The following is a 72,089-nucleotide window of genomic DNA, read 5'->3' on the forward strand; positions in this document are numbered from 1 at the left end:
TATATATATATATATACCAGGATGGAACTGGATAAGGACATATATACCAGAATGGAGGGTATATATACCAGGATGGGGTCGAGGATGGGGGACAAACTGTATATGCCAGAAAGGATGGTATATATACCAGGATAGGGCCCAGGATGGGGGACATTAGTACAGTATTACTACATAATGAAGTGGGAGAGTGGGCAACACGCATGTCTTTATATGATTTAAGATGCTTTAAGGGCTCATACATCTGACCAACATGAGGAGGGAGCTCAGGTTCAAATTTTGCACTGGGGTCCGTCAGACTCTAGTTAAGCCACTGCTCCCAAAACTATGGCCAGCAAGGTTTTAGAAGACAATTTCTTGTAGAGTGGAGCAGGAAAATGCATCTTTCAAGAAATTCATAATTTTTATGCAGGACAGTGCTCCATTGCAGTATTGAAGTCTCCACTGCTTGAATGCTAGTAAAAGCCTTAAAGATGAAAGAATAATGATATGACTTCTTCTTTTTTCCATTGAAATCAATGGGATGTTAACTTAATACATTGACTTGCATTGACCTCCATAGCATGAGATGCTCTTTCTATTCACTCTTTGTAGGATTCTTACCTGATAAGGCGAGCACCCTAATACAGTTAGGTCCAGAAATATTTGGACAGTGACACAATTTTCGCGAGTTGGGCTCTGCATGCCACCACATTGGATTTGAAATGAAACCTCTACAACAGAATTCAAGTGCAGATTGTAACGTTTAATTTGAAGGTTTGAACAAAAATATCTGATAGAAATTGTAGGAATTGTACACATTTCTTTACAAACACTCCACATTTTAGGAGGTCAAAAGTAATTGGACAAATAAACCAAACCCAAACAAAATATTTTTATTTTCAATATTTTGTTGCGAATCCTTTGAAGGCAATCACTCCCTTAAGTCTGGAACCCATGGACATCACCAAACGCTGGGTTTCCTCCTTCTTAATGCTTTGCCAGGCCTTTACAGCCGCAGCCTTCAGGTCTTGCTTGTTTGTGGGTCTTTCCGTCTTAAGTCTGGATTTGAGCAAGTGAAATGCATGCTCAATTGGGTTAAGATCTGGTGATTGACTTGGCCATTGCAGAATGTTCCACTTTTTTGCACTCATGAACTCCTGGGTAGCTTTGGCTGTATGCTTGGGGTCATTGTCCATCTGTACTATGAAGCGCCGTCCGATCAACTTTGCGGCATTTGGCTGAATCTGGGCTGAAAGTATATCCCGGTACACTTCAGAATTCATCCGGCTACTCTTGTCTGCTGTTATGTCATCAATAAACACAAGTGACCCAGTGCCATTGAAAGCCATGCATGCCCATGCCATCACGTTGCCTCCACCATGTTTTACAGAGGATGTGGTGTGCCTTGGATCATGTGCCGTTCCCTTTCTTCTCCAAACTTTTTTCTTCCCATCATTCTGGTACAGGTTGATCTTTGTCTCATCTGTCCATAGAATACTTTTCCAGAACTGAGCTGGCTTCATGAGGTGTTTTTCAGCAAATTTAACTCTGGCCTGTCTATTTTTGGAATTGATGAATGGTTTGCATCTAGATGTGAACCCTTTCTATTTACTTTCATGGAGTCTTCTCTTTACTGTTGACTTAGAGACAGATACACCTACTTCACTGAGAGTGTTCTGGACTTCAGTTGATGTTGTGAACGGGTTCTTCTTCACCAAAGAAAGTATGCGGCGATCATCCACCACTGTTGTCATCCGTGGACGCCCAGGCCTTTTTGAGTTCCCAAGCTCACCAGTCAATTCCTTTTTTCTCAGAATGTACCCGACTGTTGATTTTGCTACTCCAAGCATGTCTGCTATCTCTCTGATGGATTTTTTCTTTTTTTTCAGCCTCAGGATGTTCTGCTTCACCTCAATTGAGAGTTCCTTAGACCGCATGTTGTCTGGTCACAGCAACAGCTTCCAAATGCAAAACCACACACCTGTAATCAACCCCAGACCTTTTAACTACTTCATTGATTACAGGTTAACGAGGGAGACGCCTTCAGAGTTAATTGCAGCCCTTAGAGTCCTTTGTCCAATTACTTTTGGTCCCTTGAAAAAGAGGAGGCTATGCATTACAGAGCTATGATTCCTAAACCCTTTTTCCAATTTGGATGTGAAAACTCTCATATTGCAGCTGGGAGTGTGCACTTTCAGCCCATATTATATATATAATTGTATTTCTGAACATGTTTTTGTAAACAGCTAAAATAACAAAACTTGTGTCACTGTCCAAATATTTCTGGACCTAACTGTATAATTATTTGAAGTGGTTGTTCACAATGTAGATATTGCTTGCTTTTGGATAAGTCATTAATGTAAGATTGGTGGTGGTTTAGAACCTTGTCTCACGGCAGCGGGACGTAAAAAAATGCAATCATCTCTGAACACCATGTGGTGGCTGTTTTTGGAGACTACAGCTTAACTCCTGTTGAAGTGAATGTATACTTATCTCCATTATTTGAGTACAGCCACCACCCTATGAACAAAGCTGTGCTATATCGGCTCCTTACATGGTTTACATCTAGCCACTGGGAGAGATGATGATGGCGCCGGATGTCTAATAGGATAGCACATTATTATCTAAATAATAAACAATCTCTTTAATAGTTATTGTGTTAATGAATTAATGTACATATCAGACATTGAACCAACAAACATCCTCTTTTTATCTAAGACATAGGTGTCACGGGTGCCTGGGAAACACAGGGTAAGCTATGCACTCACCCTCACACCTAGAGGTACCCTTGAAGGTAGGGAGATTCGGGACCCCAACCTGGCCCTATCTCCTATCCTTGTCCCTGATGGTAAGACACCTCCTCCACAACCCACCACCCAGGGGGGAAGAGGTAAGAAGAGAAGTCAACAACCCCATCGACAAATAAAGACTAACAGGGGTAACAACGACAACTCATACACATGGCAACCACACACAAAGTAGCCACTAAGAGAGCACAATGGCAAACAACATATAAAGGGGAAGTAAATAGACTACAGGGTAACTTCCAAACCATACAACCAGCACACCCCGAACTGCTTTAGCCTGCACCAATGCTGCAGCCAACAAAACAAAACAGAGAGAGGATTTCTCCAGCTCCTTACTCCTCCTGGTCAAGCTTCAAAATGAATGAACATAACCAGCACCCTCAGCTCGAAGCAGAGGGTATATACACCACAGTTCAAACGTTTGGGGTCACCCAGACAATTTTGTATTTTCCATGAAAAATCATACTTTTATTTATCAAATGAGCTGCATAATGAATAGAAAATATAGTTCAGACATTGACGAGGTTAAAAATAATGATTTTTACTTGAAATGATAATTTTCTCCTTCAAACTTTGCTTTTGTCAAAGAATGCTCCCTTTGCAGAAATTCCAGCTTTGCAGGCCTTTGGAATTCTAGCTGTTAATTTGCTGAGGTAATCTGGAGATATTTAACCCCGTGCTTCCAGAAGACCCTCCCACAAGTTGGATTGGCTTGATGGGCACTTTTTTCGTATCATATGGTTAAGCTGCTCCAACAACAGCTCAATAGGGTTTAGATCTGGTAACTGGGCTAGCCACTCCATTACAGATAGAATACCAGCTGCCGGCTTCTTCCCTAAATAGTTCATGCATAATTTGGAGGTGTACTTTGTGGTCATTGTCCTGTTGTAGGATGAAATTGGCTCCAATCAAGCGCTGTCCACAGGGTATAGCATGGCATTGCAAAATGGAGTGATACCATCACATTACCTCCACCATGCCTGACAGATGGCATCAGGCACTCTTCCAGCATCTTTTCAGTTGTTCTGCATCTCACAAATGTTCTTCTGTGTGATCCAAACACCTCAACCTTCGATTCGTCTGTCCATAACACTTTTTTCCAATCTTCCTCTGTCCAATGTCTGTGTTCTTTTGCCCATATTAATCTTTTCCTATTTATTAGCCAGTCTCAGATATGGCTTTTTCTTTGCCACTCTGCCTTAAAGGCCAGCATCCCGGAGTTGCCTTTTCACTGTAGATGTTGACACTGGTGTTTTGCGAGTAATATTTAATAAAGCTGCCAGTTGAGTAACTGTGAGGCATCGATTTCTCAAACTAGAGACTCTAATGTACTTGTCTTGTTGCTCACTTGTGCAGCGCGGCCTCCCACTTCTTTTTCTACTCTGGTTAGAGCCTGTTTGTGCTCTCCTCTGAAGGGAGTAGTACACACAGTTGTAGGAAATCTTCAGTTTCTTGGTAATCTCTTGCATGGAATATCCTTCATTTCTAAGAACAAGAATAGACTGTTGAGTTTCACATGAAAGTTAGTTCTCTTTTTCTGGTCATTTTGGGAGTTTAATGGACCAACAAATATAATGCTCCAGATTCTCAACTAGCTCAAAGCAAGGTCAGCTTTATAACTTCTCTAATCAGCAAAACTGTTTTCAGCTGTGCTAACATACTTGCACAAGGGTTTTCAAGGGATTTCTAAACATTCATTAGCCTTCTAACACAGTTAGCAAACACAATGTACCATTAGGCTATGTGCACACGTTGCTTTTTTTTCAGCGCGGAAAAAAACGCACCCTCTGGCAGAGGGGAGAATTGTAAACAATGCTTTTTGAGAAAAACGCATCGATGTGTTTTTCGTGCGTTTTTCATGCGTTTTTCATGCGGTTTTCATGCGTTTTTCATGCGTTTTTTTAGGTGCGTTTTTTTAAGACTTGTCAGTGTTAATAAGGTTGGTTGAAGACAGACCTTTGGAAAAAAAAACCTGTGATGTCATTTCCTTCTCCACATTCTGTTTGGATAAATGGGAGGGCTTGGAATGGAAGGAGCACCATTTGAATTTTGGAAAAGTTGAAATAAACTTCGCGCACCATGTCACATTAGCAGGGCCCCTTGGGTACCTATACGTCAGAAAACCTCCACAAGTGACCCCATTTTGGAATCTGCACCCCTCAAGGATTTTATTCAGGAGTATATTAAGCATTTTGAATCCACAGCTACTTCCCCCAAAATGTTGCTGTAGCAACAATATTCTCACTTTTAGGCCCGTTTCACACGTCAGTGAAAAACACTGACGTTTTTCATTGGCGTGTAAAACACGCACATGTCCCTCCGTGTGCCGTGAATCATGGCACACGTGGGTTGTCTAAGTGCAATCCGGGCTCCGTTCTCCGTGGCCCGTGATTGCACTCAGTAATCATCTCACCTGCGCCCGCTCCCGCTCTCCATGGTGCTGATCGCTCCCACGGTGCAGCATCCGGCTGGTGCTGACCCCCGCAGCAGCTGCTTCCGGGTCGGCTGTGTCGTGCATAATGAATATGCGTGACAATAATGAGCCGGCTCAGAAGCAGCAAGCTGCACGGGCTGCAGAGGACATCGCTGGACGCCGGGTGAGTTAAAATGATTATTATTTTAAAAGCACGTTTTTTTCTGGCACGTGTTTCACGGACCACACCACTGCGTGGTCCGTGTAACATCAGTGATGCCAGAAAAAAATGGACATGTCTCCGTGCGACAATCACGCACACGCGGGTACGCCACACGGAGACACGTGCAGTGAAAAATCACTGGTGTGTGAGCAGACCCATTCATTATAATGGGTCTGCGTATGTCAGTGATTCTGGTACGTTTAAAAAAAAGCACAAACGTACCAGAATCACTGACGTGTGAAAGAGGCCTAAGGCTATGTGGCCATGATCCAGCGACACGGCATCTAGTACACAGTGTCAGCCTTCCTGCAGCTGCCCATGCCCACGATTTGGGTTCAGGCTGCTGTGGACTTTAGCTCTATTCTACGTGCAGAGAACACTCTCGTCTCCGCAGCATAAATTGACATGCTGAGGCTCGGGAAGCTGCGCCACCGGTCAGTTTATGCTGCGGAGAAAAGAAGAAGAAGAAAAGAAGCACAGTGGGCATGGGATCTCCAAAAATCCTTCCACTGTGCTTCTACTGCACAACGCAGTGTTATGGACGCAGGGAAAACGCTCAGCGCCCATAACGCTGCAAACCCTGATTGTGGGCACACAGCCTAAAAAGCGTCAATGGATGAATGGATGTCAAATATATATAACGTCCCACCCCCGCCTGCATATTCTAAGCTGGCACCTTTAGTACCTTTCATGTGGCACTAAAGGGTGCCTAGCTTAGTATTTATCCAAAAAAAAAAAAAAAAAAACAATGAAAAAAATGGCGTGGGGTCCCCCCTATTTTTGATAGCCAGTCAGGGTACAGCAGACAGCTGTATCCTGCAAACCACAGCTGACAGCTTCACCTTGGCTGGTGATCAATTTGGAGGGCTCCCCAGGCTTTTTTTTTTTATTTATAAATAAAGAATTAAAAAAAAATAACGTGGGGTCCCCCCAAATTAGATCACCAGCCAAGGTGAAGCTGACAGCTGGGGTCTGGTATTCTCAGGGTGGGAAGAGCCATGGTTATTGGACTCTTCCCAGCCTAAAAATAGCAGGCCGCAGCCGCCCCAGAAGTGGCGCATCCATTAGATGCGCCAATCCTGGCGCTTCGCCCCAACTTATCCCGCGCCCTGGTGCGTTGGCAAACGGGGTAATTAATGGGGTTGATACCAGATGTGTAATGTCACCTGGCATCAAGCCCAGCAATTAGTGATGTCACGGCGTCTATCAGATACCAGACATAACTAATTGACAGTAAACAAAAGCAAAAAAAAGGACAAAAAAAATTTTATTAGAAAAAACACTCCCCAAATCATTCCCTTGTTCTCCAATTTAATCAAAAAATTTGAAAAAAATGGGTCCGCAGAAATCCATTTGGACGTCCCACGTCGGCTCTGGACCTTCTAGAATATGGGGGCACGTTCAGGGAACGTATCCCCCATTTTCTAGGAGGGCAGACCCTCCATTTGAGGAGAGTGGGTGCCAAAAATCTGCACCCACTCTCCCCGGGTCATAGCTGCAGAGTGCCGAGCAGCCAGCACAGCTCTCTGAACACAGTGCTGGCTGTCAGCTGCTCTGCTCATGTGACCGGCCAGCGTGCACTGTGAAGGAGAAGGGGGCCGGGGGGATCAGCGCTGCGACCGGACAGGTGAGGGGGAATACCGGGGGGAATAGGGGGTGACCTGGCAGGGCCTGGGGGGCATTTTTCTGTCGCATGTCTCAAGGCACATGCGACAGAAACAGAGGAGCAGGGCGGCCGGTGCGCTACTGTGCGCGCGGCCATGTTGGATTTTCGGGCGGGGGGTCGGGGCGGGCACTTTGGCGACACCGGGGGCTTTCCAGAACTTTGCCAGGAAGTGAGGTCAACAGGAAACCTCTTGACCTCACTTCCAGGTAAATGCCTGCGTTCTGGCATGCCGACAAAGCCCACGGACCGCAACAAAAAAGCAGTTCACTGCGGTGTAGCTGCGTTCTGACCCCACATCATTGATTCAATGGGGGAGAGAACGCAGCCACACCGCACAAAAGAAGTGACATGCTGCTTTTCTTTCCGCACCGATTTTTGGCATCCAAAACGCTCCGTTTAGAAACGCAGCATGTGCACTGATTTTTCGGCTTTCTCATACACTTTGCTGGGAAAGCTGAACGCATGCAATTTGCCACTGAAACGCTGCGGTTCTAAACGCAGCGTTTCCGCGGTAAAAAACGCAACGTGTGCACACAGCCTTAGAACACTGGAGTGGTGGTTGTTTGAAATTGGCCTCTATACACCGATGTAGATATTGCATTAAAAAACAAACGTTTGCAGCTAGAATAGTCATTTACCACATTAACAATGTATAGAGTGTATTTATGTTTAATTTAGTGTTAGCTTCATTGAAAAAAATGTGCTTTTCTTTCAAAAATAGGGAAATATCTAAGTGACCCTAAACTTTTGAACTGTAGTGTATATGACTTGGGAGTGGTCCAACCTGGAAACATCTGATCAGGAGTCAGAAGCTGCTGGAGGATAAACTGACATTACCCCTCTCCTCCTCAAAGGAAAAGGAATTAATCTAATCAGTAGAGTCTCACATGATAAAGTGAGACTTTGACCCCGAACCTGTCACTAAATTCTGCAACAAATATCGTGACAATAGGTAACTTGTGAGGACATGGATATGTACAATTCTATACAATAGAATGTTTTTACTTCTCAAAAAAATGTAAACATTATACAGTCCTGTTTCCAATTATTTGAAGAAAAGCTCATGTTTGTTACTCCCTTAGAAACTGGCATTATAATGTGAAAACAATATTTCCTTTAAGTAATCCACAGAACAAAACATTCAACTTTGTCTCCAGCTGGGGTAATTGATTTTGCCGTTCGTTACCCTTAGCAATCTTCACAATTCAGTAGGAGGGCAGAATAATGTTCCTATTGTGCTTATCTGAATGGTACGGAATATCCATGGGGTTGATATATTTTATGACAATGGTCTTCTTCAGCCTTTACTAGTAACGTGACTGTAAGCTTATTCAAGTTCTCTGCAATCAGTGGTCTCTACTCACCAATCAACTCTAAAAAATCAGTCTCAAGTTATGCGATAGATAAATACATGAAGATGAATGAGTATTTTATAGATTTACTGCAGGGAACATGGAATAACGCAGGTGATTCATATGTTTTCTGCAGCCTTTACGTTTCTAAACTGCTTATAAAGAGCAGATATTAAAGAAGACCGATTCAAGTTGATGCAAAACTATTTTTTTTACAATTTTTAGGAATTTAATGTACCTACCTGCCTGTTTTGAACAATTTGCAATGCCTGGGGCCATTTAAAACATTGCAGATGACTGCATGAGCTACAAAATAGGTCATGTAACCTCGGGAACCTCGGGAGCAGCTAGGCAGGCTTACACATGATGGCTTGCAGATATCATTTTACATGGTTTATTTCAGACAATCAGGAGGGATCACCATAGACCATACAGTAATAAGATTGGCGGACAATGAAGGTCGTGTTCCTGCCCCTTAACACACCAATCGCATCATTGTATTGTGTTGCTGTGCAATGTGATATGTCTTGTGTGTTTTGTAAATACTGTCATGTGCTATGTGAAGTGCGATTTATTGTAATGTGACATGTTCCTGTGTAATATAAGGTATAATGAATGTGTAAGATGTAATGTAAATGTCTAGCAGTGTTGATAATGTGAAAAGTAATATATAGTATTGATATGAGAAATGTAAGAGAAAGGTAAAGTCTGCTCAGCAACAAAGACATAAACAGTTAACTGTTGGAACTGGTGACAGGAAAAGAACAATTCATTCTAGAAGTCAGTGAAGGCCTAGTGAGTGAAAGTGACAGACGTATAGTCGGCTGGTCGTGAAGGTCAAATACGCTTGGTTTGTGGCAACGGATCAAAGGAGACAGAAGGCAAGATACTGGGATTCTCAAGAGAGGTTGGAGGCACATAGTCTGAACAGCGTTGTAAATAGAGTATGTTCCTCGGATGGAGTGGCTGGACAGAATTGTTACATCCAGACCCCTTAACTGTCAAGGTACTGAGTGACTTCTACTGGTGTAGGACTCTAGTGACCAAGCCCCTTAAGTGTCAAGTTACCTCAATGGGTGTGTGATATAGTCAACTAACCAAGTGGTGTTTAATTAGATGTCCGGGTGTGCAAAGCTTTACTTTGGTCATTAAGGGATCCCTAATGAGACTGAATGTGGGACTGCGGGAGGTAAAGAGTTGTGGTTTAAAGTAAAAAGTTTGTCTCCTTGTGCATGTGAATCGTCATCCGGTCCTGGCTAGTCAACACCAGCTGCAGTATGCAGCCTTAATGGGTTCCCAGCCCACATGGCCGAAGTCCACACACCCAGCCAGTACCAGGTATTTCATGTAGCGTGTCGGGGTGTCCATAGTCAATCCTTCACCCTCAAATAGTGTCTTGCACCACTCTACACAGTCATGAGCAAAATTATTGGCAACCTAAAAATTGTTCCACAAAATGAAGTACTTCTCTCAGACAAATATTGTAATTACACGTTTTGTTATGCAGATGTTTATTTCCTTTGTATGTATTAGAATAATAGAAAACAAAACAAAACAGGAAAACAAAGAAAAAAAAGACAAAATGGACGTAATTTCACACAAAACCCCAAAAATGGGCAGGGCAAAAATGTTGGTACCTTTACAAAAATCTGGATAACAACTTTGTGTCAAGCATGTCAAACTCACCTGTGGCAAGCAACAGGTGTTGGCAATATGAAAATCAAACCGGAACCAGATAAAAAGGGGAAAAGTTGACGCAATCTTTGCATTTTGGGTCTGTGTGTCTCCCACTAAGCATGAAGAAAAGAAAGCAGAGACAAAACCTGTCAAAAGACCATAACTGTTGAAAAATATCATCAACCTCCAGGTAACAAATCCATCTTCACAGATCTCAGTGTTCCTTTGTCCACGCTGCAAAACAGAATTAAGAAGTTTACAACCCATGGCACTTTAGCTAATCTCCCTAGATTTGGACAGCAGATAAAAATTGATGAAAGGTTGCAACGCAGGATTCTCTGGATGGTGAATAAGTAGCCCAAGTTCCAAAGAAATTCAGTCAGTCCTTCAGGTTCAGGGTGCATCAGTGTCAGCACTAACTATCAGTCAATATTTGAAGAAAATGAAATGGTATGGCAGGAGATCCAGGAGGGCATGTGTATAACAAAAATGTGTAATTCAAAAAAGATGCAATAGATTGCATATGGCGCTTCAAATATATCCAGCCTTGATAAGGTCGGTCTTGGTAGATTATTTTAATAATAAACATAAATTTGTGTGTATATAACAAAACAACGCGTTTCGGCTCAATTAATAGTACCTTCTTCAGGTTAAAACATGTTAAACAATGAATAATGTCACCTTAGTGCTATAACAAATACCACATTTGGGATCTCAACAAGTCTTTTTATCCTCTTCTTTCCATCCTGTTCAATTACTACTTTGCACCTGAGGAAAAGGTATTGACTTTCTTATATTCTTATATTCTCTTTTATCAGGCATTCAAATGTTGTCCTTGGGAAGTCTTAAACAGCATGAGATTTTTATCCGACAAAACAGAGACAAATAAATTCATAAAATGTATATACAAATAAATTCTAGATGATCGCAGTGTATACCATTAATGTAAAAAACAAACAAAAAAAACCTCAAAAACTATTAAATTAAAGTTATAATTGATTTGCATACTGTGCATGATATAAAAATTTGTATGATGCATATCTATTTTATAGATTTTACTTTTTATGTAAAAGAATATTAAATAGAAATTAAATAAAAAATATGAATTGATCGGTATAGTGTGCTTAATATACAAGATTATAAATTAATTCACTATTGTCTTGGGTATATATATATATAGATTTTGTATTCTTTACTTTTTACTAATTATTAAGGGGAAAAAAAGAAGAAAAAATGAAATGAAAAATTAATCTGCACGTTGTGCATAATATATAAAGTTTGTCAAATTTGTATGCCGCCCCTCTCCAAAGACTCAGAGCGGCTCACAACATATAAATGCAAAATACAAAGTTTTAAACAAATAAAAACATTATACATAAATCAATTAACCTAAAAAACATTAAGAACCCAACAAACATACCCTATTTATACCAATTTTTATAAATTATTAGCCGTAGTCATCACTAATTAACGGTCCCAAACCTGTCGACATAGGTAAGTCTCCTCCATATCTATTTTGCAAATTTTGGAAATTTTATTAATTGATCTGCATGCTATGCATAATGCATACAATTTTAAGGAGCGTTCATTTGTGTCTGATGCATATCTATTTTTATAAATTTTGCTTGTTATGAGAGAAAAACAAAAGAAAAAACAAAAACAAATACAAAAAAATAAAAATTAAAATTAATAAATAAAATCTGCATGCTGTGCATAATCTATAAAGTTTTGGGCAAATTCACTGATACATATCTATTTTATAAATTTTACTTATTATGGGGAAGAAAAAATATATGTAATTGCAATCATTTTCTGAGAGAAATACTTCATTTTCTGCAACAATTTCAAGGCTGCTGTCATGATTACTATGGGAGAGCGCGAGCTCTTAAGCTGACCCTCAAGCTAGGGGACCCTGTGCTATCCCTAACCTCAGGGTTGCTCATGATGGTGGAGAGGCCTGAGTGTCCTTTCTGACCCTCCTCCTGACCAATCCTGATCTGATTACCCCTCTCCCTCCCCCAGGGAGGGATGTGACAGGAGTCTGTTGAAAACCACAGATAAACACAGACAAGGGAAAATCAAACTTTGTCACACAGCTTGCAGTCACTAAGTTGATGACAATAAGAATGTCTGGACAGAGCCCATACACTCTAGCCATGCCTGGACAAAGCTCATACACTCTAACCATGCCTGGACGGAACCTATACACTCTAGCCATGCCTGGACGGAGCACATACAGTTTAGCCATGCCTGGACGGAGCCTATACACTCTAGCCATGGCTGGACGAAGCCGATACACTTTAGCCATGCCTGGACAGAGCACATACACTCTAGCCATGCCTGGACGAAGCCGATACACTATAGCCATGCCTGGACGGAGCCCATACACTCTAGCCATGGCTGGACGAAGCCGATACACTCTAGCATCTACCCTCCCATAAGTAGATTACTACCACCGCCAGGCCCGGGTCACTGTCTCCAGAGACAGTACTCCTGTTTTGACTGTGCCTGCCTGACTTCCTGCTGAGTGCCGACACCATACAGAGCCGCCAACAAGCAGTAGCAACCACCAATGGCTGCCGCTCGCTTGTCTGCCACCGAGTCCAAAGGTCCATTCTCTGGCTGGAATGCTACATGCCAAGGGGCGTGTTGTGTGCATGCAAATTCAGACAGAGAGTGGAGCAACAGAGCAGGAGAAGCTACTCCTAGCACACTGTACAGGCTGGTGCTGAGAGTCAGTCTGACAGTCTGACACTCAGCCTGAGATTAAAGTGAAAGCAGACAGCCGCTTTGGGACCCCCCAGCTCATGGGCCCCATAGCAGTGGCGTGGCTTGCATTTATTGACGGTACGCCACTGCACAGCACTGCTTCATAGATACACACACAATTCTGCTGCTACATACACAAACACTGCTTTGCTTCATACACACACACACACACACACACACACACACATACACACACAGACATACGTGCACACACAAACACTGCTGCAAAAACATTCAATACATAGCCCTTCTTCATAGAAACACATACAGCTCTGCTACTCGTACCCATCATACACACACCTACATGTATCCAGACATATTCAACACATTCTGTAAATATCCAAAAACATATTCTCATATCCACACACAGCTCTGCTATACACACACACACCTCTGCTGGTGGCATCCTACATCTGTCTGTGACATCTTGGGTGGATCTTCAGTTAATTAGGACCAAGCATCTATTGCCCTAATATCAGTTTTGTTGTACATTGTTTTAGGATCTGCAGCATGAAGAGAGTTTGACCACTTCTCTTGCCCTGCACTGATCACATAGATCAGAGTCTGATGGGGAGTTAGACCGCACAGTTCTCTAAATGATACAGAAAAATGCTATTAAAGCACTCTGCTCCATCACCAAGGAGGCTGAGAATAAACTGAGAAGACTGTAAACTTACAGTTCAATACTTACTTGGAAAACTAAAACCATTAGGTAGAAACACATACTGCATACTACATACCCTGCTTTCTTATGGGGGTTTCTGCTTTCTTTGAGGAAGAGTCCTGCTGTATTCTTTAACTTCTTTAGCTGCTTGGACTTTTTTATTTGAAATGGCAATGAGGCATTATATTTGAAGTAGAGTTTCTATTTGCAGCATACTCAAAAAAGACCCCCAAATCCTACTAGGGCTTATTTTTGGGGAAACAATGTATCATTCAGTGCCCTATAATATGTGTTCAGTTATGCTACATTTCAATATACTGTATTTATCAATGTAGTGGTGAAATTGTGCCTGTGTGTATTCTGTTTATTTTATAAAACAAAGCATTATATAAAAACTTTACATAAGATTTTCAATATTGCTACTACTTAGAACAGTGTTAGGGGTACTTCTCACAGAGCGAGATCGCTAGCGAGATGGCTGCTGAGTCACGGTTTTTGTGACGCAGCAGTGACCTCATTAGCGATCTCGCTGTGTGTGACACTGAGCAGCGATCTGGCCCCTGCTGTGAAATCGCTGCTTGTTACACACTGCTCTGGTTCATTTTTTAGTTGTTGCTCTCCCGCTGTGAAGCACACATCGCTGTGTGTGACAGCGAGAGAGCAACGATTTGAATGTGCAGGGAGCAGGGAGCCGGCTTCTGGCAGCCTGCGGTAAGCTGTAACCAAGGTAAATATCGGGTAACCAAGCGAAGTGCTTTGCTTAGTTACCCGATTTATACCTTGGTTACTAGCGTCCGCCGCTCTCAGGCTGCCAGTGCTGGCTCCCTGCACACATAGCTGGAGCACAAATCGGTTAAATAAGCAAAGTGGTTTGCTTATTAACCCGATGTGTACTCTGGCTACAAGTGCAGGGAGCCAGCGCTAAGCGGTATGCGCTGGTAACCAAGGTAAATATTGGATAACCAAGCGCTTGGTTACCCGATATTTACCTTAGTTACCAAGCGCAGCATCGCTTCCACGCGTCGCTGGGGGCTGGTCACTAGTCACTGGTGAGATCTGCCTGAGTGACAGCTCACCAGCGACCATGTAGCAACGCATCAGCGATCCTGACCAGGTCAGATCGCTGGTGGGATCGCTGGAGCATCGCTAAAGTGTGACGGTACCCTTAGCTAGGAGTTTTTCAAAGTTAATGTGAGATTCATGGTGGGCAGTGTAGTGTATAACAAGACTGTCCCAGACTGTCCAGCAAGGGGTTAACCCTACTGCTGTATCTGCTGCAGCCTCGTCTTCTGTCCAGATCCCGCTCTCCCTATTGACCATCTCAGCCCCTACTGATTCCTTCATCCCACCTATGGGATGTTCTACCTACCTTTATATGTTGAGCTTGGGGCGGTGTTCGGCCTCTTCCCCTGGGATACCAGGATCCGGCAGCAGCTCGCCCTCCCTTTGTTACTATTTGTTTGACCTTGTTTTCTTTCTATTGTATTGTTTCTATAGTTTTTACAGTGAAGTCACAGCGGCATGTTTCAACAACATTTTGGTGAGAGAGCGGAAGTCCTTGGTCCTGTGGTAGAGTGTCCCTTCATACCTGGAGAGTCATGTTATGTTTTTATAAGTCACAAAGGGTTTTATATAATAAAAGGTTTATAAAAAAATAATATATCAGTAAAACTGTGACCGATACCTGCCAACAAAACTGTGCCTGTGTTTATTTAATCAGGACGGGAATTGCTGGGGTAAAGGGGGTTTGTTTATGTCTTTACAGTCTTAACTAGGCACTTTGCTTAGGAATCTTATAAGGAACCTGTCATGTAAAAAAATGTTTTTCACATGTAAATGTAGGGTTAATATGCAGGTTAATAGCGTTCTGAAGCTGCCTGGTGTCTGCACTTAAAGCCCTGCTGCCTTAAGAAAATGACTTTTAGTCTTCCTGGCAGCCTCAAGCTTTCAGTTATGAGGGCGGTGCCAGCACAGGTTCAGGCACCGCTCTATGTATAGAGAACAGCAGCTGTAACCGCGCCGCCAGGCACTGACTGACAGCCGACTCTAACGATGCTCATATATTGGGCCACTGTTAATAAATCAACTTTTTTGAGAAATGAGGATACTTTTATTATAATGTTATGACACTTTTTCATTTTTTATCAAACTTTACATTTATTTATAATTTTGTTATATCTCTTTTTAGCAGAATAATTTCTATATGAATAGCAAAATATTTCTAACAGAAATTTGAGAATTGATTTATATATACAGATGGTCATTGAATAACTATTAATGAATTATCTATCTATCTATTCACATAATATCTATCCATAAATTATACCACTTGGTACCCTTACATACTAAGAAGCCTGCTGGGTAAATAAATCCATCATAATGCACTGCTGCCTGTATGCATTGGCTGCATTATATATATATATATATATATATATTTTATATATATATATATATATATACATACAGCATATACTGCATATATATAGTGTATACTGTATATATATACACAGTACAGACCAAATGTTTGGACACACCATCTCATTCAAAGAGTTTTCTTTGTTTTCATGACTCTAAAAATTGTAGATTCACATTGAAGACATCAAAACTATGAATGAAAACATGTGGAATGAAATACTTAAAAAGTTTGAAATAACTGAAAATATGTCTTATATGCTAGGTTCTTCAAAGTAGCCACCTTTTGCTTTGATTACTACTTTGCACACTCTTGGCATTCTCTTGATAAGCTTCAAGAGGTAGTCACCGGAAATGGTCTTCCAACAGTCTTGAAGGAGTTCCCAGAAATGCTTAGCACTTGTTGGCCCTTTTGCCTTCACTCTGCGGTCCAGCTGACCCCAAACCATCTCAATTAGGTTCAGGTCTGGTGACTGTGGAGGCCAGGTCATCTGGCGTAGCACCCCATCACTCTCCTTCTCAGTCAAATAGCCTGTCCTGTTGAAAAATAAATGAAGGTCCAACTAAACGCAAACCGGATGGAATAGCATGCCGCTGCAAGATGCTGTGATAGGCATGCTGGTTTAGTAAACCTTCAGTTTTGAATAAATTCCCAACAGTGTCACCAGCAAAGCACCCCCACACCATCACACCTCCTCCTCCATGCTTCAAGGTGGGAACCAGGCATGTAGAGTCGATCTGTTCACCTTTTCTACAAAGACATGGTGGTTGGATCCAGAGATCTCAAATTTGGACTCATCAGACCAAAGCACAGATTTCCACTGGTCTAATGTCCATTCCTTGTGTTCTTTAGCCCAAACAAGTCTCTTCTGCTTGTTGCCTGTCCTTAGCAGATGTTTCCTAGCAGCTATTTTACCATGAAGGCCTGCTGCACAAAGTCTCCTCTTAATAGTTGTTCTAGAGATGAGAAGGTGTGTCCAAACTTTTGGTCTGTACTGTGTATATATATATATATATATATATATATATATATATATATATATATATATATATATATATATAAAAATATATATGCCTCAATATGGAATGTCCCTATTCCACCACTAGATGGCCCATAAAGTAAGGTTCTTCTATTATGGCAAGAAGCACTTTAGCTAAGTAAGCAGTGAATGGTGTTTATAGTGATAGTGTAATTACTTGCTACATTTTCATTTTTAACAAGTGTAAAGCACCTTTTGTATCCAGAAATAATTTAGGCAGGGAAAAAAAAACACATAGCGATCATATTGTGTGAACCCTATGGCCTCTATGTTTTGCAACACCAGCCAGTCTTGACTGGAATTCTGACAGCATGCAGTGTGCGCACTGTCAGGATTCCCCAGTGTCAGTGCCAAGAGCAGGCAGCCACATGATCGTAAGTGTGCGATTTGGAGACATGACGCGAGTGGACATGCCCAATACAAGTGAAATGAGAAAGGCTGGACAAATTTAGTTGGAATGTGACTGGATGTATGCAAGTCACATACTTTAGGTCACATGTCTGCCCGTGACATTTTTCTGTATAAATTATGATATATTGGCTGCACTAGGCACTTGAAATAGAGTTGGCCAAGATAGGCAGAATAATGCCAAATATGTCAACACTTTTAGCGAAACTATGAGTTGCTAAAAAAGCGACATTTCAAGCCGTTTTAAGGCCAAAAAAATACAAAACTGCTTGATAAATTGAGGCCTATGTTTTTACAAATGTGAACAGAAGTAAAATCAGTATAGGGGTATAGTGCTGTGATTGTATAGATTGAGAAATGCTCTGATTAGGTAGATGCTAATCCCTTCCTACCAAACATGATTTTGGTCGAACTACATTTCCCCACGTTCTCAGAGCTGTAGTCCTATGAGGGCATGATTTTTTTTTCCGGGATAAGTATTTGTCAGTGGTATCCTTTTGGGTGTATTCTACATCCCTCTATTAACTATCGGTAGAAATATAAGCAAGGCATTCATGACATATTGTGTGGTGTTCTACATTGCTCTTGCTGGGTGTCATGGCGGCGTCAGACTCTGTTCACACTGCAGCATCTGACAAACTGCCGGGGATTTTTTAGTTGCACAGGCCGTCATGGGCGTAGGCTGGTTCTGGCTTCACTGCTCTCCAGTACAGCAGGAGTTAATTTCTGCTGGCCTGTGATCAGCTGCTGGGAGCTCAGGCTGATGATCACCATCTCCAGCCTTTATAAAACTCTGTATGCTGGGGCTGTTTGCCAGATACTTTTGATTTCTGGTTCCTGCGGGTTTCCTGTTACATGGTGATCTACAAATGGCGGTTTCGCGTTGTGCGTGAGTCCTCCAGTTGTGCATTAATACCCTACCCCTTTTACTTTACTCCTCTGTTCACATACTGTCCCCCTTTGTGTTTAAGTGCAGTTTGTACTAGTTTTCATTTACTTTTGTCTGTGCCTATTTTTGGGGTTTTGGTTACTGGGTTTCTCGCCCACTCCTAGGGTGGTGGAGAGTAGTATCAGGGCTCGGACAGGAGACAGGGTCACGCTGGGGGCTCAAACCTGGCTACCATCGAGCCTACTTTTGAGATAAGGGACAACGCAGGGGCCCCAGTTTTTGGTGTCAGTCTAGGAGCCCCGGTTCCATCATTACATACCTCGTGACACATATCCTATTAATACATCATAAATCCCTAGGAATGAACAGCTCTTTAAAAAGCAATGTCATTCAAATGGATTTACAACAATGGGCTGATCTAGCAAAATAGAGCAGCAGAATGAGTAAATAACATATACCACACAATTACAAAGACATTAATTCATAAATAAAACTAAAAGGTTTGTAAAGTTTGTGCTATTTATGTAGCTTTGGTGGAAGGGACAAAGAATTGTGTGAAGATAGAAATTTTAATTTGATGCTTCCATAAAGCATTAAATTCAGAGTAACTATAAAAACAGCAGAAAGATATGAACGACTATAATTACAGGCAATTAATGCACTTATTTCAGCATGTCACAGCTTGTATGACATGTATTACCGCTTACAGTAACTGGCAACCCTGTGAGTGCTTTATGCTGCAGTAAATTACTCTCCATGTGTCACAATACACTGCCGTTGTGTTCCAATGGAAACTGAAATATACAGACGGACTTATAACATGATGGCAAATCATTAGAATAATTTATAAAAGAACAATTAATCACAATATGGCAGAATTCAAAGAGTGTCCTATGGAATCACGAGACGATAACCGTCAATATGTTGTACTGTTTCCCTGGTTCCATCAAATAGAACAATAAAATCAAATGTGCGCTGTGTCGGAGCACGGACCGTACACCCACAGGTTTCTTTCAAGGTTTTTATTAGCTGCCTGCAAAGTGTCATGTGGGGCCTTTGATTAGCTGCCTGCTAAAGCTACTACAATTAAGTCTCCTTTCCATAGATCTATTTATTAGTGGCTTTGACAGTGCAATGCAATGGTCAGCCAAGCTTAAAACAATTATATTAAGTGAGTAATTTACCCTTTAGAAAAAATGATTATGGCATAAAAGGGAAACTGTCAACTCGGAAAACGCTACTTATTTGCTGAAGTAGGGTCAACCTACAAGTAAATAGCATTACAATGCTGCCCTGTTACCGTAATAAAATGTGGATAGAAATTACAGTCATCGCTCTATATTGTGAGCAGCAGCTGAAAGCTCTCCCTGGCACTGTGATTGACAGTGTGTGGCGCAAAGCATCTGTGCAGAGTGAGCTGTCAATCAAAGTGCCAGGGGAGTGCTTAAAGCGGGCACTCATAGTAAAATGAGCAGTGCTGTGAGAGATGTGTCATGCTCGGAGTAGGAGATGTCCGTATGTACCATATGACACACACGTTCAGACCAACGGGCATCTGACGCACTACAAAAAACACCACAAACAAAGTGGGGGACATCGGGGACACTTTAACAACAGTGGGCCCTACGGCTAGAGAGAGGGGTGAGGGGACACCTCCTGAACTCACCTCAAGCTGTTACCTGAGCTCCCTAGTGTCTCTATACAGGGTGTTTCAACTCGTCAGCTAGCCGGACACCTAATCCCTCACTTGCCCTTCAAACACCCCTAGCTAGTGAGATGGTCAGCAGGAGACACTAGTCCCACTGCTGCACTAATAAACACGGAAGGAAAGGAAGGACAGACAGGATGATAAAAAGAAGGATACAAACACCAAAATCCACGGCTGCAGACAGACTCCAAAGTAGAAGTTGGATGGGCACAGGACAAATCTCCAGCAGCTCCTTCCACCAGGAAGGCCAGAATAGAATGATATCTATCAACAGCAAGGACTGCTGGGAAAACCCAACTATTTAAAACTAATAGGGCACAGGCTCAACGCAGCTACAGCTGACTTCCACTGCTAAGAACTGCTGGCAGCAAAACTGACATTTAACTCATGAGACACCAAAATAATGGAAACTCCATTTAAATGAGGATTCAAGAGGGAACAGAGAGGCTCCAGGCCAAAACCTGTCACTAGCCTCTAAACACAGGGAGACGACAGTGACAAGATATCTGTAATCGGTCTTTCACCTCATCCATGACTGAAAGCCGGTGGCTCTCAGGAAATAAGTTCATCTGCTGCAGGTCTACCAGTTCTCTGAATGTATAGCTCTGTATAGCGATGCCTACATCACTGATCAGCAGATTTCTGTGTACACTGTGAATAGGCAGAAAGCTGCCAATAAGTGCTGAGGACAGGGTTATACTGAGCTCATGAATATGGAGGACTACATGGCAGCAGGTTTACTAATCCTCTAGTGGTAATCTACTGCTGAATAAATAGTCAGTTATCAGAACAACACTAACCAGCCCAGTAAATGATACATCGTTGGAATCAGGGTCTCTGCCTCTACATTATACTGCTTTCCGATAGGGTGGCAAAAGCCTGGTGACTGATTCCTTTTAAGTAGTGATATAATATGTACAGTTAAAGTAAAACTACATTTGCACACGTGTGTCTATTTTTACAACTGAAGTAAAAAATATGTCTTCCATGTTTTCTCCATTTATACAAATCTCCATATACTTTAAAGAAGACCTCCCAAAATCACATTGTTGACTTCTAATAATTGTGGGGATTCACTTTGCTTTCCTGCAGCTGGTAGCTTTCACACAGGCAAAAGTCTATTTGTGAAAACAGGAGGTTTTATTAAAGTTCAGAAAAATTGAAAAACTGAAGTGCAGTGTGGTCAGGGTTGGAGCCCTTGGACCACGGGAGACCCGACTAGGTGGCAGATGGCTTTGTAGGGCCACAGACGACGGAGATCCAGTCGCAGGAGACCTGAAGTGGACCGGGGCAGGGTTGTAGCCCGCCTATACCGACGATGGGAAACCGGTCTGGAGGCCGTGCACAGGCGAGATACCTGGACCCTAGGACAAGGCAAGCTTCAAGCTCCTTGTTGATTGACCAGCGGGACAAGGTACCAGGCCTTGTTCCTGAAGAGAGAAGCCCAGATAGAGCAGACCGACAGCCCAACGCGGGGGACAGGGTGTCCGCCAAGAACCCATTGAAGTCCCACTGGTCAGCGCCTGCAGGCAACGGCTCCCTCTGCGTCCAAAACAGCAGGGGAGCGGATTTTTCCCATTCCATGCGTAGTTAATCCATACACCAAGAAACACAAGTGCAGGAGGAAGGGCCCCTACACTGTCAACCCGTGTGCAGGACCGGCACACCCCTCCAGAGGCAACCGGCATCCGGCCTTGGTTTACAATACGGACTGGGTGTGATTTGGGTGTGATTGGTCCAGCCTGCTGTCAGCGCCCCAGTCCTGCTCCTTACCTACACCTGGGCCCCAGGACTACACCTTCCCCCTACCCGTGGAGGGGATACCACCTTGCTGCCCCCACGTCATCGATCCTGGACGCCAGCCCCAAGAGGCAGCGGCGGTGCCACCATCCCATCACCGCAACCCACGGGTGGCGTCACCGACAATCTCCCCTGTAAATACCCCCTTATTCACTATGTGCGAGGATGGGTGGTTGCACAAGCCCCGGGTCCGGTCGCCACTCGAGCCCAGGACACGATCCCGGATCCGAATGCCCCTCGAGCAGCCCCGGTTGCCGCAGCGGAGGCGGCACCCGTCCGCGACAATTATAGCCTAACACTAACTTTTTCTGAATGATTTAAAAAATTCTTCAAAATTCTGTCCATAGCTTTTATCTGTGATCTGCATGTTATACGATGGCTTTATGGAAGGTAAGATGATTGGTGAGCAAGGGGTCCTTACAGCAATGTTGAGAATATGGGGCCGGACGATGAAGAACACTTCATAATTTGCTACTGCTCTTTTGTGTCACCTCAACCTATGTATCTGCATAATAATAAACTGGGTAGTTTGTTAACTAAATAATAAGATGCTGTTTGTTGCATCTGTCAGTATATAATACATCAATTTTACTGTGCCAACTGCTTTATATCAGGATTGTGAGACTCCTGCCCGGTCATTTAGAAGGATATTCACCTTTTCTCTTGTGGGTCAGCCGAGCCTGATCATAATTAATTGGCTTTCAGTGCTTTGGCATACTGAGTATATTATAGCATTATAGAAATGATGAAATGATCACACTGTGATGTTCCCTAGACTAAAACAAATAAAATTACTAAAATGTAAATGGTCAATCTCATTACTGGGTTCCTGCACTAAGATAAAGCCTCTCTCTGGGTCTAAAAACCTCCTGTGTAAGGGCGGATAGAAACCTGCTAATAGAGAATAAAATCACCTAAGGCTAATGGGGGAGGGGTGCATAGTCATAAGGCATGACCCCATAATCTAGACAAATAGAATGACAGTACTCCCAAAATGCAGTCTAAACAGGTGTGTAACATGACACAATGACAAAAAAGATTGTTGCACTCTGAAATGCTAAAGCATGAAAACAATGAATGCAAGAATATAGACATGCATCACTGCTAAAGGAAAGTTAAGAAAAAATAGATATTTAGTAGACAGAAATGGCCACTATTATATCTGCCCAGTAGAAACGTCATGGCATATCTCAATACTGGGTTTCTACATTGACATAAAGCCTGTCTCTGGGATTTAAAAACCCATGGGCAGATAGGAATCTGCTAATAGAGAATAAAATCATCTAAGGCTAATGGGGCAGGGGTACACAGTCATAAGGCATGATATAGAAATTTGTATACTAAATATCTCAATTTTTTTTTAGATTTCCTTTAGCAGTAATGCATGTCTTTACTCTTACATTCATGGTTTGCATGCTTTAGCATTACAGAGTGCAACTGTCTTTTTTTGTTATTATATGTCAAGTTCAGTTATGCACCTGTTCACACTGCATGTTAGTGAGTGCGGTCAGTCTTTTTGTCTAGATTATTGGGTCATGCCTTATAAATAAATAATAACATATAAAAATGATCCCATTCACCTATATAAGGCTACAGAAATCTATAGATCTGCTGCAAAAAAACCCCATCAAAGTAGGTAACAGATTTCAATAATAGAAACCCCCTCAAAAAATCTGCCACTTATAAACTCACCTTTAGGTCAGAGTAAAACTTGCGAGTGACTCACGCGAATGTCGCATTGGTATCACCCGGCATGGCCGCACACTGTCCTGACAGGAGCAGGGTGGCTGCATGTATTTCTATGCAGCTGAGATGCTCCTGTCTGGAGAGTGTGTGGCCATGCCGGGTGATGCGATGCGAGACTTGTGTGAGTCACTCGCAAATGTGACTCCGGCTTTAAGCTGGTTTACATATCCAATGTTTTCGTCTAAGGTCTTCTTGGCACCTGATGCCCCATTATAAAATTAAAGGGAACCTGTCACCAGTTTTTCGGCCTATAAGCTGCAGCTCTTATATACAGTATTCTAATATGCTGTATATAAAAGTCCAGGCCGCTATGTAGAATGTAAAAACACTTTATAATATTCACCTAATGGTCGTGCTGTGGTGGATTTGAGTCAGATGGGCGTCTCCGTTGTCCTGTGATGGCGCCTCCTCTTTTGGCCATCTTCGTCCTCTTTCTGAAGCCTGTGTGCATGACGCGTCCTACGTCATACACACTCAGCAGTCCTGCGCAGGCGCACTACAATACTTTAATCTGCCCTGCTCAAGGCAGATCAAAGTGCGCCTGCACTGGATCTCAATGCCGACGAGTGTGGATGACATAGGACACATCATGCACCCCCACTACAGAAGAAGGATGACAAAGATGGCTGAAAGAGGTGGCACCAGAACCGGACAACAGAGACGCCCATCTGACTAAAATACACCATTAGGTGAGTATTATAAAGTGATTTTGACGTTATTCACAGCGGCCTGGGCTCTTATATGCAGCATGTTAGAATGCTGTATATAAGAGCCTACTGGTGGTGGATGCAGCTTATAGGCACCAAATCTGGTGACAGGTTCCCTTTAAGGAAAGATGATGTTCCATATAGTAGAAAAGAAAAGGCCAAAGGGAGCTGCACAAAAACCAGGATGGGAGCTGCAATAGAATAAAGGCCGCTTTACACGCTACGATTTATCTGACGATATGTTGTCGGGGTCACGGTTTTTGTGACGCACTTCCGTCATCATTAGCGACGTCGTTGCGTGTGACACCTACGTGCGACTCCGAACAATCGCAAATAGGGTGAAAATCGTTGATCGTTGACACGTCATTCAGTTTCAAAATATTGTTCGTCGTTTGGAACGCAGCAGACATATTGCTACGTTTGACACCCTGCCAACGACAAACAACATCCACACGACCGCCTTGGTCAAACAATATATCGCTGAACGATGTAGCGTCGTTTGTGAGATGTGTACGTGTGACTGCTACAAAACGACCTATGAGCGATCTCGGCAAATCGTAACAACGATCTGGGCGTGTCACATCGCTAGCGATATCGTTGTGTGTAAAGTGGCCTTTAGAGAGCTAGGTGGTGAGTTTTCTTTTTTTTTCTTTTTCCGCTCATTCCTGGCTTTGTAGAACACATAAATATGGTGTCTGTCGACCACTATTTTCCTGAATTTATACAAAGCAAATCACCCCAAAAAATTTGCATATTCAGGAGAATTCAGGAGAACTGATTCTCTCATCCTTATTACTATATTTAATAATGTGACATGAACATATAATCTTCTCTGATGAATAAAGTATTATTCTGACTGCGCTGCTTTTGTTCTTTTTCTTTAACCAGGATTAAATATTCTGTTTCAGAAATTTTTCAGGATTGATTATGACAAGGTATTTTATAAAAAGTACAGTGGGCACATAAATCGTTCAGATTTCACAAAGATCATTTGTCTTAAAATATGATAATAGTTGCAAAGAGTTTCAGCTATAAATTATTGACTGCATGAATCATGCAAATGCTTGTTTTCCTCTTTGGCCTGTATAGTTTTTTTTCATATGTTACACCGGTGTTGGAAATCTTTTATATCTTGGAATACTCATCTAGCAAAAATGTTTCCTTATATGTTTGTGTAGATAATAATAGAAGAATAGAGAGAAAAAAAAACTAAAGAAGTAGCCTGGAAATTAAAACACAACTCAGCAGGAAATGTTTGAGCCAAAAGCTGAAGTTTATTCAAAGGGAATGGGACACATAAGGGAAGGACTTTTATATTATCTTTTCATCTGGACATATTTCTGGCATTGGCTTCAAAAATTGCATGAATGTTGCTGGCCTTATATGAGGATTTTAGCCATAAGCTCCATATCCCACTCATTTAATTTACAGTGCTAAGCAAAAGTTTTAGTCAAGTGTAAAAAAAAATACTGCAAAGTTAAAATAGTTAAAAAAAAAGTGTTAATAGTCTATTTTTATCAATTAACAAAATGAAAAGTGAATGAATAAGCGAGAAATCTAAATCAAATCAGTTGTTTGTGTGATTTAATTTTTCCTTCAAAAGAGCATCAAAGCATTATATCTACTATGTACACTTGCACAGTTTTTGAAGGAAATCTGAAGAGAGGTTGTCCCAAACATCTCGAAGAACTGGCCACCGATGTATGGATGTAGGTTTCAACAATTCTTTCTGGCTCTTCATGTAATCCTAAAAATGATTTATGATCTTCTGTGAGAGTCATAGCATACCTCCGCAGGGCGCCTTATTCTTTATCCTGAAGATCTTTTTAGTTCTTAATCACATTGACTGTACATTTGGGGTCATTGTTCTGTATATTTGGACATATCCCTGATGTTACTGTATGATGGATAAGAATCTGCCTGCATTTCACAGCATTGTGGACACCATTAATCCTGACCAAATCTCCAACTTAACAAGATGAAATGCAGCCACTACTTACAAGTAACCTCCACAATGCTTCACTGTTGCCTGCAGGCACTCTTATCCAGGGGTGGGATTCAAATTTTTAACAAAAGGTTCTATGTATGCCCATTTGAAACCACGCTCCATTCTGTAACCACACCCATTTTTGCACGCTTTCCTCAACCACAAAATACAAGTAATTAATAATAAAAACTTTCCCCTTCTTACTTTTCCTATACATTCACTTTCCTATTAAGCACCAGTTGTTTCAGTCAGTGTCAGCCACCTATTTACTTAGCATAATGTATGAAAGTTTTTCTACAATGTTTGAAAATTATTACTAAAGGAACCCTGTTCAAATTGGAACGGACAACCTTTACTATACAGATCCCATCCCATACAGATCCCATCCCATACAGATCCCATGCGGCCTCCACTCCCCTGCAGGCTGCCACCCCATGTGACCTCCACTCCCCTGCAGGCTCCCACCCCTTGCGGCCTCCACTCCCATGCAGGCTCCCACCCCATATGGCCTCCACTCCCCTGCAGGATCCCACCCCATGTGGCCTCCTTTCCCCTGCAGACTCCAGTCCCATGTGGCCTCCACTCTCCTGCATGCTCCAGTTCCATATGGCCTCCACTCCCCTGCAGGCTCCAGTCCCATGTGGCTTCCTCTCCCCTGCAGGCTCCAATCCAATGTGGCCTCCTCTCCCCTGCAGGCTCCAGTCCCATGTGGCCTCCTCTCCCCTGCAGGCTCCAGTCCCATGTGGAATCCACTCCCCTGCAGGCTCCAGTCCCATGTGGCCTCCACTCCCCTACAGGCTCCAGTCCCATGTGGCCTCCACTCCCCTGCAGGCTCCCACCCCTTGCGGCCTCCACTCCCCTGCAGGCTCCCACCCCATGTGGCCTCCACTCCTCTGTAGGCTCCCATCTCATTTGACCTCCACTCCCCTGCAGGCTCCAGTCCCATGCGGCCTACTCTCCCCTGCAGACTTCAGTCCCATGTGGCCTCCTCTCCCCTGCAGGCTCCAGTCCCATGTGGCCTCCACTCCCCTGCAGGCTCCAGTCCCATGTGGCCTCCACTCCCCTGCAGGCTCCAGTCCCATGTGGCCTCCTCTCCCCTGCAGGCTCAAGTCCCATGTGGCCTCCACTCCCCTGCAGGCTCCAGTCCAATGTGGCCTCTTCTCCCCTGCAGGCTCCAGTCCCATGTGGCCTCCACTCCCCTGGAGGCTCCAGTCCCATGTGGCCTCCACTCCCCTGCAGGTTCCAGTCCCATGTGGCCTCCACTGCCCTGCAGGCTCCAGTCCCATGTGGCCTCCACTCCCCTGCAGGCTCAAGTCCCATGTGGCCTCCTCTCCCCTGCAAGCTCCAGTCCCATGTGGCCTCCTCTCCCCTGCAGGCTCAAGTCCAGTCGAATGTGGCCTTCTCTCCCCTGCAGGCTCCAGTACCATGTGGCCTCCTCTCCACTGCAGAGTCGCATCTTCGGCTCACAGAGCGCTTACCTGCTCCAAGTGCCAGCAGTCTCATCTCCGTCATCCTCCGCGGCACTCTGCATACTGACGCTGACAGGCGGCAGCGTGGTAAGGTAATCTCACCACACTGCCGTGACCTTTGAAGTGTCATCATGCCGCTGGATGCCGGGTGAGAGAGTAAACTTGCTCCACTGAACCTGGAAGTGCAGCATGCACGGAGGTACGGGGATTAATTTGTATCGGCATCTTAAAGACGCCGATACAAATTAATACATGGAACTGGGTCGCAGACACCAATCCTTGCCACTTCTGCGAGTCGGCTGTTATTTTAAAAATTGGTTCGCCCAAAACCGGACAGAACCGGCTGAATCCCACCCCTGCTCTTATCAGTCCAAAGCATTTCCATTTTTATGCACAGCAGTTCATACACGTTTTCTTGTATTGTGTCTTGACGTTGTCACCAATCATGGCTTTTGGCTACAATTCTTCCATGAAGATCACTTCTGGCCAGACTTCTACAAACAGTACTACCAGTATACCTGGATACAACCGGTTGCTGCCAGTTCTGAGTAGATGGCACTGCTCAACATCTTCCAATTTTGAGGGGAAGAAAGCATGATGTGTGTTTTATCTGCTTTACTAAGCTTACTTGGCCAACCACTGTGTCTATGGTCCTCAGTGTTACCAATTTCTTATCCTCAATAATGAGAAATACAGCCAGATACTTATCTATCATGCAGTTCCATTTGAGAGGCATCTGATTTTCTCCTGTAGGGGATCTCAGGCTCCGCCACACCCGTATAGATGTCCCATTGCACTTTCCTCCGTGTCTGTATTAACAAAGTTAATTATTGGGGGGGTGTGGCCACTAGGTGGCAGTCTGACCTAAGGTACTACTCCCCTGGACTCCTGTTTAGGAAGGGGTTAACTTCAGGGAGGGGAGAGGTAGATAAATAGGCAAGCAACTAGGAAGTGAACAGGAGTGTCCCAAGTAGAAGAAGAAGAAAGAGCCCAAATAGTAAAGAGTGTGCTGATCCTCAGGGTCCCTCCCATTACGGTCCAAAGCCCAAGTGTGAGGCCCGTTGGGGAAAAGTGCAGACGATGGCTGTGTCCAGAAGAAGCTATCCCATTATTCCCCTTTTCAGCAGAAGAAAGATGGTTAGTTAGCCCTATGATAGGGTGGCAACCAACATGGGAGCAGACAGTGAGCTCGCCACATGTGGCATGCACTGCGCAGGGGATAGTGGACCTGGTGATGTCTAAGGAGTCCCATGAGCTGGGGGAACAGTCAACCAGAAAAGTATATCAAGCAATGAAGTCCCACAGGAACCCCACTGGGGTCAGAAACTGTACCTTTAGAGTGCAGGAGCAGAAAGGAATTGCTGTGATGAAGTTGATTTATGAAAGTGACAGAATTGCAGTGACGATGAGTAACAGTAAAAGTTTGGAATTGGAATACAACACCGGTGTCCAGTTTATTGTCTCAGCGAATGAAAGAGTATGTGGATGGACTGTTTTCTACAAGAGTGGTGACTGGGGCCCAAGGGGTTAATGACTGGCCCACTAGCCACCCTTACACTCCAAATTTATTTTGCAACAGGACAACAGGCCGGCTGGGCTGGTGATTCCCTAGGCTGCTTGGGCTGCTCATGCACAGTGTGACATGACTGTGCAGCGGCCACCGTTGCTCAGTGTCAGGAGTCCTCAGCTATTTTATTTTCTGTTTTGTAGAAATTCATAATTGTTGTGTCCAGCAGGTGGCGGCACCACAGACTGATGCTGCTTCCTGCTGCACTGCAGGGAGTCTGGAGCTAGGGCTGCCACCAGGATGGGAGGGGGGACACAGAAAAGAGCCCAGGAAGCTTGGTAAAGTGTAACACCTCAATCTGAATCACTTGTTAGAAGGCGCTAAAGGTCTATAATCCACGGCTTTTCTTCCTCCCTCTGTGATCATTACAAATAGTTTGAACTGAGAGGGGGAGGGGAGGAAATGGCAGCTTTAGCATCTAGAAAAAACCAAGGAGAAAAATTGTATGAAAAATACCCTGAATATAAATAAATAAATTGCAAGTGCTTAATAACAGGGTACTTGGTGTATACATTTTTGCAAAAAGGTAAAAAGCTGTCTCACCTCGTCACGGTGTACCCATCTGAGACAGTCCCTAACCTACTGAAGTTAAAAACATTATCAATACCTGACTTGTGTCATGTCAGAACTCCAATATGGATGGTGGCAAGTGGTTAGCTGTGTCACAGATAAAATACACAGCAAAGTGAGACGCAATCAGCTGTTCAGTCTCAGTACTAGGAGGGCTGCGCCCCCAACTTGCAACCAAGCAAGAAAACATACAAAAAACACAAAAACCTGAGCTGAAACAATGTTCAGTAAACATGCAACATTAAGCATGTGAATTGCAGCCTTAAGACTAGAAAAAACCAAGGAGAAAAATTGTATGAAAAATACCCTGAATATAAATAAATAAATTGCAAGTGCTTAATAACAGGGTACTTAGTGTATACATTTTTGCAAAAAGGTAAAAAGCTGTCTCACCTCGTCACGGTGTACCCATCTGAGACAGTCCCTAACCTACTGAAGTTAAAAACAGGTATTGATAATGTTTTTAACTTCAGTAGGTTAGGGACTGTCTCAGATGGGTACACCGTGACGAGGTGAGACAGCTTTTTACCTTTTTGCAAAAATGTATACACTAAGTACCCTGTTATTAAGCACTTGCAATTTATTTATTTATATTCAGGGTATTTTTCATACAATTTTTCTCCTTGGTTTTTTCTAGTCTTAAGGCTGCAATTCACATGCTTAATGTTGCATGTTTACTGAACATTGTTTCAGCTCAGGTTTTTGTGAGCTTTAGCATCTGCAGACTCTGCTCAATTCAATCTCCCGCTCTGTGGTGTCAACAATTTCCTGACCATTGGCTTCTACACTGATCATGGCTGCTGTGGGGCAGGAGGGTGAAGACAACTGCTACTTCAGAAGACAGCATAGGTAGTCCAGTCAAAATACGGTTTGACCCGGAACAAATTCCAAGAAAGCATTTTACGATTTTTTTTTTATTACTATTATATGTGGGGAACAACATATTAAAAGTTTTCCAAAAATTGATCACCACAAAGATCCTAACTATGACGTCATAAGACGATGACAGCCATTGCACTAAACATAACGAATATTTCTATATTTCAAAGCTGTAGCTGTAGGTTACAGAAGAGTTTGCATTTTTATACTATATATTTTCATATAACAATTTTTATACAAAGTTTTATACTAACTACATGGACAGGCGAGGTCATGACGTCATCAATGACGTCATGACATACATGTACATTTCTAGAAATGATAGAATTAATACACAGTGCATTTTAAGACCTACTTCATCACTGAATAACCGGAATCAGGTCAATAGTCACTATTTTCATCATCAGACACTGCTTCCTCACAATGCCCTTCGTGACATGGTCCGCATACCCGTGAACAGGTAAGTCCGTGTCTTTTGCAAGTGCACCGAAGTGTACTACAACCATGAGAACAATTGCAGTGAAATATTTTCAGAAGTGTTTCTGGTGCGGGTGAAGTGTCCATCATCACTGGAACTAGACTGTTGTTCTGCAATTCTCATCCCCATTCAGTAGTGTCCATGGCCTCACCATTGTTCATCCAAAGCATCCAAAGCATCACTTGGAGGTAACTCCGAAGGGCATGATACTTCGTTGCAGAGGAGGTCGGTGGCAGTCGTTCAAGTGTAGCAAAGATTTTGGTTAAACCAACTTTTTTGCAGAGAGTAGAATACCTCATTGCAGACAGATTGTCTCCAGGTTTGCCCCCGAACAATGCCACCATCACTTTACACCCAGTGTCTTCAATCTCAGCTATGTTTTTCACAGCTATTTAAGAAAGTCTCCCTTCAAAACCTTGTGTAGACCAAGTTTTTTCCCGATTCCAAAAAACGCAGAAGTGGTATCGCAACCTGTGAATGCATGCAGGAACAGAAGACTGCTGCAGACATGATTTCCCAGGAACTTCTTCATAACCTTAATGTCGTATACTGATGCAGGACTCCCTTTATCCGAGTAAAAATAAAGCTTGTTGCCATCTCTGGTTGACGCGTGATGAAGTAACAACACCAAAAGATCTGTATCTTCGCCAATGAGACTAGTACTGTTGTTAGATGACATTCACACTGCTGCCTTAACAATCTCCACATCTGCATCCCCCTCTGATTGTATTACGTGGCAACCTCTGTCATTCATGCGCTGTGAAACAAGATTGATAAGAGACTGTTTGTTCTCCACATTCAAAACGAAGTCCTCCTTTTTCCCGACAAATTTCATTCCTTCAGCAATGTTCACTTTGTTACTTGTTCGATTTTTGCGCCGTCACTGATGGGTAATGTCCTTAGTGTTTGGTCCTCCAATGTAACCATCAAATACTATCGTAGCCTTACCATAGTGCTTTACTGTGAAAGATGCATAGTCTTCAGCGATTGAACAATATGTCTTTCCTTCTGACCACTTCAGTCGATGGAGAAGAGCACCTCCGTCAAGAACATAATGTTGCACTTCTGGTACATCCTTGAGTACTGCGTCATCTGAACTCTGTTCTTTTATGGCAGCCATCAGTTGTGCTTTGTTTGGTTTGCATAAGAGATGTTTTGCCTCAAAGAGGGATGGTGGGTATGGTGAAAGTTCATAGCCCATCACCTCATCAAGGGAAGGATCAGCAGTTTGAGACACCACATGAAACCTTTGGAACAAAAGAGCGGGGTCTATTGTTTTGTCCTTAGCAACGTCAATTGCCTCACTGGATACCAGGGTCTTGGCTTTTATTGACCGCTTGTACTTAACTAAAAACAGTGATTCACCCTCCATTGTTGCCACTATTTCTCTGCCAATGGTAAACAGGTTATGGACATTCACAATCTTATTTGCATTGACACCGGTGATAATGTTGTGAAGAGACACTTCATCAGAGAAAGGTGAAAAGGTCTCGAGTTTATCTGCAATTTTCTCCAGGTCTTCACGATCTCTTCTCGTCCTTGACGTTCTTGCCTCCTTGTGTTGTTCACTGGTGAAAAAGCTCTGGCGAGTGAAACCCTGCATTGCATCACTGTAGGAAGAGGACACTGGCACAGACAGAGTCCACTAGGCCCTCTGATGTTCGGATATTCCACTTCCTCTGGTGAGTCCTCCTGCAGTTTTTAGGGAGCGTATCAGAGCTTGCTCGATGACTAGGTAGCAACCCAGGCCTGCCCAGTACTGATCACTCAGTACACCTTAAAACATGCAAGCCATTCATAAATCTATGGAAGACTGATGGCATATCATCTTGCAGAGTGGTCATAGACTGGAGGTAAAGGTAGGCGGCCTTCACATAGTTCCTATGCCCAGCAGCTGCAAGAATGGGCAAACATTCGGCTACAGCATGAAGGTGCATCAGCCAGGATCCTATATGATCGGCCTCGATAAGCTCCCTTGCAATTCCTACCATCTGTTGGTAATTCAGCCATAGTTTACTGGTGCGAGAGTGAGCGGATAATCCGTTTCTTTAGGTAGACAAGAGGTGGACAATTTCACTAAGGCAGGTAGAAGTGATGACCGAATTCAAGTCACTCTCCCCGTCAGTGTCCGAGTATACAATTGCTCAAGTTCTTGCAACAGGTCTGCAAAACCGAGATGGTCGCAAAGTACTTTGTTTGCAACTTGCTTTAACATTTTACAGCTTTGGCAGCCATATTATTTGACATCACATTTGGATCCTTTGTGGAAACTAGCTATCTTGGTAAACTTTTAGTATGTTTTTCTCTACAAATAATACTACCAAAAAAACTATAAAACGCTTTCTTGGAATTTGTTCAGGGTAAAGGGGTTTTTTTTTCGTATTTTGACTGGACTAAGTTGAGTACATCTGATAATGTGTTGTATATCGTGTATATGTATGGAATATATAGTATATGTAATGATATGTATACATACGTAGTTTATAGCGTTGTATATGATATATATAGTTTGTGTAGTATATAGTCTATTTATACTGGTGTGTGTAGTATATATTCTGGTGTGTGTAGTGTATACACAGTATGTTGGTGTGTAATATACATACTAGGGTGTATATAAAGGAGGGTATACTATATAGTGTATTTATTGGTTTGTACAAATAGAAGTGCGTGTATACAGTGCCTACAAGTAGTCTTCAACCCTCTGCAGATTTAGCAGGTTTGATAAGATGCAAATAAGTTAGAGCCTGCAAACTTCAAACAAGAGCAGGATTTGTTAACAGATGCATAAATCTTACAAACCAACAAGTTATGTTGCTAAGTTAAGTTTTAATAAATTTTCAACATAAAAGTGTGGGTCAATTATTATTCAACCCCTAGGTTTAATATTTTGTGGAATAACCTTTGTTTGCAATTACAGCTAATAATCGTCTTTTATAAGACCTGATCAGGCCGGCACAGGTCTCTGGAGTTATCTTGGCCCACTCCTCCATGCAGATCTTCTCCAAGTTATCTAGGTTCTTTGGGTGTCTCATGTGGACTTTAATCTTGAGCTCCTTCCACAAGTTTTCAATTGGGTTAAGGTCAGGAAACTGATAAGGCCACTGCAACACCTTGATTTTTTCCCTCTTGAACAAGGCCTTGGTTTTCTTGGCTGTGTGCTTTAGGTCGTTGTCTTGTTGGAAGATGAAATGACGACCCATCTTAAGATCCTTGATGGAGGAGTGGAGGTTCTTGGCCAAAATCTCCAGGTAGGCCATTCTATCCATCTTCCCATGGATGCGGACCAGATGGCCAGGCCCCTTGATTGAGAAACAGCCCCACAGCATGATGCTGCCACCACCATGCTTGACTGTAGGGATGGTATTCTTGGGGTCGTATGCAGTGCCATCCAGTATCCAAACGTCACGTGTGTGGTTGGCACCAAAGATCTCGATCTTGGTCTCATCAGACCAGAGAACCTTGAACCAGTTTGTCTCAGAATCCTTCAAGTGATCATGAGCAAACTGTAGACGAGCCTTGACATGACGCTTTGAAAGTAAAGGTACCTTACGGGCTCATCTGGAACGGAGACCATTGCGGTGGAGTACGTTACTTATGGTATTGACTGAAACCAATGTCCCCACTGCCATGAGATCTTCCCGGAGCTCCTTCCTTGTTGTCCTTGGGTTAGCCTTGACTCTTCGGACAAGCCTGGCCTCGGCACGGGTGGAAACTTTCAAAGGCTGTCCAGGCCGTGGAAGGCTAACAGTAGTTCCATAAGCCTTCCACTTCCGGATGATGCTCCCAACAGTGGAGATAGGTAGGCCCAACTCCTTGGAAAGGGTTTTGTACCCCTTGCCAGCCTTGTGACCCTCCACAATCTTGCCTCTGATGGCCTTGGAATGCTCCTTTGTCTTTCCCATGTTGACCAAGTATGAGTGCTGTTCACAAGTTTGGGGAGGGTCTTAATTAGTCAGAAAAGGCTGGAAAAAGAGATAATTAATCCAAACATGTGAAGCTCATTGTTCTTTGTGCCTGATATACTTCTTAATACTTTAGGGGAACCAAACAGAATTCTGGTGGTTTGAGGGGTTGAATAATAAATGACCCTCTGAATAAACTTTTCACAATATAAAAAAAAAAAAAAAAGATATAACATTCTTTTTTGCTGCAGTGCATTTCACACTTCCAGGCTGATCTACAGTCCAAATGTCACAATGCCAAGTTAATTCCGAATGTGTAAACCTGCTAAATCTGCAGGGGGTTGAATACTACTTGTAGGCACTGTATGTAGGATGCAGTGTATATAGTAGTATAGATATTGTATAATATGTGCATGGAATATTGCAGTTGTAGTATACAGTTTATGTTATATTGTTTACACTTTTGATGTAATAATGTGTATGTACAGTGTATACTATGGGCTTAAATCAAGTCTCTCTTGATAATTAAGGAGATGAGCTGGAGTCAGAAACTTCAAATTCATTAATTTGTGCACGCCTCTTCATCAATCAAGAGCGTCAGATGGGAGGCGAGCCTCTGTGCAGGTGTCACTGTATATTGGGGTTCTCAGCGTGATAGCCAAATGGCATTAGAACGCTATTAACTAGAGATGAGCGAACCGGTCGTGGTTCGGCTCGAGTTCGGTTCGTCGAACGGAGGTCCCGTTCGAGTTCGGTTCGTCGAACGTTCGACGAACCGAGCTCAAACCGCATAGGAAACAATGGCAGGCATTCACAAACACATAAAAACACCTAGAAAACACCCTCAAAGGTGTCCAAAAGGTGACAAACAACTCACAACACAAACACATGGGAAAGTGACAAGGACATATACTCATGCGAAAACAAAAGAGCTGGACAAGGAAAAAGAGGAGGACACACAGATATATGAGTATATGCAAGGAAACGTCGATGCCATTATTGTGCAACTTGAGCCCTGCTCATTTTAGGCTTCCAATCTGGATAAATTGCCTGAGCTTGCCACGTACGCCTTGGGGATCTTGTCATGTCCTGCAGCCAGTGTTCTCTCGGAACCTGTCTTCAGTGCTGCTGGGGGTCTGCTGGCAGATAAGCACACGTGTCTGTCCACTGACAATGTGGACATGGCTCTCAGAGGACTTTTCTTCCCCTGGGTCAGCCAGGGGAAGCGAAAGGCACTCGTATTTTTGAGAGTGCTTCATGCAAAGCATCTGTTTCATTTTGAAAAGGGGGATCAAGTGATGCCAGTCAAGTGGGGTGTGTGTGGCCCAATTAGTGGAAACGAGGGAGACTGTGGTTGGAGTCCCCTCGCTGTGTTTCTAAAAGAACCAAAATGAACAAATCATGGCTCTCAGAGGACTTTTCTTCCCCTGGGTCATCCAGGGGAGGCGAAAGGCACACGTATTTTTGAGAGTGCTTCATGCAAAGCATCTGTTTCATTTTGAAAAGGGGGATCAAGTGATACCAGTCAAGTGGGGTGTGTGTGGTCCAATTAGTGGAAACGAGGGAGACTGTGGTTGGAGTCCCCTCGCTTTTGAAAAAAGAACCAAGATGAACAAGTCATGGCTCCCAGAGGACTTTTCTTCCCCTGGGTCAGCCAGGGGAGGCGAAAGGCACGCGTATTTTTCAGAGTGCTTCATGCAAAGCATCTGTTTCATTTTGAAAAGGGGGATCAAGTGATGCCAGTCAAGTGGGGTGTGTGTGGCCCAATTAGTGGAAATGAGGGAGACTGTGGTTGGAGTCCCCTCGCTGTGTTTCTAAAAGAACCAAGATGAACAAGTCATGGCTCTCAGAGGACTTTTCTTCCCCTGGGTCAGCCAGGGGAGGCGAAAGGCACGCGTATTTTTGAGAGTGCTTCATGCAAAGCATCTGTTTCATTTTGAAAAGGGGGATCAAGTGATGCCAGTCAAGTGGGGTGTGTGTGGCCCAATTAGTGGAAACGAGGGAGACTGTGGTTGGAGTCCCCTCGCTTTTGAAAAAAGAACCAAGATGAACAAGTCATGGCTCTCAGAGGACTTTTCTTCCCCTGGGTCAGCCAGGGGAGGCGAAAGGCACGCGTATTTTTGAGAGTGCTTCATGCAAAGCATCTGTTTCATTTTGAAAAGGGGAATCAAGTGATGCCAGTCAAGTGGGGTGTGGGTGGCCCAATTAGTGGAAACGAGGGAGACTGTGGTTGGAGTCCCCTCGCTGTGTTTTACTTGATTTTCGAAGGGCATGACATGCCTAAGAGGTTGAGTTTCATCATCTGCAACTTGTTGGCAACAGAAAGGCTGCCTTTACACCCTTTTGAGACCGAGGATTTTCGAGACCTTATGCCCATTGCAGTGCCCCAAGAGCCGATGGCCAGTCGTCACTCCTTCTCCAAGAAAGGCATGCCCGCGCTACCACAGTAGGTCGCACACAACCTTACCGATTCCTTGAGAAACTCTGTGTGTGACAGGGTGCATTTCACCACAGATACTTGGACCAGTAAGCATGGACAGGGGAGTTACATGTTGCTGACTGGGCACTAGGTAACTATGGTGAGAGATGGAGAAGGGTTTGCTGTACAAGTCTTGCCGTCCCCACGACTTGTGTGTCAATCCTTCCTCTGTATGTACAAGTTCCTCCACTGCTTCTGCCTCCTCAACCTCATGTGGGTCCTCCACCTCGGCCCAAACCCTGTGTGGTCAGTCCACCCTTCCTTGTAACTGCGCCCAAGGAATCCCACACACCTCCTTACTATGCTGGCAGCAGAGCTCAAGGCCATCAGGCGGTCAAATGTTTACTTTGAAATGTAGGGGAAATGTGAGACACCGCTGAGGAATTGTGGACGGTTAGCTCTGGAGAGTGAGACCGAGTTTCATCAATGGTTGCCTCCAGTCAACCAGCAGCCAGGGAAGGTCGGGTGCGACAATGATGCAAACCAGTCTGCGACCCTTCTTCAGGGCAATGTGACACACGTGCCTTGTATGGCTCACGTGTTGAACCTGGTTGTCCAGCAATTTTTACAACACTATCCCGGCCTACATGGCCTTCTGACCAGGGCACGGTGTAACGCCTGCCTGGATCGACACACTCAGATGGGCTGTAAAGGATAGGCTAGAGGGAAGCCACTCACCAAGCTGGACACCCAGAACCCTGAAACCCTTTAATCCCTATACAGTGATTTGGAATTACACAGGGCCCAAGTTGATCAATACCTGTGGAAGGCTGCAGTTCCAGAGAATAGTAGTCAGGCAGGGTCAAAACATTAATTGAGGAAGAGGAACAGAATGGGATGGCCAGGACTTAATCAGAAAACAAGCAGAGGTGAAATGCGGATCGGCCAACGAGGTACATAAACAGCAAGCAGGAAAAGTAGTCACAGGTAACAAGCACACAAAATCATAAAACTGAACTGGGGGTAACAGTAACAAGAGGTTCATAGCTTTGTCTGGCAGTGGTCTGCAGACAGGAGGGGCCTAAAAAAGGGTGTGGTGTCTTCCCATTGGTTGTAGCTGAATGATGGTACTTCATCTGTAAGATACCCACCACCTACATTCAGCCTGTGGTTCTGCATCTGTCAAGGTAACGCAGCCCAGTGGGTGAGCATAACCTGCGTCCACCTGCGCCGCTGGCATCGACTCTTTTCCCACCATCAGCACTATGCACGAAAGGAACACGTTGTCACCTGGCGACCGGAGTACAAATTGATTGAGTGGACTACGTTGGTGACTTAACAGCCGTGTGCGGCAATGATGCAAACCTGTCTGCGGCCCTTCGTCAGGGCTAGGTGACACACGTGCCTTGTATGGCTCACGTGTTGAATCTGATTCTCCAGCAATTTTTAAAATACCATCCCGGCCTACATGGCCTTGTGCAGCGGGCACGCTGCTATGTGCTCACTTTCATCCTTCGCACCCAGCAGCTCAACAACTTTCATCGCTCCTGAAGTCTTAGGGTCTGGCGGTTAAACGTCTGAAATGCGATGTTCCGACACGCAGGAATTTAAATCTGCACATGTTTCAGCGTCTGTGGCAGCACCGCAGAGCCCTGCTGAAATACGGTGTGACGTATACCCTGGGCTAATTTGATCCAGAGGTGGTGCAGATCATGCTGCTGGAGTGGTGTCAGATCAAGGACCTATGCACCCTTCTACACAGTTTACAAATATCGACGAAGATCTTTAGCACTGGCGATGCCATTCTCAGCGTGACAATTCTGGTCATCTACAAGATGGAGCACACTGTATGCATTATTCGGAGTCAGGTGTTGGTCCAAGAGGAAGGGGAGGAAGTACAGGAGGAGTCATATGCAGAAGGGATAATAAGATCTACAAGGTCCAGACGGTGAGTGGCACCTAGGCGGAAGTCAAGGGACGGTGGGGGAGAGGGATTAACAAGGGCGCATAGTATCAGCAAAAATTGTTGCGGAAGGTGCAGGAGCCCATGAAGAAATGGAGGACGAACTGGCGATGGGCATGGAAGACTCAGCAGATGAGTGAGAGCTTGCTCACATTTCGATTGTGCGAGCTTGGGGGGAGAGGGCAGAGGAAGGAGGCACGATTCTCACCTCTCTGCCACCAACACACCAAGGACTTGGTCCTCCTGGATGCACAAGACACATGAGCGCCTTCTTGCTGCACTACCTACAACATGACCCTCGGATTGTACGAATTCGAAGTAATGCTAACTACTGGGTTGCCACACTGTTAGATCCCCGGTACAAGACAAAATTTGGTGAAATAATTCCTGCCATAGAAAGGGACGCACGTATACAGGAGTATCTGCAGAAGGTGGTACGGATTCTTAGATCTGCTTTTCCAGTAAACACCAGTGCTGCACAGAGTGAATCTCAACGCTTTGTCATGGATAGGAGGAAATGGGCTTTTACTTGTCCACATCTGAGGGACCGAGGGCTGGCTGCTGTGCTGAGATGGCATTGAGTACGGTGTCCCTGTAGAGTTGCACTTTTGGTCACATACCAAATGAGTTGAAAAAGGACAAATGCTGGTGGAAAGGGGAACAGGTGTGTTGGAAAGGGGAAAAAGTGTTTGTCCGTGGGTTTGTTGGTTAAGCAAAAGTAACATTTGATGAAGAAACACCATCTGTTACGGTGGGACTGGCAGATTTCCATAAGGTGGTATATACTATGTTACCGCTATATAACGAAAATTAATAAGAAAAGAAAGAGAAAGGTATATATCCCCATCAGCAGTCAATGTCCACCGGGCTCCCAGATGGAAAAGGAGAGGTTGGCAACTGGAAGGTTAGGTGGAGGATACAGATCTGTGTGGCTATGAAACTAATAGTTGCCTGAACCGAGTTAGACGCCACTCGGATCTTGAGACTGGGAGCCCTGTTAGCGTCACAGGGTCCACACGCCCACCCAGCCCAGGAACTCCCTGTTAACATCACAGGGGCCATTCAGTACGCTGACCGTGTGCATTGGGGCCACACCTGTGGACAGCAGGCGCATCAGCAGCAGCAGGCCTGTTAATGCCACTGGGCTGCACAAGCAGGACTTGTAGGACAGGAGCTGGTCTTAACCGTTCTGCGTTACCAACTGTGGTGGCGGCCTGCATCGACGCCCTATCCCTGCCTACCTCTGGCCTAAAGCCGCAATGGGTTCAACACATGGAGGTGTGCTCTTTCGGAGCATAATAGAAGACTGCGCACCTCCTTGTTGGCTACAGCCCGTTTTATAACCTGGGTCCGCCCCAAACAAGGGTGGACCACAATGCACCTCCTGGAGACAAAAGCAGAGTGACACGTCATGAGTGGCATAACTAGCGTCCTATTTGAAACCGCAACTTCAATAATGACCTCATGGCTGCCACGACACAAACACCTCACCAGTCATCGTCTGACCATCAATAATGAGGTGACAAGTCATAGGGGCGGGCCTCTGCAAGCCATTTGGGAGTGGCCTGGCCACATCGTCAGGACACCTGATGCCCTGTGGTCTATATGGGCCCCCCCACATCAGGGGCAGGGCCAAAGAGTTCATTACCGGACCTAGTCTCTGATGCAGTAAGTGCCTGAGCATGGTCAGTTGCATGAAATAGAGTCATTGAAAAAAGACTATCAGCTTTAGCATGGTGTCTCGGCACAAAACAGGACTTAGACCCGGCACGGAATGCAAGTACCTGTGCAAAGAGGCTTTTCACACTAAGTGAGGAAGCATGCGCTGTATCCCGAAATGAAGACTTAGCCGCAGGAATGGCACAGTCAGGCTGAGCATACTCACTAGGCAAAACACTGTAGTTAGGCTGCATCTGGGGTAAATCGGCACACGCATGCGCACTAGCTGCCTCTCCACACTTACACGTGGAGGAGAAATTGCTCTTCGGGTGTGGACTTGGAGATGCTGTCTATGAACAGAAGGAAATGCTAAAGGAAGCCTCACTTTCTATCCCTCCGAATTATCAAATGCAGCAATGAATTCCCTGAGTTTGCTATAACATTAGCGTAGCAAAATGTGTATGAGGGTGTCCTGCAGAGGTGCTAGAAATAGCTTGCCACCAGTGGGACAATAATAAAATACAACATCCAGTTCTATGATGCCACTAAATGGCAGTATTTTTTGCTATCATTATAGCTTATTAAAAACAGAGCAGGAGGGTGTCATGCAGAGGTGCACATAGATTTGCACCAGTGGGGCACTAATGGAGTACAACAGCCACTTCTTGTATGCCACTAAGTTTACTCAATTTTTGGTATTATAATGTCTTAGTAAGTAACAATGAGTTTGAGTGTGCAATGCAGGCAGACGTGCTGCAAATATCTTTGCACTTGTGGGACGATACAGAAGTCCAACAGCCACTTTTATGATGCCACTAAGTTCACTCAGTGTTTGCTAGTATAATGGCTTAGTAACAATGAGTTTGAGTGTGCAATGCAGGCAGACGTGCTGCAAATATCTTTGCACTTGCGGGACGATACAGAAGTCCAACAGCCACATTTAGGATGCCACTAAGTTCACTCAGTGTTTGCTAGTATAATGGCTTAGTAACAATGAGTTTGAGTGTACAATGCAGGCAGACGTGCTGCAAATATCTTTGCACTTGTGGTACGATACAGAAGTCCAACAGCCACGTTTAGGATGCCACTAAGTTCACTCAGTGTTTGCTAGTATAATGGCTTAGTAACAATGAGTTTGAGTGTGCAATGCAGGCAGACGTGCTGAAAATATCTTTGCACTTGTGGGACGATACAGAATTCCAACAGCCACTTTTATGATGCCACTAAGTTCACTCAGTGTTTGCTAGTATAATGGCTTAGTAATAATGAGTTTGACTGTGCAATGCAGGCAGAGGTGCTGCAAATATCTTTGCACTTGTGGGACGATACAGAGGTCCAACAGCCACGTTTAGGATGCCACTAAGTTCACTCAGTGTTTGCTAGTATAATGGCTTAGTAACAATGAGTTTGAGTGTGCAATGCAGGCAGACGTGCTGCAAATATCTGTGCACTAGTGGGACGATACAGAAGTCCAACAGCCACTTTTATGATGCCACTAAGTTCACTCAGTGTTTGCTAGTATAATGGCTTAGTAACAATGAGTTTGACTGTGCAATGCAGGCAGACGTGCTGCAAATATCTTTGCACTTGTGGGACGATACAGAAGTCCAACAGCCACGTTTAGGATGCCACTAAGTTCACTCAGTGTTTGCTAGTATAATGGCTTAGTAACAATGAGTTTGAGTGTGCAAAGGACAGGAGGGTACAGTGGCAGGGTTGTGGGTCTCTGGGTAGAGGAAAGGAAGCCTGCCTTTCTATCCCTCCTAATGGGGAAATGCAGCGAGGAAATCCCTGACCTTAGCTACACAGACGCTGTCATCTTGTGTAGCTGTTAAACTCTGTTTTCACGGACCTGTCACCTATGGCTCTGACCCTGCCGGTATGAGCCCTTAAAAGGACTGATAGAAAGTGCTATCCCTATGCTGTACAGCGCTGTGTATGGAGCGTATACAGCAGTATCGGCGATAGGAGCTGCGCCAGTGATGACTGACACCAAGGACGCAGAAGGCAGATAATGGCGTGCTGGAGGAAAATGTCCGGTTTTATAATGCAGGGACATGTGACATGGACATCTTATCACACATGCCGTTGCTTCTCTGGCTAAAAGTCCACTTAGCTGTGTGTGTGTCTGGGATTGGCTGACATGCTGGCCCGCCCCACTACACGTGCGCGCTTAGGGAAGGAAGACAAGGAAAAAAAAAATGGCAATCGCCATTATCCATACAGCAGTGATCGGAATGCACTGTTCCCGCACACTATACACTGAAATTTCATAATAGTGTGAGTCACAGAGTGACTTACACTATTACAGCGGAAAGCCAGCTAGTAATTAGCTGGTCTTTTTGCTGCTAGAACCGTTCTCGAACGTATCTAGAACTATCGAGCTTTAGCAAAAAAGCTCGAGTTCTAGTTCTATCTAGAACAGCCCCCAAAATCACTCGAGCCGCGAACTGGAGAACTTCGAACCACGAACTGCGCTCAACTCTACTATTATCCCCTTCACTCCCGGCAATTTTCCGTTTTTTCAATTTTTCATTTAGGTTTTTTTCATCCTCTTCTTCCAAGAGCCATAACTTTTTTTATTTTTCCATTATTATAGCCATATGAGAGCTTGTTTTGCAGGACAAATTGTACTTTTGAACAACACCATTCATTCTTCCTTACATTGTACTGGAAAACAGGTAAAAAAATCCAAGTGTGGAAAAATTGCAAAAAAAAGTGCACTTGCACAATTGTTTTATGGGTTTTTTATTTACTGAATTCACTATATGGTATAACTGACCAGGAGTTATAATTCCCAAGGTCAGTACGCGTTCGTATATACGAAACATGTATAGTTTGACTTTTCTCTAAGTGGTGAAAAAATTTCAGAAGTTTGTAAGTTGGCTTTGATTCCGAGGGAGCAGAGATCACTCTCCCCGCAGAAATCATTGTGAACTTGTCCTCCTCACTCCCCCTGCTGGCTTCACCTCCCCCCCTCCTAGGTCCTGAGCTAGTAAGACTGGGGCCACTGTTGACGGCATCCTATAAATGTCTCTCTGTTGGCGACCTCTTTATTACCCGACCCTAGCTCAGTCCCCAGTGAGAACAGGGCAACCTGGTGTGTATTTGAGTGTGTAAGTGGTGAAACCAGGACTGACCTCTTCAGGATCTAGGTTTAGCATCACACCCAAATTTGGGTGCAATACTCTGTGGCGACTGAAGCCTCAGGGTCGCCACACATGCACTGACTCTGGCGCCATTTTATTGAAGACAGAATTTTTGCGTCAATATGCACGCACTGCCAACAACAGCAATGGCAGTGCGGCGTGAGACTCAAATAAAGAAAAGGGGACACGTCATAGAGAACACTGGAGGTGGACTTTACTGCAAGACCTGATCCAAAAAGGCCCGTCCTCGTTGCACCCGTCAATCAAAGTGCAGTGCATTTCTGCAACTTTGATTAAAGATATTTCTGAAACCAAGCATCAGATCTTTCTACAAAAGGTATACCTGGATTCAGGTACTTAGTCCCAGTATGGCACTGCCTTTAGTTCATATTGCAAAATCCTGGTGCTTGGTTCCCTTTAATATGTAAGCTTAATTGAGATTTTCCTTCAAAATGCAATAGCAATTTTCAGCTCAGATTGTTCGCCTATAATAATAAAAAAAAATACAAGGGGCTGCAATCTTGAGCTCTTGTTTGTTCCTTGTTTTGATTTTCATTGCTTAACCCATATGCTTAAATATTGAATGATCACCTTTATAACCTCACACCATATGTCATAAGAAATTCTAGTGTTGAGATATCAATTTGTTGGCCGCACTTTCAATATGTTCTGCCAACCCAGCAGGACAAAAGGTTGTAAGTCTGACAGCTTCTTGAAAGTTTTATCAGATAATTTCATTATGGGCAGTAGTGGCATTTTCACACCGAGAGGATTACATCATTGCATACTAATATTCTTGTAGGTATAAGAAGAGCCTAAAAACGGAAGTAAAGAGATGATTATTAACATTTCCAAATAAAAAATATTTTACAAAATGGAAATCTGTAAATCATGTATTGTTACATGTGGATTAACCTTTGTGTTGACCATTAGACAAATAAAAGGTCCAGCTAGTAGTTCATAAAATTTAAATATTGAAATGTTGGTAAAGGTGCTAGTATATCAGATGGATATCATAAAGCACAACCCTGCGCCACAGCCACGCCATGGAGAGTGACCCTGAAGTTTTTACACTTAAAGGGAATCTGTCAGTAAGATCAATTTCTCTAAAAAAACGCATATATGGGTCTGCAGGTCTTTGAAAGCTACAGTGGGGAAAAAAAGTATTTGATACACAGTCAATTTTGCAAGTTTTCCCACCTACAAAGAATGGAGAGGTCTGTCATTTTTTATCATAGATATACAGTACTTCAACTGTGACAGACTGAATAAAACATCCTGAAAGTCACATCGTATGATGTTGTAGATAATTAATTTGCATTTTATTGCATCAAATAAGTATTTGATCACCTACCAATCAGCAAGAATTCTTGCTCTTATAGAACTCTTATTTTTTCTTTAAGAAACCCTCCTAATCTGCCCTCATTACCTGTATTAATTGCACTTCTTTGAACTCATTACCTGTATAAAAGACACCTGCCCACAGTCAATCAATCACACTCCAACCTCTCCACCATGCCCAAAACCAAATAGCTGTACAAGAACACAAAAAGACAAAATTGGAGACTTGCACAAGGCTGGAATGGACTACAGGACAATGCTGATTTCTTGGCAATACAGAAGCCTAGGCACCTGGAAAGTGGAAATGAGGTGACTGCTAGCAGTAATGAGATTAAGACCCCAGCTCAATGACTTTCTCCCTATATTACCCGATACCCTCTCTCTCAAGATAAAACCAAATGAACTTATCTTTCAGTTTTGCATAAAAGACTTACCCTAGACATATCTAGTGAACATGGGGGAAATTTAACAGTATTACAAAGTGACCTAGACTCAAATCTACCTATAATAGATATTCAGGTGACTAGAGTTGGTTCAGATGAAAAGGTAAACTTGCTTACAGAAATGGAGCAGATTCATGCTGCCATCTTGATCTGTTTCCAGTGTCGCTCCTGTCGGTCTTTGATGATTTGTGACTTGTCGTTAGCTCCTGTGTTTCATGCAGTGAACCGGAGGTCTCAAGGTCTCAAATTAATGCATCTCTAACAGCTGTTGATATACCTTAGCTATGACTAATATTTGTGGCCCCTCTGTGGTGACTTAAAAGTGATTGCCCTCTTATGTTGCCTCCATGGTGGATACACAAAGTACTGTTATGTTCTTTGTGAGTGGGATAGGGCAACAAGAGGACTTAGGCTGCTTTCACACCTCCGGTTTTTGCTATGCGGCACAATCCGGCACTTTGCAGGAAAATCGCAACCGTTTTTTTTTGCTGCCGGTTGCGATTTTCCTGCATAGACTTACATTAGTGCCGCGTTGTGCCGCATGGCCTTGCGTTCCGTCCATTTTTTGCCGCATGCGGCAGATTTAGCCGATGCGGCGGCCGGATGGAACGTTGCCTGGCACGTTTTTTCGTGCGGCAAAAAAAAAGCGCATCGCGCCGCATTCGGCCGATGCGGCGCATTTTTCAATGCATGCTTATGGCGGCCGGATGCGGCGCAATGCGGCAATAACCGCATCCGGCCGCCGCATGCGGTTTTTGCCACTGCGCATGTTCAGTAGCATGCCGCAAGCGGCAAAAACCGGAATGGCCGCAAAGGAAAAACTTATGCAAAGGATGCGGTGTTTTCACCGCATCCGTTGCATAGCTTGCACAGCCAGATTGAGCCGCAGAGCTCAAGCCGGATGTGTGAAAGTAGCCTTAGACTGACCGCAGGAACAAGGCTTACAGACACAACCACAGCATGACGTTACAACTGGCAGAGATCTGACCATTGCCAGGCAGCTAAATAGTCAGGTAATTACCTTAAAGGGCGACACCTGGAGGAAGACCAGCAACCAAAGCCTGTGATAAGGCCTCAAAGCAATCCCCATTTTGCATGGGATTGGTCCAGCCCACTCCAGTCCAAGACTGGGCAGCTTTGTGTTCATTCAGAACCTTGATAGCCCAGCATGCCCCTGGTATCTGTTGGGCGGCTGAGGTGTCACATACAGTGTCCTTATAACACACTGAGTGGATAATTCAAGACACAATGGATAAAAATGAAAATTTATTCAAGTATCTTACTGATTAATTTCCAAGGTAAGTGAATCAAAGATAAAGGAAAAAGTCTTTATTGGACCTCAGATTCGTAAGATCAGATAACTACAAAGCGTTTGTGGAAACGTTTCTCAAAACATACTGTATAAGAATCTTTGGTGTAACATGGTGGAGGGTATGCATCACGAAAGTGGTGTAAACCTGGATATCTGCTCTAGGACTTGTAGTGTCACAAGTCTTATTAGGACGTTCCAGGGACAGGTCTTATATAGCTGGAGAGATGGGCGGGTCTAGCTATCCAGATACCTCCGCCCATGGGTGTGTCTCAGACTTTTAAAATGTCAGTTTGTTTGACACATGGTCTATGTGTGGAGCTGTTGTGATAGCTTCAGGAATGAAGCTCTGAGATGGGGTTGGATATATTGACTGGGGTCAATGTGTGGAGATGAGAAGGTCTCCTGTGAGAAGTCTCTATGTTGGGACTTACTGGACTGAAACTGAAATGCCATTTATTTTCTGTATTGGCAACATGCTTTATGGAGCGTAAATAAAGCCGCCTGAATGTTTTATTCAAAGTGCCTCCTGTGCCTACCCCAATGCAACTGAGACGCAAGCAGAGTAAGTACCCCCGTCACACATGTCCTATAAGATTAATTTCTTTCATTCACATTCAGACTTTTGTCCATCAAACTGCATAGCAGTTAGAGATTTCACCAAGATATTGCGGTTATTGAGAAAAGATATCAAGGAAAATGGAATCCATCAATGCTTGTAGATTACTATTGGACAATTGTAAGAAATGATTCAATGCAAGAATACAAGAAATGTTTCAGTTATTTGAATGGTTGCTAAAGTTTATACTAAATAAATATTAGAAAATTGGCATAACAAAATATTCAGCATCTTTATATTTGCAAAAATAATAATGTTTCAAAGTACTGAAACTTTTGTGTGTTACTTATATTTAACAGCAAAAGGAAAACTCTTTGTCATAGAAACAAGAAAAGAGCCAACCAAAAATTTGCATTCGCAGATTTGATTTCAGGGGGACAAAATCATTAAGAAATGGCCGATATCATAACTGAAACTGACAAATTTTGCAAATATATAGAACAGTGCTATTAGTTATAGGTACATTTTATATTTTATATTGTATCCTTCAGTTTAGAAAGTCTTTCCTTATACCCCTGTGATTCATATATTCAGTGTATATATGTGTATATATGTGTGTGTATATACATATATATCAAAATTGTGTTCAATTTTCTTTTCTTGCTATGAAATTCACCAGCTCAGTTACATGGGGCATTTCAATTCAGCGTCTAACAATTTGGCTCCAAGGATCTTCTTGTTAAATTTTGCCAAGCTGAAAAAAAAAGAAAAAAAAAAAATCTTTTATTCAGCATGAAATGCCTGGTCCTGGCCTCAGTTAATTATTCGATAACACCATGTAGGAATCCAGTTCAAGTTCATGATCCAAACCGCAGGCAGATACATTTTTAAAGCCAATTAATGAAACGCAGATTATTATGGTAACAGTTTTGATGTGCCGAGCCTTCCAGTCCATAGTCTATATACACAAGAGTTACCATAAAGTGTCATTACAGAGAAATATATATTTTTACTCATTTCATTTTTATTTTAGTTAAGAGGAAGATACTAAAAGTTCAAATATGTTATAGTTAAACTAAGAAATATCACAATTCAAGAACTGGCAGAATCGTATGTACGTGAACTGATAATAAGTAATCTTCATTATATATACAGTACAGACCAAAAGTTTGGACACACCTTCGTATCTCTAGAACAACTGTTAAGAGAAAACTTTGTGCAGCAGGCCTTCATGGTAAAATAGCTGCTAGGAAACCACTGCTAAGGACAGGCAACAAGCAGAAGAGACTTGTTCGGGCTAAAGAACACAAGGAATGGACATTAGAGCAGTGGAAATCTGTGCTTTGGTCTGATGAGTCCAAATTTGAGATCTTTGAATCCAACCACCGTGTCTTTATAGAAAAGGTGAACGGATGGACTCTACATGCCTGGTTCCCACCATGAAGCATGGAGGAGGAGGTGTGATGGTGTGTAGGTGCTTTGCTGGTGACACTGTTGGGGATTTATTCAAAATTGAAGGCATACAGAAACAGCATGCCTACCACAGCATCTTGCAGTGGCATGCTATTCCATCCAGTTTGCGTTTAGTTGGACCATAATTTATTTTTCAACAGGACAATGACCCCAAACACACCTCCAGGGTGTGTAAGGGCTATTTGACTAAGAAGGAGAGTCATTGGGTGCTATGCCAGATGACCTGGTCTCCACAGTCACCAGACCTGAACCCAATCGAGATGGTTTGGGGGTGAGCTGGACCGCAGAGTGAAGGCAAAAGGGCCAGCAAGTGCTAAGCATCTCTGGAAACTCCTTCAAGACTGTTGGAAAACCACTTCCGGTGACTACCTCTTGAAGCTCATCAAGAGAATGCCAAGAGTGTGCAAAGCAGTAATCAAAGCAAAAGGTGGCTACTTTGAAGAACCTAGAATATAAGACATATTTTCAGTTGTTTCACACTTTTTTAAGTATTTCATTCCACATATTTAAATTCATATTTTTGATGCCTTCAATGTGAATCTACAATTTTCAGAGTCATGAAAATAAAGAAAACTCTTTGAATGAGAAGGTGTGTCCAAACTTTTGGTCTGTACTGTATATATATATTTAAAAATATATATTTATTTATATATATATATTTATATATATAATATATATATATATATATATATATATACAGTTAGGTACAGAAATATTTGGACAGTGACACAATTTTCGCGAGTTGGGCTCTGCATGCCACCACATTGGATTTGAAATAAAACCTCTACAACAGAATTCAAGTGCAGATTGTAACGTTTAATTTGAAGGTTTGAACAAAAATATCTGATAGAAATTGTAGGAATTGTACACATTTCTTTACAAACACTCCACATTTTAGGAGGTCAAAAGTAATTGGACAAATAAACCAAACCCAAAAAAAATATTTTTATTTTCAATATTTTGTTGCGAATCCTTTGGAGGCAATCACTGCCTTAAGTCTGAAACCGATGGACATCACCAAACGCTGGGTTTCCTCCTTCTTAATGCTTTGCCAGGCCTTTACAGCCGCAGCCTTCAGGTCTTGCTTGTTTGTGGGTCTTTCCGTCTTAAGTCTGGATTTGAGCAAGTGAAATGCATGCTCAATTGGGTTAAGATCTGGTGATTGACTTGGCCATTGCAGAATGTTCCACTTTTTTGCACTCATGAACTCCTGGGTAGCTTTGGCTGTATGCTTGGGGTCATTGTCCATCTGTACTATGAAGCGCCGTCCGATCAACTTTGCGGCATTTGACTGAATGTGGGCTGATCTATCCCGGTACACTTCAGAATTCATCCGGCTACTCTTGTCTGCTGTTATGTCATCAATAAACACAAGTGACCCAGTGCCATTGAAAGCCATGCATGCCCATGCCATCACGTTGCCTCCACCATGTTTTACAGAGGATGTGGTGTGCCTTGGATCATGTGCTGTTCCCTTTCTTCTCCAAACTTTTTTCTTCCCATCATTCTGGTACAGGTTGATCTTGGTCTCATCTGTCCATAGAATACTTTTCCAGAACTGAGCTGGCTTCATGAGCTGTTTTTCAGCAAATTTAACTCTGGCCTGTCTATTTTTGGAATTGATGAATGGTTTGCATCTAGATGTGAACCCTTTGTATTTACTTTCATGGAGTCTTCTCTTTACTGTTGACTTAGAGACAGATACACCTACTTCACTGAGAGTGTTCTGGACTTCAGTTGATGTTGTGAACGGGTTCTTCTTCACCAAAGAAAGTATGCGGCGATCATCCACCACTGTTGTCATCCGTGGACGCCCAGGCCTTTTTGAGTTCCCAAGCTCACCAGTCAATTCCTTTTTTCTCAGAATGTACCCGACTGTTGATTTTGCTACTCCAAGCATGTCTGCTATCTCTCTGATGGATTTTTTCTTTTTTTTCAGCCTCAGGATGTTCTGCTTCACCTCAATTGAGAGTTCCTTAGACCGCATGTTGTCTGGTCACAGCATCAGCTTCCAAATGCCAAACCACACACCTGTAATCAACCCCAGACCTTTTAGCTACTTCATTGATTACAGGTTAACGAGGGAGACGCCTTCAGAGTTAATTGCAGCCCTTAGAGTCCCTTGTCCAATTACTTTTGGTCCCTTGAAAAAGAGGAGGCTATGCATTACAGAGCTATGATTCCTAAACCCTTTCTCCGATTTGGATGTGAAAACTCTCATATTGCAGCTGGGAGTGTGCACTTTCAGCCCATATTATATATATAATTGTATTTCTGAACATGTTTTTGTAAACAGCTAAAATAACAAAACTTGTGTCACTGTCCAAATATTTCTGGACCTAACTGTATATATATATATATATATATATATATATATATATATATATATATATTATATATATATATATATATATATATATATATATATATAATATACAGTATATATTCTGTATATAAATATGTACTGATTCTCCTGCTATAGTTTCTCACAGTGATTTACAAGTGAATTTGTGAAAGGTAAAAATTGAACCTGTGGACTTGTTCTGTACTGTCATCTACACAGTTATTCCGCAGATCTTCTTTATTATGTTTTCTATGTACTCATTTAAAGTGAACATGTAATTTCAGGTGATTCAGGTGATGCTGTCATGTGTGTACTTGATTTGTAGTGTGTAGTTTTTAGCAGTTCCCCTCTGCAGGGTCTACTCATTCTAAGTTTTTATTTTTCCCTTTAAGCCTTTCTTCTTTTCTGGCCTTCCAGTCCCGCTCTCTCCTCTCTCCATAGACTTCTATAGGCAGCAGCTGTAATTTGATCACCCACACTCAGAAGACAAATTTGGGCAATTTTTGAAAATGACTGATTAGAGAACGAGAGAATAAACTCATGAGTGGGTAAAAAAGCATTAATCTATATAAAGATGTATTATATAGTTTCTCAAAATCTTTGTTGTATTGTTATCTTAAGACAAAATAAGCAAACGTGCAGGTATTCCTTCTCTATTTAGATGTATTCCAGTTTTGCAAAATTGAGTATACAATTACTGTAGCATCACATAAGGTGTATGGCACCTGAAAAGGCATTTCAGTGAAGAAATATAGTTAAAGATTGGAAAAATACATGATTCAAAAGCGTGTCCATTTTTTAATTAAAATATTAATGGCATTTTTTGAAAGATTTATCACTTTACGAATCAACGGTCACTTTTTCTTTCAGTAGTGACTCTTAGTAAAGCAAATGAGGCTGATTGTATGACAGGCATCACTGTCTGCGCCTTAGTTTAATGGTGAATTTGAACAGATGATCTAGGGGCGAGTGGTGATCCCTATTCCCCTGTACAATGGCAATATGATTATAGATTGTCAATAACTTCATTCATATGCAGCTAATGTTGCGATCAGACATTGAATAAAGAACAATGTTAACCCCTTGTCATCAATACATAGTTCATCCTTACAACAGTGCGCGATTGTGACTTGTCAGCAGCTATGTTATAGCATGACTGAATTACAATTAGGTCATGTGTGAAAAAATAATATTCCTTCCTAGCAACGTAACTTCAAGGTTGTTTTAACCAATAGAAAATATCTAAGAAGGCCCTACAACTACCAAGGGTTTATGATAGATTCGGTCTTCTCATATGTGCCAATATGACCTTTTGAGCCCCCCAAGCCTCCAGAGCCTGAGTTCAACTGCTACCCTTGCAGCCATTATAATTGTACCATGTTCCTGTCTAATGAAAAGGATCACTATTAGGCCCTGTGCGCACTAGAAAAAGGATTTTTCTCAAGAAATTTCTTGAGAGTCTGAAAGATTAGCTTTTATGAATCGGCGCCGCCATGGCTGCAAGCAGCCTGCTCCTTTTGCGCCCAGGCGCCAGCTGCCGTTTTTGGCCATGCCTCGGGTCGTCCAGCTGGCTGCTTCCTCCTCCATGTCTAAGTGTGGAAAGGCGGCTAGTGCGCATGTGCGGCCGATCTACCCAGGCCAGAGCCTAAGTCCAGTATTTCGCCTAGTGAGCATGCTCAGCCTGATAGTGCCATTTCTGAGGCCAAGTCCGGTTCAGGCTACTAAGCATGCTCCTACACTTAGTGCGGAAAGCCTCTTTGCACAGGTACGTGGACATTGTGCCATGTCGAAGTCCTGTGTTGTGCCTACTGAGCATGCTCAGGCAGATCATCTGATTTCTGAGACTGTTGTTCAGGCTACTGAGCATGCTCAGGCACTTAGTGCATCAGAGGCTAGGTCTGGTAAGGAAATCACTGGACATGTCCGTGAGGTGGCAGGCCCTGATAGGGCAGAGGACACATGGTGTCCTGATGACGTGGCCACTCAGGACTGGCTCGCGGAGGCCCACCCCTATGACCTGGCACCTCACCATTGGTCGTCAAACGATGACTGGTGAAGTGTTTGGGGCGTGGCTGCCATGAGGTCATCAATGACGTGGCGGTTCCGGATAGGCTGCTGGTGATGTCGCTGATGACATAGCCCTCCGCTATTGGACCCTGGAGGTGCCATTGTGGTCCACCCTGGGTTTGGGGCGGACCCAGGTTATAAAAAGGGCTGGAGACAACATGGAGGTGCGCAGTCTTCTCATATGCTTGTTCTGAGCACACCGCCATGTATAGAGCCCATTGCGGCATAAGCCTTTGTTTGTAAGCGGTAGGTAGGGTTAGGTGAATGGTGCCTGTCACACCAAGATTCATGGCTCATCACACCAGGGTCAGGTGCCGTGCTTACTTCCTGCCATTACAGTCTTGCTGCTGCAACCCAGTGGCGTTAACTGGGCTGCGGCTGCTGCGCCACCTGTCCGGTTATGCCCCCTACGCGCACGGACAGCATTCCCCAGGACCCCTGTGCTGTTAACAGGGAGTTCCTGGGTTGGGTGTGCGGACCCTGTTATCCTCTTTGGCTTCCCAGTCAACACTACCGGTGTGACCACCTGGCCTGACGTGTCCTTCACACACGTGGCCAGTCGAGAGGTGACCAGAAACGCTAATTGGAGGACCGCTCGGCCTGACGTGTCCTACACACGTGGCCGACAGGGTGCTATCGCGGCGGTCTTCCGGTCAATGCTACCTTGTCACCACCCGGCCTGACGTGTTCCCTGCACACGTGGTCAGTGTAGCGCCAGGTACACCAAAACGATAACTGGGTTGTCGTCCGGTCTGACGTGTCCCTACACACGGGACCGGTTCCCAGGTTTTCTGGGTTATCTCAGAGCCACCCAGCTCTGTATTCTCCACCTAACCTTTGGTATGCCAGCAGCTCCTTTGTCATCTGGAGCACAGTGGGCCCTGACTGGCGATTGGGATATTTACCACCTTATCCTGATCTGCCAGTCCCCACGAAAACATTAGCGCACTTGCATTCAAAAAACGCACCAGTAACGTATCGAAAAACGCATGCGTTTTTACTGCATTTTTGCGCGTTTATGATGCGTTTTTGACGCATTTTTTCCGCAGGTTAGTCTAAGCATTTTTTTTACCATTATCTATGGCAAAAAAATACAGGTACCTGCAGAAAAGAAGTGACATGCTCATTCTTTTTCTCAAGAAATTCTGCAGAAAGAATGTTCTTGAGAAACAAAACGCAGTGTGCGCACAGCTATTTTTTTTTCCATAGGTTTTCCTGGGGAATGTCTGCAGAAAGGTTACAACCATTTTCTCAAGAAATGTCTGCAGCAAAAATGCAAAAAAATGACACACACAGGCACACAGGGCCTTATTGATGAGCGAACCCGTGGATATTCGGGTCCACTGAGCTAGCATGGGGAAAGAAACTGTGGTTCAGCGAGCAAACTTAACAGCAAATGACCCTTAACAATAAACCCCATACAAGTCAATGGGGACAAAACGTTTGGGGCTGTGAAATGGATGTAATAAGCGCTAGGAGAAAGTTGGAAGTTAAGTGGTAGTAGGATAGTTATACATTAACATAATACCATGTTTCCCCAAAAATAAGACCTCCTCCGAAAATAAGACCTAGCAGGAGTTTTCAGGGAGGCTTGGATATAAGACATCCCCCGAAACTTAGACCTAGCCGCGGTCAATAATGAAGTGTCCGTGCAGCGGTAAAAAAGTTAAAGATACTGCAGGACACTTCATTATACACAGTGGGCACCCCCAGAAGAGAAGACAGAAGAAAGACGACCCCGCAGTCATACTCCCCGATGCTGACCGGGAGCAGGTGAGCGCATCAAGGTCCTGTGGCGGAACACATACACACACAAATCAGATCACATATACACACACACACGAGAATGCGTGCACACACACTACAGATCGCATGCACACACTCACCACATCCAGCGATATTGCTTACTTCTAGGCGCGTGTAAGAACTTGCAACACTGTGCAGTGGATCTGCCAGGACCTGTGGGAGGATCACATGGCCAGAAGCATGTGGTATTTCCGGATGTTGTGAGTGTGTGCGCGTGATTGTACAGGTATGTGCGATATCATGAATGTGTGTGAGTTTATGCGATCGGATGTGTGAGTGTAAGCGATGTGATGCGTGAGTGTCGGCCAGACACAGAACAGGACAGCATGCAGCACAGCTGCCTGGAGCGCCCACGTGAAAGCTGTGTGTGTGTGTGTGTGTGTCTGTGTGTGTGTGTGTGTGTGTATGCAATATGATGTGGGAGTGTGATCTGATGTATGTGTGTCGGTTAAATGCAGGGGAGGCGTGCAGCACAGAGATCACAGGGAGGACTGATATGGAATCTGATGTGTGTGTGTGTCTGTCTATATGAGTGTATGCTATCTGACGTGTGAGTGTGTGATCTGATATATGTGTGTCAGCCAGACGTAGGGGAGGCATGCAGCACACCTGCTGGGAGATCACGAAGATCTGGGAGCCACACAGACGTGTTCTTCAAAGTAACCACTTTTTGCTTTGATTACTGCTTTGCACACTCTTGGCATTCTCTTGATGAGCTTCAAGAGGTAGTCACCGAAAATGGTCTTCCAACAATCTTGAAGGAGTTCCCAGAGATGCTTAGGCACTTGTTGGCCTTTTAGCCTTCACTCCAAACCATCTCGATTGAGTTCAGGTCTGGTGACTGTGGAGGCCAGGTCATCTGGCATAGCACCCAATCACTCTCCTTCTTAGTCAATAGCCCTTACACAGCCTGGAGGTGTCTTTGGGGTCATTGTCCTGTTGAAAAATAAATGATTGTCTAACTAAATGCAAACCAGATGGAATTGCATGCTGCTGCAAGATGCTGTGGTAGCCATGCTGGTTCAGTATGCTTTCAATTTTGAATAAATCCCCAACAGTGTCACCAGAAAAGCACCTCCTCCACCAAAGCACAGATTTCCACTGGTCTAATGTCCATTCCTTGTGGTATTCTTTAACCCAAACAAGTCTGCTTGTTGCCTGTCCTTAGCAGTGGTTTCCTAGCAGCTATTTTACCATGAAGGCCTGCTGCACAAAGTCTCCTCTTAAGGCTATGTGCGCACGTTGCGTACAAGGCCTGCAGAAATTTCTGCAGCGATCTGAAGAGCACATGTGCGCTTTAGATCGCTGCAGAAATGTCCGTAGTGAGCGCCGATTCCATGCGCTCTGCCTGCAGCTCCTGCCATAGACAGAGCAGGAGCTGCCGGCAAAGCGCAGGAAAGAAGTGACATGTCACTTCTTTTTGCGCAGCGCTTCGGCAGTAGCCGAAGCGCTGCGCTCTTAGACGCCACGTGCGCACGGCCCCTGCACAATCTCCATAGACTGTGCAGGGGCCGCAGGACGCATGCAGTTACGCTGCGCTACAAAGCGCAGCGTAACTGCATGTTTTTACGCAACGTGCGCACATAGCCTAACAGTTGTTCTAGAGATGTGTCTGCTGCTAGAACTACAGTCATGGCCAAAAGTTTTGAGAATGACACATCATCTGTTGCCCTCTGGTTTTTAATTGTGTTTCTCTGATGTTTACATCACATACAGAAATATAATTGCAATCATATTATGAGTACCAAAAGGTTATATTGACAGTTAGAATGAGTTTATTCAGCAAGTCAATATTTGCAGTGTTGACCCTTCTTCTTCAGGACCTCTGCAAGTCTCCCTGGCATGCTCTCAATCAACTTCTGGACCAAATCCTGACTGATAGCTGTCCATTCTTGCATAAGCAATGCTTGCATTTTGCCAGAATTTGTTGGTTTTTCTTTGTCCACCCGTCTCTTGATTGCCCACAAGTTCTCAATGGGATTAAGATCTGGGAGTTTCCAGGCCATGGACCCAAAATCTCTATGTTTTGTTCCATGAACCACTTAGTGATCACCTTTGCTTCATGCTGGAAAAGACATTGTTGGGCGCCAAACTACTCTTGGACAGTTGGGAGAAGTTGCTCTTGGAGGACATTCTGGTACCATTCTTTATTCATGGCTGTGTTTTTAGGCAAGACTGTGAGTGAGCCGATTCCCTTGGGTGAGAAGCAACCCCACACATGAATCGTTTCAGGATGCTTAACAGTTGGCATAAGACAAGACTGGTGGTAGCGCTCACCTCTTCTTCTCCTAATAAGCTGTTTTCCAGATGTCCCAAACAATCGAAAAGGGGATTCATCTGAGTAAATGACTTTACCCCAGTCCTCAGCAGTCCACTCCCTGTACCTTTTGCAGAATATCAGTCGGTCCCTGATGTTTTTTCTGGAGAGAAGTGGCTTCTTTGCTGCCCTCCTTGAAACCAGGCCTTGCTCAAGCAGTCTCCGCCTCACAGTGCATGCAGAAGCACTCACACCAGCCTGCTGCCATTGATGAGCTAGCTCGGCACTGCTGGTAGTCCGATCCCGCAGCTGAAACAGTTTTAAGATACGGTCCTGGTGTTTGCTGGTCCTTCTTGGGTGCCCTGGAGCCTTTTTGGCAACAATGGAAGCTCTCTCCTTGAAGTTCTTGATGATGCGATAGATTGTTGACTGAGGTGCAATCTTTGTAGCTGCGATACTCTTCCCTGTTAGGCCATTTTTGTGATGAGCAATGATGGCTGCACATGTTTCTTTAGAGATAACCATGGTTAACTGAAGAGAAACAATGATACCAAGCACCAGCCTCCTTTTAAAGTGTCCAGTGGTGTCATTCTTACTTAATCATGACTGATTGATCGCCAGCCCTGTCCTCATCAACACCCACACCTGTGTTAATGGAACAATCACAAAAACAATGTTAGCTGCTCCTTTTAAGGCAGGAATGCAATGATGTTGAAATGTGTTTTGGGGGTTGAAGTTCATTTTCTTAGCCAATATCGACTTTGCAAGTAATTGCTGTTAAGCTTATCACTCTTTATGACATTCTGAAGTATATGCAAATTGCCATTAGAAAAACTTAAGCAGTAGACTTTGTAAAAATTAATATTTGTAGCATTCTCAAAACTTTTCGCCATGACTGTATGTGTCTATTGACCTGGTCTCTAATCTGAGCTGCTGTTAACCTGCGATTTCTGAGGCTGGTGACTCTGATAAACTTATCCTCCGCAGCAGAGGTGACTCTTGGTCTTCCTTTCTTGGGGCGGTCCTTATGTGAGCCAGTTTCTTTGTAGCGTTTGATGGTTTTTGCCTCTGCACTTGGGGACACTTTCAAAGTTTTCCTAATTTTTCGGACTGACTGACCTTAATTTCTTAAAGTAATGATGGCCACTCGTTTTTCTTAACTTAGCTGCTTTTTTCTTGCCATAATACAAATTCTAACAGTCTATTCAGTAGGGCAATCAGCTGTGTATCCACCAGACTTCTGCGCAACACAACTGATGGTCTCAACACCATTTATAAGGCAAGAAATCACACTTATTAAACCTGACAGGGCACACCTCTGAAGTGAAAACCATTTCCGGTGACTACCTCTTGAAGCTCATTAAGAGAATGCCAAGAGTGTGCAAAGCAGTAATCAAAGCAAAAAGTGGTTACTTTGAAGAACACGTCTGTGTGGCTCCCAGATCTTCGTGATCTCCAAGCAGGTGTGCTACATATTTCAGTTTGTTTCACACTTTTTTGTTAAGTATTTCATTCCACATGTGTTAAATCATAGTTTTGATACCTTCAATGTGAATCTACAATTTTCAGAGTCATGAAAATAAAGAAAACCCTTTGAATGAGAAGGTGTGTCCAAACTTTTGATCTGTACTGTAGGTTCCTGTCAAATTTTGATAGCTTACAACAACACCTACAACCCCATCTGTGAGCTTTACCATGGCTGAATATCAAAATAATGGGGCAAAAAGATGTTAAGATGATATTCAGTCACAGTAAAGCAGATACTGGGGACTGGTATGAGAGGAGATATGCTATTGCCCCTCTAGCCTAAATATACCAGCCCGCAGCTGCCCAGAATTGTCGCATCCATGATATGCAAAAATTGTGGTGCTTTACCAGGTTCATCCTTATTGCCCTGGTGGGGTGGCAATTGAGGTATCCTAAGGGGTTACAAATACAATTCGATATGTTGCAGGGGTCAAAAATTATCTCAAAAAAGTATATTATAGACCCCAAATTTTAAAAAATTATTATCCTTTATTATACCAAAGCTAAAAAAGACTCACAGACATAAATACATACAATGTCTCCACTGGGTTCAACCAATTAGAGGGTAGATATATAACAATGTACAATTCATTTTTCTTTCCACAGATCGATAAGCACTTCTCCTCCTCAAAAAATTAGATATTTCAGAGGGACAGAGAAAAGAAAAAATCCAAATATTACAAATATTCAAGGGTTTGTGTACAATTCATACTGATATTTATATTTTATATTTTTAGCCCTCCAAACCCCTACTAAACTCACTGCCAAGCAGTGGTATAGGAGCTGACTATAGAGACAAAAAGATATTTCGTCTCTATGTCCAGTTCCAACCCCTACCCAGTTTAGAGACCATATAGATGACCACAGATATGCAGATATTACCCTGGTAACCCCTTTTGATGTTTTTCATGACCGCTATTCAACATCCATGTCACACCCTTGGCCGGTCAAAATAACAGAGGAAAAAACAGGGATAACTTTAAAAAATAGGCGCATGCTGGAATACCCACAGGTTATTCCCAACAGAACCAACACCCAACATGTAGTGTAAACTCATCCACTGAACTGTTGATTTAGATCCACACTCTTAGGATACAATTTACACCTTACACCTCGACGCGTTTCCCCATTGTATGATAAAACCAAAGGGTTCATCAGGAGGTTTTATTGATCCATGAGTTTAATATCAATATTCAATATGGATCTAAAAGAGGGGGAGAGAAATATATACAATCTCTCAGTATAAATGAAATACACTTCTTAACATATACATAAGAAGACTACACCATCAGGGTCTTAATCCATATAAGGCTACAAAATAGTCCCATCAGATATCGTAATTGCCCCATTCCATACATATAGTCACTTCACCGATACAAGACTACTCCTTACAAATAAAAAGGAGTACACAGATATACATATATATATATATATATATATATATATATATATACATACCACCAGCCCCAAAAGAGACCATATAAGCTAAATCAGTCAGCTGATTACAAATACACAATAGATATAACCAATGTCACTTACCCCAAAAACACCTCAGATAAAGCATGGTATGCCGGATAGGACCGCTACATCAATAATTTAGGGGTCCAAATAACATAGGACAGTATGAACTGGCAAAACGCCATGATAACACCCGTCACAAAAATCCCGGAATAATGACACCAGCACGCCAACCAGCCGCCATTCGGCAGCCTTTTAAATGAGTGCGGGAGCCATTCCATTTCCGGTCCAAGCCGCCCCCCACCATCCGTCATTACCGCGCAAGCGCGCGATCGCGTCACTCGCACCGTCTCATAGACAGATCCAATGCCACTCCCACATGCTCCATCAAGGTCACCGCGCATGCGCAGAACTGCGCCAAACACGCAGCCGCCCGTATTCTCAAAGCGGCAAAACGTAGGTTCCCACAGCGCAGCACCGCGCATGCGCCCAAGGCATTAGATACACATAGATCAAAGTCAGTATAAGGCAAGATTCAGAATAGACCGAGGGGCCATGTAAGGGGGTTTTATTTAATAGCTGACTGAAAATTAAGATATAAACATAGGGGCTAGATATATACAACTAGATCCACTGGCACTCAAATATAATTTAAAAGGCCTATATGCATATATATTTAAATTAGCTATTAAAGGGGCCAATTTACTACTCCCAAGAATTGGGGATATTCCTACCCTAACAAAGGTTAGTAATACCCCTTCTATTATAAGTTATTGACCTTTAGCTAACTATTGCTTTTGATGAAAACCAAAACCCAATAGCGGAGGTTTATCTTATGGGAAGTTACCATTCAATCTAACCTCCTCTAGTCTTTCCAGATTCACCGGACCATACACTAAAAACAGTAAGAAGAAGGAAATATCCTCCCCTAAGGGGAACCCTCTCAAATCATCCCTAGATACATCACCACCCAATATACGTCAATCCAAAAAACACCCATATGTAAGATTTTCATTAAGACCCATTGGTTGTAAAGACCCCAGATGAAAAATCCATTCCGTTTCTTTCTTAAGGATCTTATTATCCCAATTCCCTCCTCTTTCATTTTGTGTGATTATTTCTAAGACCTCAAATTTAAGTACGCCTGAGTCACCTCCATGATTTTTCCAAATATGACGAGATATGGGGGTATCCCGTTTGTGCCGAATTTCCCTCAAATGATCCCCTATACGCCTTCGAACTTCACGTCGCGTTTTCCCAACGTAGTTCTTTGGGCATGTACATGTTGCCACATATACTACACCTTTTGTCAGGCAATTTGCAAAGTCCCTCAGAAAGTACTTAATTCCTGTAACTACACTGACCGAAAATTTAGAGACATTGATCCACGCACAAAAGTGGCATCTACCACATCTAAAGGTACCACAAACCCGACGGTTCAACCAAGTCCTTTCCGGCAGTGGTCTCTTATAGTGGCTATGAACTAATCGATCAGCTAGTGACCTACCTCTCCTGAAAGTTATCTTGGGATCCTCCGAGATATTTTCTCCTATAAATTCATCCGCCTTCAAAATGCCCCAATATCTCCTCAAAATGCCAAAAATTCGTTCCGCCTGCACATTATAGGTCCCAATGACCCTGATTTCATCCGGGTCAGTTCTCTTTATATTTGGGACTAGCAGGGAACTTCTCTGTTTATGAAGGGCATGTTGAAAAGCTCCATTGAGGGCCGTCTCAGGATACCCTCTATCTCTAAACCTTTCCCTCAAATTAGAAGCCTCCAATCTGAATGAGTTGATCTCAGAGCAGTTGCGCCTTGCTCTAAGATATTGTACCTTCGGAATACCCTTCCGAATGGGCAAGGGATGATGACTCTCCCACCGCAATAAACTATTGGTTGATGTCGGTTTCCTAAAAATGGTTGTATGAATAGAGCCTTTCTCATCCAATGAAATAAAAAGAACAAGGAACGATATTTTTTGCTGGTCTATCTCATATGTGAACCTTAGATTAAATCTATTCACAGCTAGTTCCTCCACCATTTGCACAAACTCATCCCTAGTCCCAGTCCAAATGATCAGAACGTCGTCTATATACCTGTACCACACACTTATCTTATCCTGCCACCACTTATATTCCCCAGAAAAAATGACGGTTTCCTCCCACCAACCCAGGAGGAGATTTGCATAACTGGGCGCACACGAGCAGCCCATCGCAGTCCCCCTGAGTTGATGGAAGTACTTACCGCCGTATAGAAAATAATTGTGCTGTAGGATAAATGATAGTAGATCAAGGACAAAACCATTGTGCCGATCGAAGTGGACGGCCCTCCCAGATAGATAGTATCGGACAGCCTGTAAGCCCTTTTCATGCACGATACTACTATAGAGAGCCTCCACATCGACCGACGCCAAGAATGTTCCTTGATCCACCATCATCCCCTCCAATTTCAACAGAAGGTCCGATGTATCTCTTAGGTATGTGGACAGTGAAACGACAAAAGGCCGCAAGATTTTATCAATATAGACCCCGACGTTCTGACCAATCGAACCTATTCCGGCCACAATGGGCCTTCCCTTCAGTGGTGCCACCCCCTTATGCAGTTTCGGAAGCGCATAGAAGGTAGGCACCACCGGGTGAGTAGGGACCAAGAATTTGTGCTCCTGGGCCGAGATTAAACCAGTATCCAAGGCATCATCCAATAAAACAACCAAATCTTTAAGAAACCGTTCAGTGGGGTCAGTCTTAAGAACTCCATACGTATCAACATCCTTCAGAATTCTCATACACATGGAGTTATATTCTTCATGATCTAAAACAACAATGTTGCCCCCCTTGTCAGAGGACTTGAGGACAACATTTTTGTTTTTCTCCAAACTTGTCAACGCTTCCCATTCCAACTGACTAAGATTAGATGGCACATTACCATTATGAGGTTTCAGTTTCCCAAGATCCTTCTCAACTAGTTGTAGGAATAAATCGATCTTACCATAATCACCAGAGGGAGGCATTTTAGTACTCTTCCTTTTTAAATCGGTAAAAGGACCCTTTCCTAGTTCTGGCACTTCCTCATTAACAAGATCCATCAAATCTCCAAAGACCTCTATATCCTCCTCTTCTACTCCCAGAGCAAGGCACTGTTCCTTATTATCAGATTTAAAAAAAATTTCCATTTCAATTTACGACAGAACAAATTCAGATCTTTTACCCAGGTAAACAGGTTAAAAGGCGTGGTAGGTACAAATGATAGGCCCTTCGACAGCAATTGAATTTCCTCATTTGAGAGGTGCTGTCGACTCAGGTTAACGACTTGTCCCGAATTTATTAAGCCTATTGTACTCGACCTTTGTTGAGTGGATTGTTGGGTGCCTGCTGTCCTAAAAAAGGCAATGGTGCAGAGGAGGACGAGGCCAAAGATGATGCTATTACACCTCCAACTACTCCTCCCCCCTCTGCCTGTATGTTGTTCCTTGTATTGCTCCTGGTCCTCCCAGCTGGTCCCCATCTCTCTCTCTGGTCCCTCCAACCTCCTTTTCTATTCCGTCCACCCCCTCCCCTGTTTCCTGCTCTATAGTTTCTGTTTGCTCCCTCCGAATCTGATATATCAGTCTCAGATGATGACACTTCAAGGGTATTTTTGATTATTACAGAAAAATTATAGGCCTTTTCAGTCTGGAACTCGCTATGATCTCTCTGAAATTGAGTATGTTTTCTGGATTTCAGTTGGTTTTGATACCTCTCAATATCACCCTGCAAAATACTCTCCTTTTTGTTAAATTCAGGGTTAGACTTAAAACCTAATGTTTTTTCAGTCAGGGTATTCAAGGCCCTTTCTGATTCCTTGAACAACTTCCTCTCTTCCTCCAAGAGCAGGCCCATAAATCTCAGGGAAGAAGCTATCGACTCTGCCTGCCAAGCCTTCAGAAGCTCTTTACTGCTTGCTCTTGGGGAGGGATTAATGTTGATACGTAATCCCTTAGGTACAATATTATTTTTGATATAATTCTCCAACCCCTTAATTTCCCACCAGGACTTTAAGTATTGTTTGTAACAGGTAGTTAGTTCTTTAAAGGTACCACGAATATTGGGAATAGAATTAAAAGTAAGATGATCCCCCTGCACAGAGAATACCTCCTCAGCCTCACTATCCCATGAAGTGACATTAATTGGCCCAGTCAAAAAGCTTTCATTAACCCCTTAGGATATCTCAAAAAGTATATTATAGACCCCAAATTTTAAAAAAATATTATCCTTTATTATACCAAAGCTAAAAAAGACTCACAGACATAAATACATACAATGTCTCCACTGGGTTCAACCAATTAGAGGGTAGATATATAACAATGTACAATTCATTTTTCTTTCCACAGATCGATAAGCACTTCTCCTCCTCAAAAAATAGATATTTCAGAGGGACAGAGAAAAGAAAAAATCCAAATATTACAAATATTCAAGGGTTTGTGTACAATTCATACTGATATTTATATTTTATATTTTTAGCCCTCCAAACCCCTACTAAGCTCACTGCCAAGCAGTGGTATAGGAGCTGACTATAGAGACAAAAAGATATTTCGTCTCTATGTCCAGTTCCAACCCCTACCCAGTTTAGAGACCATATAGATGACCACAGATATGCAGATATTACCCTGGTAACCCCTTTTGATGTTTTTCATGACCGCTATTCAACATCCATGTCACACCCTTGGCCGGTCAAAATAACAGAGGAAAAAACAGAGATAACTTTAAAAAATAGGCGCATGCTGGAATACCCACAGGTTATTCCCAACAGAACCAACACCCAACATGTAGTGTAAACTCATCCACTGAACTGTTGATTAAGATACCGTGCACCCTATAGAATGCCCCAAGGTCACTCTCTACAGAACAGAGACTTAATATCGGCCCAAAACCATCATCTGAACTGTTAGAAAAAAGATTTTTTCAGCAAAGCAAACAAACACATATATGCCATAGATAATACAGAATTAAAAAGTCCAATAACCAAAATTTGTTCCTTAATAGGATTCTTGATAGATGAAATATTTATCACATATCCACTGGAGATTATTTTATAAATATCTTTCTTCACAGAGGTAGTTGATTTCAGAAACGTGATATGTCGCAGGTTCCTTTTGGTAATGGTTAGACACTCTGTGCTTGATAGCTCCACACTCTTAGGATACAATTTACACCTTACACCTCGACGCGTTTCCCCCCTTGTATGATAAAACCAAAGGGTTCATCAGGAGGTTTTATTGATCCATGAGTTTAATATCAATATTCAATATGGATCTAAAAGAGGGGGAGAGAAATATATACAATCTTTCAGTATAAATGAAATACACTTCTTAACATATACATAAGAAGACTACACCATCAGGGTCTTAATCCATATAAGGCTACAAAATAGTCCCATCAGATATCGTAATTGCCCCATTCCATACATGTAGTCACTTCACCGATACAAGACTACTCCTTACAAATAAAAAGGAGTGCACAGATATACATATATATATACATACCACCAGCCCCAAAAGAGACCATATAAGCTAAATCAGTCAGCTGATTACAAATACAATGACGGATGGTGGGGGGAGACTTGGACCGGAAATGGAATGGCTCCCGCACTCATTTAAAAGGCTGCCGAATGGCGGCTGGTTGGCGTGCTGGTGTCCTTATTCCGGGATTTTTTGTGACGGGTGTTATCATGGCGTTTTGCCAGTTCATACTGTCCTATGTTATTTGGACCCCTAAACTATTGATGTAGTGGTCCTATCCGGCATACCATACTTTATCTGAGGTGTTTTTGGGGTAAGTGACATTGGTTATATCTATTGTGTATTTGTAATCAGCTGACTGATTTAGCTTATATGGTCTCTTTTGGGGCTGGTGGTATGTATATTTATATATGTATATCTGTGCACTAGTTTTTATTTGTAAGGAGTAGTCTTGTATCGGTGAAGTGACTATATGTATGGAATGGGGCAATTACGATATCTGATGGGACTATTTTGTAGCCTTATATGGATTAAGACCCTGATGGTGTAGTCTTCTTATGTATATGTTAAGAAGTGTATTTCATGTATACTGAGAGATTGTATATATTTCTCTCCCCCTCTTTTAGATCCATATTGAATATTGATATTAAGCTCATGGATCAATAAAACCTCCTGATGAACCCTTTGGCTCTATCATACAAGGGGGGAAACGCGTCGAGGTGTAAGGTGTAAATTGTATCCTAAGAGTTTGGAGCTATCAAGCACAGTGTGTCTAACCGTTACCAAAAGGAACCTGCGACATATCACGTTTCTGAAATCAACTACCTCTGTGAAGAAGGATATTTATAAAATAATCTCCAGTGGATATGTGATGAATATTTCATCTATCAAGAATCCTATTAAGGAACAAATTTTGGTTATTGGACTTTTTAATTCTGTATTATCTATGGCATATATGTGTTTGTTTGCTTTGCTGAAAAAATCTTTTTTCTAACAGTTCAAATGATGGTTTTGGGCCGATATTAAGTCTTTGTTCTGTAGAGAGTGATCTTGTGGCATTCTATAGGGTGCACGGTATCTAAATCAACAGTTCAGTGGATGAGTTTACACTACATGTTGGGTGTTGGTTCTGTTGGGAATAACCTGTGGGTATTCCAGGATGCGCCTATTTTTTAAAGTTATCCCTGTTTTTTCCTCTGTTATTTTGACCGGCCAAGGGTGTGACATGGATGTTGAATAGCGGTCATGAAAAACATCAAAAGGGGTTACCAGGGTAATATCTGCATATCTGTGGTCATCTATATGGTCTCTAAACTGGGTAGGGGTTGGAACTGGACATAGAGACGAAATATCTTTTTGTCTCTATAGTCAGCTCCTATACCACTGCTTGGCAGTGAGCTTAGTAGGGGTTTGGAGGGCTAAAAATATAAAATATAAATATCAGTATGAATTGTACACAAACCCTTGAATATTTGTAATATTTGGATTTTTTCTTTTCTCTGTCCCTCTGAAATATCTATTTTTTGAGGAGGAGAAGTGCTTATCGATCTGTGGAAAGAAAAATGAATTGTACATTGTTATATATCTACCTTCTAATTGGTTGAACCCAGTGGAGACATTGTATGTATTTATGTCTGTGAGTCTTTTTTAGCTTTGGTATAATAAAGGATAATAATTTTTTAAAATTTGGGGTCTATAATATACTTTTTGAGATAATTTTTGACCCCTGCAACATATCGAATTGTATTTGTAAAGAAATAATTAGTATGGCTAGCTTTTTGACTGGGCCAATTAATGTCTCTTCATGGGATAGTGAGGCGGAGGAGGTATTCTCTGTGCAGGGGGATCATCTTACTTTTAATTCTATTCCCAATATTCGTGGTACCTTTAAAGAACTAACTACCTGTTACAAACAATACTTAAAGTCCTAGTGGGAAATTAAGGGGTTGGAGAATTATATCAAAAATAATATTGTACCTAAGGGATTACGTATCAACATTAATCCCTCCCTAAGAGCAAGCAGTAAAGAGCTTCTGAAGGCTTGGCAGGCAGAGTCGATAGCTTCTTCCCTGAGATTTATGGGCCTGCTCTTGGAGGAAGAGAGGAAGTTGTTCAAGGAATCAGAAAGGGCCTTGAATACCCTGATTGAAAAAACATTAGGTTTTAAGTCTAACCCTGAATTTAACAAAAAGGAGAGTATTTTGCAGGGTGATATTGAGAGGTATCAAAACCAACTGAAATCCAGAAAACATACTCAATTTCAGAGAGATCATAGCGAGTTCCAGACTGAAAAGGCCTATAATTTTTCTGTAATAATCAAAAATACCCTTGAAGTGTCATCATCTGAGACTGATATATCAGATTCGGAGGGAGCAAACAGGAACTATAGAGCAGGAAACAGGGGAGGGGGTGGACGGAATAGAAAAGGAGGTTGGAGGGACCAGAGAGAGAGATGGGGACCAGCTGGGAGGACCAGGAGCAATACAAGGAACAACATACAGGCAGAGGGGGGAGGAGTAGTTGGAGGTGTAATAGCATCATCTTTGGCCTCGTCCTCCTCTGCACCATTGCCTTTTTTAGGACAGCAGGCACCCAACAATCCACTCAACAAAGGTCGAGTACAATAGGCTTAATAAATTCGGGACAAGTCGTTAACCTGAGTCGACAGCACCTCTCAAATGAGGAAATTCAATTGCTGTCGAAGGGCCTATCATTTGTACCTACCACGCCTTTTAACCTGTTTACCTGAGTAAAAGATCTGAATTTGTTCTGTCGTAAATTGAAATGGAAATTTTTTTTAAATCTAATAATAAGGAACAGTGCCTTGCTCTGGGAGTAGAAGAGGAGGATATAGAGGTCTTTGGAGATTTGATGGATCTTGTTAATGAGGAGGTGCCAGAACTAGGAAAGGGTCCTTTTACCGATTTAAAAAGGAAGAGTACTAAAATGCCTCCCTCCGGTGATTATGGTAAGATCAATTTATTCCTACAACTAGTTGAGAAGGATCTTGGGAAACTGAAACCTCATAATGGTAATGTGCCATCTAATCTTAGTCAGTTGGAATGGGAAGCATTGACAAGTTTGGAGAAAAACAAAAATGTTGTCCTCAAGTCCTCTGACAAGGGGGGCAACATTGTTGTTTTAGATCATGAAGAATATAACTCCATGTGTATGAGAATTCTGAAGGATGTTGATACATATGGAGTTCTTAAGACTGACCCCACTGAACGGTTTCTTAAAGATTTGGTTGTTTTATTGGATGATGCCTTGGATACTGGTTTAATCTCGGCCCAGGAGCACAAATTCTTGGTCCCTACTCACCCGGTGGTGCCTACCTTCTATGCGCTTCCGAAACTGCATAAGGGGGTGGCACCACTGAAGGGAAGGCCCATTGTGGCCGGAATAGGTTCGATTGGTCAGAACGTCGGGGTCTATATTGATAAAATCTTGCGGCCTTTTGTCGTTTCACTGTCCACATACCTAAGAGATACATCGGACCTTCTGTTGAAATTGGAGGGGATGATGGTGGATCAAGGAACATTCTTGGCGTCGGTCGATGTGGAGGCTCTCTATAGTAGTATCGTGCATGAAAAGGGCTTACAGGCTGTCCGATACTATCTATCTGGGAGGGCCGTCCACTTCGATCGGCACAATGGTTTTGTCCTTGATCTACTATCATTTTTCCTACACCACAATTATTTTCTATACGGCGGTAAGTACTTCCATCAACTCAGGGGGACTGCGATGGGCTGCTCGTGTGCGCCCAGTTATGCAAATCTCCTCCTGGGTTGGTGGGAGGAAACCGTCGTTTTTTCTGGGGAATATAAGTGGTGGCAGGATACGATAAGTGCGTGGTACAGGTATATAGACGACGTTCTGATCATTTGGACTGGGACTAGGGATGAGTTTGTGCAAATGGTGGAGGAACTAGCTGTGAATAGTTTTAATCTAAGGTTCACATACGAGATAGACCAGCAAAAAATATCGTTCCTTGATCGTTTTATTTCATTGGATGAGAAAGGCTCTATTCATACAACTATTTTTAGGAAACCGACATCAACCAATAGTTTATTGCGGTGGGAGAGTCATCATCCCTTGCCCCTTCGGAAGGGTATTCCGAAGGGACAATATCTTAGAGCAAGGCGCAACTGCTCTGAGATCAACTCATTCAGATTGGAGGCTTCCAATTTGAGGGAAAGGTTTAGAGATAGAGGGTATACTGAGACGGCCCTCAATGGAGCTTTTCAACATGCCCTTCATAAACAGAGAAGTTCCCTGCTAGTCCCAAATATAAAGAGAACTGACCCGGATGAAATCAGGGTCATTGGGACCTATAATGTGCAGGCGGAACGAATTTTTGGCATTTTGAGGAGATATTGGGGCATTTTGAAGGCGGATGAATTTATAGGAGAAAATATCTCGGAGGATCCCAAGATAACTTTCAGGAGAGGTAGGTCACTAGCTGATCGATTAGTTCATAGCCACTATAAGAGACTACTGCCGGAAGGGACTTGGTTGAACCGTCGGGTTTGTGGTACCTTTAGGTGTGGTAGATGCCACTTTTGTGCGTGGATCAATGTCTCTAAATTTTCGGTCAGTGTAGTTACAGGAATTAAGTACTTTCTGAGGGACTTTGCAAATTGCCTGACAAAAGGTGTAGTATATGTGGCAACATGTACATGCCCAAAGAACTACGTTGGGAAAACGCGACATGAATTTCAAAGGTGTATAGGGGATCATTTGGGGGATATTCGGCACAAACGGTATACCCCCATATCTCGTCATATTTGGGAAAATCATGGAGGTGACTCAGGCGTACTTAAATTTGAGGTCTTAGAAGTAATCACACGAAATGAAAGAGGAGGGAATTGGGATAATAAGATCATTAGGAAAGAAACGGAATGGATTTTTCGTCTGGGGTCTGTACAACCAATGGGTCTTAATGAAAATCTTACATATGGGTGTTTTTTGGATTGACGTATATTGGGTGGTGATGTATCTAGGGATGATTTGAGAGGGTTCCCCTTAGGGGAGGATATTTCCTTCTTCTTACTGTTTTTAGTGTATGGTCCAGTGATTCTGGAAAGACTAGAGGAGGTTAGATTGAATGGTAACTTCCCATAAGATAAACCCCCGCTATTGGGTTTTGGTTTTCATCAAAAGCAATAGTTAGCTAAAGGTCAATAACTTATAATAGGAGGGGTATTACTAACCTTTGTTAGGGTAGGAATATCCCCAATTCTTGGGAGTAGTAAATTGCCCCTTTAATAGCTAATTTAAATATATATGCATATAGGCCTTTTAAATTATATTTGAGTGCCAGTGGATCTAGTTGTATATATCTAGCCCCTATGTTTATATCTTAATTTTCAGTCAGCTATTAAATAAAACCCCCTTACATGGCCCCTCGGTCTATTCTGAATCTTGCCTTATACTGACTTTGATCTATGTGTATCTAATGCCTTGGGCGCATGCGCGGTGCTGCGCTGTGGGAACCTACGTTTTGCCGCTTTGAGAATACGGGCGGCTGCGTGTTTGGCGCAGTTCTGCGCATGCGCGGTGACCTTGATGGAGCATGTGGGAGTGGCATTGGATCTGTCTATGAGACGGTGCGAGTGACGCGATCGCGCGCTTGCGCGGTAATGACGGATGGTGGGGGGCGGCTTGGACCGGAAATGGAATGGCTCCCGCACTCATTTAAAAGG

The sequence above is a fragment of the Anomaloglossus baeobatrachus genome, chromosome 6, assembly GCF_048569485.1.
Source record: "Anomaloglossus baeobatrachus isolate aAnoBae1 chromosome 6, aAnoBae1.hap1, whole genome shotgun sequence".
In the NCBI taxonomy this organism is placed as follows: domain Eukaryota; kingdom Metazoa; phylum Chordata; class Amphibia; order Anura; family Aromobatidae; genus Anomaloglossus; species Anomaloglossus baeobatrachus.